The sequence below is a fragment of the Ovis canadensis genome, chromosome 3 (assembly GCF_042477335.2).
Source record: "Ovis canadensis isolate MfBH-ARS-UI-01 breed Bighorn chromosome 3, ARS-UI_OviCan_v2, whole genome shotgun sequence".
NCBI lineage: Eukaryota > Metazoa > Chordata > Mammalia > Artiodactyla > Bovidae > Ovis > Ovis canadensis.
Genome location: NC_091247.1, coordinates 221,310,117 through 221,378,966, shown reverse-complemented (window position 1 = coordinate 221,378,966; position 68,850 = coordinate 221,310,117). Strand labels below are relative to the sequence as shown.

Sequence of the window (68,850 nt, the reverse complement as noted above, 5' to 3'; positions counted from 1 at the left end):
TATGATGCAACCTGAAAAAGAAAGATGTGGGGAAGCTCTTCAGATACTGATGCTGTGCAGAGTTCACATACAGGTCTGAGACTATTATCCTTAGGCCTGCTAGTAAAGCTGCTCCTTGACCAGCATCTGGGAACCCAGGTTTCAGAAGGGTTCCCACCAACCTGATAAGATTGGTGTCCTTAAACTGTTTGTGCAAACCACATGTTTTATACTGAATACCTGCTTTCCTTCTGGGAGTCTGGAATTTCAGTACATGTTGTGTTTGTAATGAGCTGCTATGGTAGACAACTATGGTCACACATGGTATCACAGCTCCTTGCTCAAGGAATGAAGTACAATCCATGTGACTCCACTGGAGAGGACTGTTAAAATCTCAAACTGAGGTTCTCTCAAACTGATACTCAGATACGACACAATCTCTATCAGAATACAAGGTGATCCCAAAACTGAAAAGCTAATCCTAAAATTAATATGGAAGTTCAAGGGACACAGAAGACCCAAAGCAATTTTGAAAAACAACAAAGTTGGAGGACTTATACTTCCCAATTTCAAAACTGTCCAAAGCCACAGCCACAGTGTGGTTGGTACAGTCATAAAAGATCCATGGAGTCAAGTTGATAGTCCAGAAATAAACCTCTACATTTACATGATTACTAATTTCCAAAAAGGGTGTCAAGACAATTTAATGGAAAAAAAGTCTTTCCAAAAACTGGTACTGGAAAAACTGGGTATCCACATGCAAAAGAATGAGGCTGACTCTTCCTACTTTCAGTTCAGTTCAGTTCAGTTCAGTCGCTCAGTCGTGTCCAACTCTGCGACCCCATGAATCGCAGCCCGCCAGGCCTCCCTGTCCCTCACCAACTCCCGGAGTTCACTCAAACTCACGTCCATCGAGTCGGTGATGCCATCCAGCCATCTCATCCTCTGTCGTCCCCTTCTCCTCCTGCCCTCAATCCCTCTCAGCATCAGAGTCTTTCCCAATAAGTCAACTCTTTGCATGAGGTGGCCAAAGTACTGGAGTTTCAGCTTTAGCATCATTCCTTCCAAAGAACACCCAGGGCTGATCTCCTTCAGAATGGACTGGTTGGATCTCCTTGCAGTCCAAGGGACTCTCAAGAGTCTTCTCCAACACCACAGTTCAAATGCATCAATTCTTCAGCGCTCAACCTTTTTCACAGTCCAACTCTCACATCCATACATGACCACAGGAAAAACCATAGCCTTGACTAGACGGACCTTTGTTGACAAAGTAATGTCTCTGCTTTTGAATATGCTATCTAGGTTGGTCATAACTTTTCTTTCAAGGAGTAAGCCTCTTTTAATTTCGTGGCTGCAATCACCATCTGCAGTGATTTTGGAGCCCCCAAAAATAAAGTCTGACACTGTTTCCACTGTTTCCCCATCTATTTCCCATGAAGTGATGGGACCAGATGCCATGATCTTCCTAATTTACACCATATGTAAAAGACTCCATCAGAAAGTGAAATGTGAGGAGGTCAGAAAGCCCACTCTGGAGCAACTGTAATGACCCCAAAAATTACACAGGGAAAAAGAAATCAGTCAAGACAAAAATCTCACTTTCAGCATTCACCACATATGAAAAATCTGTCCTCTTTTCATTTATTCAGCTTTCATTCAACAAGTTACATCTACTATGCACCAAACCCTGGGGAAATAAAATGAAGAACAAAACAGATACAGACCATTCTGAACTTTCTAATGACTTCCAGTCATAGGATCCCATCCAGCACCCAGGACACCTACCATTGCCAACCTGTGGAGCAATGGTTTCAGCCTCAGGCCAAGGTGTATTCTTGAAGAACCTTTCAGTCAACTTGGTCCAGCTGAAAACCAAACAGAAATACTCCATAAGTCCAAAACAGGAAGGATCTGTTTTAGAGATCTGTCACATTTTATAGATAAGTACCCAAGCTCAGCAAAGGGAAGAAGTCACAGAACCAGAGCCAGGGCCAGAGCCTCCAACTCTATAACTTTCCTCAACCCAACTCTGCACCCCAACCTTTCGTAATACAGTGAAACGTTTCTTTTACATCAATTAGGCAACCACCAAGCTCTTCAAGATCATCTCCTGCCCTTGTATCATGAACTCTGGAGTTGTATTTCCCTGCTTACTGTTCCCTGACTTGAGAACTCCCTTTCAGACACCCCCACACACCTCCCTCAGCTTCCCCTCTTTCCACTTCCGAGAGTGCTCTTCTTCAAACATGGTAGGAACGGTATTTGTTGTAGTTTGATGCCACAACAGCCCTAGAGCATCCAACCCAAACACTGATGCCCAAGATGCTTCACGACCCTATGTCCTCCTGAAGTCTTTTCTGAGTATCCAGCCCTGACTGACCTGTCTCATTTCTAAAGCCCTTTACACAAGGGCAGTGCCCTCAAAACTAGGATGCAATCAGGAATTCCCTGGTGGTCCAGTGGTTATGACTTAGCACTTTCACTGCCATGGCCTGGGTTTGATCCCTGGTCAGGGAACTGAGATCCCACAAGTCACACGGCATGAACAAAGCGGGGAGGAGGACTAAGACAGCAGAACTGAGAAGCAACCACTCTAGAGCTCTGCTCATCCCATCATGCACTGAGAAGTCGTACAGCACAATTGAGAAACTAGGCTCTGGTGACAGACCGTGCAGGTTCAAAACTCAGAACATCCACTATGTGACTTAATCCTTCTGTGCTTTGTTTACTCAACGATAAAATGAGGAAAACAATGGTACCTACTTCACAAGGTTGCTGTGAAGAGTACATGAGTAAATACAAGAAAAGCACTCACGACACTGTCTAATTTATACTGATCATATATGTAATTACTATTATAATGAATACTGATGGTATTATTTTAGGCCTTGTACAAGTTCTGGATATAGAGCCCAATAAAATAATGTCTGCAGCCCCCAAAGAATCACAGAAAACCCTAGGGCACTATCTTTACAGAATAATGATTAAATATCACCCTCTTCTACAGACTGCATTACTCAGCCAGTCTCACCCAGTAGGAGATCATTTCAGCCAATGGCCCATACCTGTTCTCATAGATGTCCTGAATCTCATACACCTTCTGGTCAATGACGTCGCTGGAGACACGACTGGCCTGTAGCTCATACACCTTCTGGTCAATTAGGTCCGAGACAGTTTTGTGGAAGTACTGGATGAAGTTTTTGATCACTTCAGGGATCACTTGATAGGTCTGCTGTTCATACTGACGCTCATAAGCCAGATCCTGCTTCGGATCTCCTAGAGATCGGATATGATAAACACTTCAAACCCGTATGTATGACGTAACAGGAGGGCAAGGAAACTAAACTCATGTCTATAAAACTAGGTGTAATGCCTTTTTAAACACTCTCCATGTCACTCCCAATCCCCACTGGTCTCTTTCTTCACAACATTTTCCACTACTCATTTTATTATTAAAGGAATTTATTTGCTTACTGATTCCCCCACCAGAATCTAAAGTCTATGACAGCAAGAACCTTACCTGTCTTGTACCCAGGTCTACCCTCAGAACTTGGGATGGTTATCGGGAAGGGGGTGGAACTGCGGTTAAGAGGAAGTAAGTAGTAGGCACTATTTTTTAAATAACTAAACAACTGCCACTCTCTATCAATATGATAGTATAAGCAACTAAACTTTAATTTTTCACAACAAGATTTTTTTTTCAGGTAATAGTTTAAACAAGGAAAACCTCAGCCAGGACAACCATCTTTCCTTTGTAAGATTTTGAGGTGGACCATGAAAAAAGCCTAGTTTAATAGGCTCTGTACCACCCTTTGCCTGAGAGCTAATAACTGACTCCAAACCTGGATCATCAACACTTAGTTTTAAACAGGTGCCCATCAAGGCAGCTGTGAGACATTCAAAAAGGTGCCAATCCTCAGAAGCACCCAGCTAGCCGAACCCATAGACTCACCTGTGTGCATATCATAGTCGCTGGGATAAGCATAGGGATCGTAAGCAGCCTATTAACAAAAGAGACACAGATAAACAGTCACCAGTCTGTGAATCCAACATGCTCGTTCTAGGTTCCTAAAGACACAAAGGCGAGTAAGACAGAAGCAGAAAATACTAAGAAGAGGTGGCAAGAATACAGGGAAGAACTATACAAAAAAGATCTTCGTGACCCAGATAACCACAATGGTGTGATCACCCACCTAGAGCAAGACATCTTGGAATACAAAGTCAAGTGGGCCTTAGGAAGCATCACTAGGAACAAAGCTAGTGGAGGTGATGGAATTCCAGTTGAGCTATTTCAAATCCTAAAAGATGATACTGTGAAAGTGCTGCACTCAATATGCCAGCACATTTGGAAAACTCAGCAGTGGCCACAGGACTGGAAAAGGTCAATCTTCATTCCAATCCCAAAGAAAGGCAATGCCGAAGAATGCTCAAACTACTACACAATTGTACTCATCTCACACGCTAGCAAAGTAATGCTCAAAATTCTCCAAGCCAGGCTTCAACAGTATGTGAACCATGAAGATGTTCAAGCTAGATTTAGAAAAGGCAGAGAAACCAGAGATCAGATTGCCAACATCCACTGGATCATCAAAAAAGCAAGAGAATTCCAGAAAAACATCTACTGCTTTATTGACTACGCCAAAGCCTTTGACTGCATGGATCACAACAAGCTGTGGAAAATTCTGAAAGAGATGGGAATACCAGACCACCTTACCTGTCTCCTGAGAAATCTGTATGCAGTCATGAAGCAACAGTTAGAACTGGACATGGAACAACAGACTGGTTCCAAATAGGAAAAGGAGCACATCAAGGCTGTATACTGTCACCCTGCTTATTTAACTTATATGTAGAGTACATGATGTGAAATGCCAGGCTGGATGAAGCACAAGCTGGAATCAAGATTGCCAGAAGAAATATCAATAACCTCAGATATGCAGATGACACCACCCTTATGACAGAAAGTGAAGAACTAAAGAGCCTCTTGATGAAAGAGGAGAATAGAAAAAACTGGCTTCAAATTCAACATTCAGAAAACAAAGATCATGGCCTCTAGTCCCATCACTTCATGGCGAACAGATGGGGAAAGGAAATATTGAGAGACTTTTATTTTTTTGAGCTCCAAAATCACTGCAGATGGTGACTGCAGCCATGAAATTAAAAGACACTTTCTTCTTGGAAGAAAAGCTATGACCAACCTAGACAGCATATTAAAAAGCAGAGACATTACTTTGCCAACAAAGGTACGTCTAGTTAAAGCGACGGTTTTTCCAGTAGTTATGTGTGGATATGAGTGTTGGACTATAAAGAAAGCTGAGCCCAAAAGAATTGATGCTTTCAAACTGTGGTGTTGGAGAAGACTCTTGAGAGTCCCTTGGAATTCAAGGAGGTCAAACCAATCCATCCTAAAGGAAATCAGTCCTGAAAATTCACTGAAGGACTGACGCTGAAGCTGCAATATTTTGGCCACCTGATGCGAAAAACTGACTCATTGGAAAAGATCCGGATGCTGGGAAAGATTGAAGACAGGAGAACGGGACGTCGGAGGAGACAGTTGGATGGCATCACGGACTCGAGGGACATGAGTTTGAGCAAGCTCCGGGAACTAGTGATGGACAAGGAGGCCTAGCGTGCTGCAGTCCATGGGGTCGCAGAGTCGGACACGACTGAGCGACTGAACTGAAAAGACACAAAGACGAACAAGACGCAGTCCCTGCTCTGGAGCGACTCATGTGCCTCTGAGAAAAGGGAGAATAAATAGACAATGACAATACCTCGTTACGGCCGCAATAAGGAAGAGCACAGCACAAGAAGCTGTGGCAATCAGCGCGGTTCGACGGAACTGAGTCCAAATCATAAGAAAACAGAGTTCAGCTACAGAACCCTTTATCTCCAGCCTCGGCCCCCGGGCTTGAAAAGGAGAGGACGAGGGGACTGGACACACGAGGTGGGCGGCCGAGACCCGGCTGATCTGGAGTCCGGCGCTGTGAGTGGCAGCAGCGTGAGTACGCGCACGCGGCGAGGCCGGCGGGGGCTCCCACAGAGACGCAAACACCATTTCCCCTTCGGGGTCAGTATCCTAAAAGCCCTGCCCCTGTGGCGGAGACCGGCACACTTCAAGGATAAGTTACCTCAGACTCGTAATCATCAGCGGGGTATGACATGGCTGCGGCGGCCGCGAGCCCAGCCTGGAGAGAGCAGAAAAATCAGGCCTCGCCTCAGTCTGGGCGCCGGAAGTCTAACCTCCCTGGAGGCCGCCGGGAAACCGGAAGCTTTTGTGGGGCCGCCGGCAAGCTGAGGTAGCCATGTTGGGAAGGGCGCAAGTTAACACCATTAGTCTTCCTTCTTCAAATAGAGGCTCTACAAGGAAGGCGATTCTACAGTACTAGCAAAATTTTATAAATAATAACGTTAAGTATTTTAGGGTAATAAAGAATGGGCAAAGTAAGAGAAACCAGAAATAATCCCCCTCAAAGGATGGTTGACCACTTCCTCGGCCGTCCTCTCGCGAGATGGGTTATTTGGCTATGGGGGCCTGAATATGGATTTAGGTGCTAGAGGTTTGCCTGAGGCGAAAAAAGGTCTTCAAATGTTCTTTTCTCCAAAGTCTAAACTTACCGAGTGTAAAAAATGGAGGTGTAGTCCAATGCAGTGGGAAGGTATTGAGAAAAGCCCCACCCCCAACTTTGGACATTAAAGTTGGACCAGGCAAAGATGAAGCCAGCTGTTGGGGGAGGAGGAAGTCCTAGGACCCACCCTCGCCTGCAGCGCAGCACGCTGTGCGGGGTGTTCACAACCTGGCGTTTGAATGAGTTCAAGTCCTGATGAAACCCTAGAGTTAGGGACAGGGTTATAAAACAAACCAACACAAACCGGTGTGTGGGTGAAGAACTTTAGTTTAGCCATTACTACAGCAGTGCCTCGCCCCAGCTCCTTGTGCCGCGTTCTTGCTTTGCGTCGTCGGTTACCGAAAGGTGATGCCATCATAGAACTAAGCTTAAGCTTAAGGGCCCGTCGAGTCCAGTGACTCTTCGTTGGCTTAAGGAGGGTACCCAGCACCGTGCTCACATGTGGTTTTGAAAATTTTTTAAGAGTAATGTTTTTATTGCAGTCGGTTAGAACCTCTGTCTATTCCGATCTATTCTCCCATCACTTTTCCCGTTGTGTCTAGTGGCTTTTGGGATTCAGCTAGAGGAAATCCTGTTGGGAGCGTTTGAGCTTAATAGGATATGTTTATGTGATACTCGTTTGTGAATAGTGTTGACCCTCCGTGTGTAACGTACACCTACCACCCGCTATGGTAGGAACACTGTGGGTCCTCAATGAAATAAGCATTTAAGGGTAATCAGGGCAACTAGAAAGCTTCAAATCTCCCAAAATCTTACAGTTAGTATATGACAAAAATTTGATACAGGTTGCCCTGAACTTTGACAACTCTCAAAATGTTGAGGACGTTCCGTTCAGTTCAGTTCAGTCGCTCAGTCGTGTCTGACTCTTGTGACCCCATGAATCGCAGCACGCCAGGCCTCTCTGTCCCTCACCAACACTGGTAAATTGTCTTTCCATTGAAATTGTGGAAAATGATACAAAATTGTTATATAAAGACGTGATCAAAATCAATTAAGCCTTTAAAAAGAAAAAATAGAGGTGTTTAAGAAAATTAGGGCTTCATTTCTGGATTTCATGATGTTTGTATTGTTAGCTTTTTAAAATTACAAATTGTAATTGCAAGATTTCTCCCACAATTTTCGTTGTGATCCTTCGTTCTAAATAAATAAGTCTCTTTCCTCTCTTGTTTTTGGTTTGTTATTTTCTGTTCTTTATTCTTTGCGTAAGGTGAAGAATCTGCCTTGTAATGCAGGGAACATGGGTTCCATCCCTGATGGGAACTAAGATCCCACGTGCCACAACTTATGGAGCCCAGGTGCCCTGTAAACTAGAATCCACACACTCAAATGATGATCCCACATGCCACAATTAAGATCGAAGGAAGACAATTTTTTTAGAAAAGAAAGAAATCCAACTTTGACCTGAGAGGAGCTGGGCCCCCACTGTAGACTATGAAATGTCTGATCACGGAGTGTTTGATTTTGCAAGGCTCCCTTGTTAATGGAAAACCAATACTTCAAAGGGAAAGAAACTGGGGGCAGACCAAAGCTCCCGGAATAATTTTACCTGAGAGAGGTACTGAGAGAATTTAGCAGTTGAAAAGCTAGCCTGTTTCTCTTGATCTTCTTTGGCTTGGGATTTGAGGCAGGAAATTCTGATGCAGAAAAGCCTTAGTTATAGTTAATAGTCATCCTGGGCTCTTCAGCTCTGTTCATGTCAAGCCCCACTTCCCAAGAATCTTGAGTTTGTTTGTAGTTGATGTATTATCTTGTTTGTTTCACGCTCCTGAAATGATCTCAGAAGCCTCTGCTCACTGCCCTTTGGGGCAGTAGTATGTAGGCCTTGTGAGACAAGTAGCTGAGTCTTCATACATTAGAAGTAGAAGTATCTTTAGGGATCATCTGGTACAGGAGTCCACTAGACAGGAAAAAAAAAAAGTAGCAGGCTGTTTCTGAATGTATGTTAAATTGTAGCCTTCTTTGATAGAGACTATTGAAGACTTGTTCTTGCCTGCAAATAAATATTTACCTACTTTTCTGAAAAGGGCGTGGCCCTCATTCTACAATCTAAAATAGCAATTCTCAAATTGTTAAAAATATAATTGTCATGCTCACATATATATTTCTTTGTCATGCCACATGTCTTGATTGAGGTGATAGTCACCTGAGTGTATACATTTATCAGAAATCAGTGGCCTTGGGTTAAACCGTGGAATTTTCTTGTATATACTTTAAACCTCAGTACGTTGAAGGTCAGGAACAGTGGCGGCAAGGAGATACCCCTCGTCCAAGGTAAGGAACAGCGGCTGTGCTTTGCTGGAGCAGCCGTGAAGAGATACCCCACGCCAAGGTAAGAGAAACCCAAGTAAGATGGTAAGTGTTGCAAGAGGGCATCAGAGGGCAGACACACTGAAACCATACTCACAGAAACTAGTCAATCTAATCACACTAGGACCACAGCCTTGTCTAACTCAATGAAACCAAGCCATGCCTGCGGGGCAACCCAAGACAGGCAGGTCATGGAGGAGAGGTCTGATAGAATGTGGTCCACTGGAGAAGGGAATGGCAAACCACTTCAGTATTCTTGCCTTGAGAACCCCATGAACAGTATGAAAAGGCAAAATGAGGGGATACTGAAAGAGGAACTCCCCAGGTCGTTAGGTGCCCAATATGCTACTGGAGATCAGTGGAGAAATAACTCCAGAAAGAATGAGGGGATGGAGCCAAAGCAAAAACAATACCCAGCTGTGGATGTGACTGGTGATAGACGCAAGATCCGATGCTGTAAACAGCAATATTGCATAGGAACCTGGAATGTCAGGTCATGAATCAAGGCAAATTGGAAGTGGTCAAACAGGAGATGGCAAGGGTGAATGTCGACATTCTAGGAATCAGTGAACTAAAATGGACTGGAATGGATGAATTTAACGCGGATGACCATTACATCTACTACTGCGGGCAGGAATCCCTCAGAAGAAATGGAGTAGTCATCATGGTCAACAAGAGTCCGAAATGCAGTAGTTGGATGCAATCTCAAAAACGACAGAATGATCTCTGTTCGTCTCCAAGGCAAACCATTCAATATCACAGTTATCCAAGTCTATGCCCCAACCAGCAACACTGAAGAAACTGAAGTTGAACGGTTTTATGAAGACCTACAAGATCTTTTAGAACTAACACCCAAAAAAGATGTCTTTTTCATTATAGGGGACCGGAATGCAAAAGTAGGAAGTCAAGAAACACCTGGAGTAACAGGCAAATTTGGCCTTGGAATGCGGAATGAAGCAGGGCAAAGACTAATAGAGTTTTGCCAAGAAAATCCACTAGTCATAGCAAACACCCTCTTCCAACAACACAAGAGAAGACTCTACATATGGACATCACCAGATGGTCAACACCGAAATCACATGGATTATATTCTTTGCAGCAAAAGATGGAGAAGCTCTATACAGTCAACAAAAACAAGACCAGGAGCTGACTGTGGCTCAGATCATGAACTCCTTATTACCAAATTCAAACTGAAATTGAAGAAAGTAGGGAAAACCACTAGACCATTCAGGTATGACCTAAATCAAATCCCTTATGATTATACAGTGGAAGTGAGAAATAGATTTAAGGGCCTAGATCTGATAGGCAGAGTGTCTGATGAACTATGGAATGAGGTTCATGACTTTGTACAGGAGACAGGGATCAAGACCATCCCCATGGAAAAGAAATGCAAAAAAGCAAAATGGCTGTCTGGGGAGGCCTTACAAATAGCTGTGAAAAGAAGAGAGGCGAAAAGCAAAGGAGAAAAGGAAAGATATAAGCATCTGAATGCAGAGTTCCAAAGAATAGCAAGGAGAGATAAGAAAGCCTTCTTCAGTGACCAATGCAAAGAAATAGAGGAAAACAACAGAATGGGAAAGACTAGAGATCTCTTCAAGAAAATTAGAGATACCAAGGGAACATTTCATGCAAAGATGGGCTCGATAAAGGACAGAAATGGTATGGACCTAACAAAAGCAGAAGATATTAAGAGGTGGCAAGAATACAAGGAAGAACTGTACAAAAAAGATCTTCACGCCCCAGATAATCATGATGATGTGATCACTCATCTAGAGCCAGACATCTTGGAATGTGAAGTCAAGTGAGCCTTAGAAAGCATCACTATGAACAAAGCTCGTGGAGGTGATGGAATTCCAGTTGAGCTGTTTCAAATCCTGAAAGATGATGCTGTGAAAGTGCTGCACTCAATATGCCAGCAAATTTGGGAAACTCAGCAGTGGCCACAGGACTGGAAAAGGTCCGTTTTCATTCCAATCCAATAGAAAGGCAATGCCAAAGAATGCTCAAACTACCACACAATTGCACTCATCTCACATGCTAGTAAAGTAATGCTCAAAATTCTCCAAGCCAGGCTTCAGCAATATGTGAACCGTGAACTCCCTGATGTTGAAGCTGGTTTTAGAAAAGGCAGAGGAACCAGAGATCCAATTGCCAACATCTGCTGGATCGTGGAAAACACAAGAGAGTTCCAGAAAAACATCTATTTCTGCTTTATTGACTATGCCAAAGCCTTTGACTGTGTGGATCACAAGAAACTGTGGAAAATTCTGAAAGAGATGGGAATACCAGACCACCTAACCTGCCTCTTGGGAAATCTGTATGCAGGTCAGGAAGCAACAGTTAGAACTGGACATGGAACAACAGACTGGTTCCAAATAGGAAAAGGAGTACGTCAAGGCTGTCTATTGTCACCCTGCTTATTTAACTTATATGCAGAGTACATCATGAGAAACGCAGGACCGGAAGAAACATAAGCTGGAATCAAGATTGCCGGGAGAAATATCAATACCCTCATATATGCAGATGACACCATCCTTATGGCAGAAAGTGAAGAGGAGCTAAAAAGCCTCTTGATGAAAGTGAAAGAGGAGAGGGAAAGAGTTGGCTTAAAGCTCAACATTCAGAAAACGAAGATCATGGCATCTGGTCCCATCACTTCATGGGAAATAGATGGGGAAACAGTGGAAACAGTGTCACACTTTATTTTTTTGGGCTCCAAAATCACTGCAGATGGTGACTGCAGCAATGAAATTGAAAGACGCTTACTGTTTGGAAGGAAAGTTATGACCAACCTAGATAGTATATTCAAAAGCAGAGACATTACTTTGCCGACTAAGGTCCGTCTAGTCAAGGTTATGGTTTTTCCTGTGGTCATGTATGGATGTGAGAGTTGGACTGCGAAGAAGGCTGAGCGCCGAAAAATTGATGCTTTTGAACTGTGGTGTTGGAGACGACTCTTGAGAGTCCTTTGGACAGCAAGGAGATCCAACCAGTCCAATCTGAAGGAGATCAACCCTGGGATTTCTTTGGTAGAAATGATGCTAAAGCTGAAGCTCCAGTACTTTGGCCACCTCATGCGAAGAGTTGACTTATTGGAAAAGACTTTGATGCGGGGGTGGATTGAGGGCAGGAGGAGAAGGGGATGACCAAGGAAGAGATGGCTGGATGGCATCACGGACTCGATGGACGTGAGTCTGAGTGAACTGCGGGAGATGGTGATGGACAGGGAGGCCTGGCATGCTGCGATTCATGGGGTCGCAAAGAGTTGGACACGACTCAGCAACTGAACTGAACTGAACCATAAACAGCACAGAGTTTGGAGTATTTTGAAAATCTTAATTAGCATAGGGCTTTTCTCATTGTTGAGTCAATGATTGCCGCCAGGCCTCCATATCCTTAGGCACCTGGGAATATATTAATGTATTTGGAATATAGAAAAGGAAATATAGTAGTTTTTGATGTTAGCAATACTAGACTTTTTGAGTTAATGAATTTTCTCTTTTGTTATAGATCACTGTACTTTGTTATAAATCACTGTGTCCTTGCTATGTAAAAATGTAACTTTATCACTATCTTAAGTCTAAATAGATCTTAAGGGGAACATTGGTGAAGGGTTTTCATTTGTTGGGCTGAATCTCCATATTCCCTGCCCTTATAATGAATATAACTAGCATATAGAAGAAATAAGTATTAACCTTTAAGATTAATCATGTTAACCTTAGGTTAAATAAATTCCTTTCTTAGTTGTAACCCACTACACCCTCTCCCTATAGGAATGCAACTTCATCTGCTACCTTCAGAGGGTGGCACCTGGTTTAAGAAGAAACACCCTTGGAAAAAATAAGTTTTTTGGTTATCAGAAAGAAAGGATAGTAAAATGTCAGCAGGCCTCATGGCCATAAGATGATGTAAAACCCCTAAGACCTTTTTTTATATACATTTATGTGAAGCACCTGATTTTGATAAATGTCAGGACTGCTGACCCCCGAGTGACTTTAACATTTCCATTTGTCTCTATGTATAACAAAAGGCATGTAAGCAAATCTAAAAATAAAAAAAAATCGGATCAGTTTCTGGAAAGACTGATTCCCCCGTGTTGTTCTTTCTTTCCCCTCTGGCTGAATTCCCATCTGGAGCATGGGTACTCATCATGTCTACTTACTTGCCCTAGCTTCTAAGATCCGTGAGAGAGGGAGCCCAAGGCGGGGCACCCTCCAATATTCAAACGGGCACCGGTGGCCCAACGTAGATGGTGCAAATTCCTTGTCTTGGAGTTTTATTGGTATTCCACGTAAACCAAGTTATTCAGCATCTTTTTCTCCACTAATATTTCCGACTACACTATCCGTTTCTAATCTCTCTATATATCTGTAATTAAATAAGTTTTTTCCTAGGACACTGATTCCGTCTCCCCTTCGAATTACCGTGGATCCACCAGGGCTGGACCCTGGCAGTATTCCCTCATAATGCCTGGCTCAGCAACTGGAGCCAGCCTATTGTAACTATTTGACTAGCTGACTGGTGGAATGAGTGAATGCATGAGTAAAGATAGCAGGTCCCGGTGGTTAAGACCATCAACACTGGACCATAAATATGTAGTGTTATGGCTCTGAGCAAGGGACTTTCCTTTTCGTATCATCAATTTCCTTAGCCACAAAATAAAAGTAAGAGTGGTCCCTGTATCATGTTTGTGCATGCTCAGTCACTCAGTCATGTCCAACTCTTTGGGACCCCATGTACTGTAGCCCACCAGGCTGCTCTGCCCATGAAATCTTCCAGGGGAGAGTACTGGAGTGGGTTGCCATTTCTTGTTTCGATGATCTTCCCAAACCAGTGATCAAAGCCAATGATACAAGAACCTAGTACAGACTGTGGTACAGTTATTGCTCAAAGTGTGATAGTTGTTGTTCTTATAAAGAAGCTTAGGGTGCAGGTCAGTTCAGTTCAGCTGCTCAGTTGTGTCTGACTCTTTGTGACCCCATGGACTGTAGCACGCCAGACCTCCCTGTCCATCACCAACTTCTGGAGCCTGCTCAAACTCGTGTCTGTCGAGTTGGTGATGCCAGTGCAAACCGTATGCAATTGTGGGCATATCACACTGGCATGAACTTGATCTAAGGGTGCGGCAAGCATCCATATGCAAGTCATTCTGTTTGGTCAGTTAGCAAATAGAACATGAAGCACTTACTGGGAGACAAAGAAAGTACCTCTAATGTTGCCATGTGGGAAAAGCTTCTGCTTGGGAATCCAGGGGCTTGTGTTCTAAGACCTACTCTGCCATGACTCACTTCATAATCTGGCGACGAGTGTTTCCTTTCTTTGGGCTTCAGTCTTAACATCAGAAGTATTGTTCTAGGTCAGATATTGACACCTGCTTGGCTTTCCCTTCATTCATTCCTTCATCCTGTTGGCCTACACAGTATTTTAGAGCAATTTGAATTGGTTTCCAACATTTAAAAATTTAGATCTTTCCCATAAAACTTTTTATTTCCAGATTCTTTTAAAAATAAGACAGTATAGCAATACATGACCAACTCTCCCACATGGCAATGATTGGCTGGAGCTGCATAGCAACTTTCCCCTTTAGATGGGGCATAGTATTCTGGTTTGCCACAGTCCCCACCACTATCTGTTACCTCCATTTGAGGACTAAAGGCAGTTGCCATTTGCCCTCATACCTGTGATTTTTTTTTTAATGGAGCTAACGGGAAATTAAAATATCACTTGTCTCCATCAAATGTGGAATAATGAAAACTAGTGTGGAGGAAAATTATTTAGTATGAAAAAGCATGATGTCCAGTGATTGTGTGACTTCTTAATGCCATTCTAGAGAATTTCTAATAAACCTACATAAGGGACATCTGACTTTCTGGGGAAATTTAACTTTGACTAACAATTGACTAGGACTCAGTGACGATTTTTTTATAACTCTGTAAAGTTAGAGGTTAGCTTGTAGGAAACTGATAAGGTAGAGTGATTTTTGTACATCCAGTAAAGAACGTAACACCACAGTTATGGTTTTGTTACTCTGGAGGGCAAGACACAGATTTGGATCTAATTTAGCAATCATATTTCTTTCTATTTTTTGGCTGCACGGATCTTCGTTGTGGCGTGCGAGTTTTTCTAGTTGCAGATGTGGGCTCTTAGTTCCCTGACCAGGGATTGAACCCGGGTCCTCTGCATTGGAAGATGGATTGTTAACCACTGGCCCACCAAGCAAGTGCCTAGCAATCATATTTCAGCATTTCGTTGTACATGTGTGCTCAGTTGTGTCCGACACTTTCTCTGCCCATCAACTCCTCTCAAATTCTTTTCAGGCCACGTCTGTCATACTGTTGCTTCCTTCATTAACGAATAAATAAGCTCACTCTTTATTGGTATGAGAATTATGTTTTTAATCTCTTAGTGGTATTAATCTTGTATCTACTGTGGAAGTTCCAAAGAGTTTCCATTAGTCATTTGTTGTTAATTTTACTTATAATTTTTAAATGAAATTTCAGTTCAGTTCAGTTCAGTTCAGTCGCACAGTCGTGTCCAACTCTTTGCGACCCCATGAATTGCAGCATGCCAGGCCTACCTGTCCATCACCATCTCCCGCAGTTCACTCAGACTCATGTCCATCGAGTCTATGATGCCATCCAGCCATCTCATCCTTGGTCGTCCCGTTCTCCTCCTGCCCCCAATCCCTCCCAACATCAGAGTCTTTTCCAATAAGTCAACTCTTCGCATGAGATGGCCAAAGTACTGGAGCTTCAGCTTTAGCATCATTCCTTCCAAAGAAATCCCAGGGTTGATCTCCTTCAGAATATACTGGTTGGATCTCCTTGCAGTTCAAGGGACTCTCAAGAGTCTTCTCCAACACCACAGTTCAAAAGCATCAATTCTTCAGCGCTCAGCCTTCTTCACAGTCCAACTCTCATATCCATACATGACCACTGGAAAAACCATAACCTTGACTAGATGGACCTTAGTCGGCAAAGTAATGTCTCTGCTTTTGAATATACTATCTAGGTTGGTCATAACTTTCCTTCCAAACAGTAAGCGTCTTTCAATTTCATTGCTGCAGTCACCATCTGCAGTGATTTTGGAGCCCAAAAAAATAAAGTGTGACACTGTTTCCACTGTTTCCCCATCTATTTCCCATGAAGTGATGGGACCAGATGCCATGATCTTCGTTTTCTGAATGTTGAGCTTTAAGCCAACTCTTTCCCTCTCCTCTTTCACTTTCATCAAGAGGCTTTTTAGCTCCTCTTCACTTTCTGCCATAAGGATGGTGTCATCTGCATATATGAGGGTATTGATATTTCTCCCGGCAATCTTGATTCCAGCTTATGTTTCTTCCGGTCCTGCGTTTCTCATGATGTACTCTGCATATAAGTTAAATAAGCAGGGTGACAATAGACAGCCTTGACGTACTCCTTTTCCTATTTGGAACCAGTCTGTTGTTCCATGTCCAGTTCTAACTGTTGCTTCCTGACCTGCATACAGATTTCCCAAGAGGCAGGTTAGGTGGTCTGGTATTCCCATCTCTTTCAGAATTTTCCACAGTTTCTTGTGATCCACACAGTCAAAGGCTTTGGCATAGTCAATAAAGCAGAAATAGATGTTTTTCTGGAACTCTCTTGTGTTTTCCACGATCCAGCAGATGTTGGCAATTGGATCTCTGGTTCCTCTGCCTTTTCTAAAACCAGCTTCAACATCAGGGAGTTCACGGTTCACATATTGCTGAAGCCTGGCTTGGAGAATTTTGAGCATTACTTTACTAGCATGTGAGATGAGTGCAATTGTGTGGTAGTTTGAGCATTCTTTGGCATTGCCTTTCTATTGGATTGGAATGAAAACGGACCTTTTCCAGTCCTGTGGCCACTGCTGAGTTTCCCAAATTTGCTGGCATATTGAGTGCAGCACTTTCACAGCATCATCTTTCAGGATTTGAAACAGCTCAACTGGAATTCCATCACCTCCACGAGCTTTGTTCATAGTGATGCTTTCTAAGGCTCACTTGACTTCACATTCCAAGATGTCTGGCTCTAGATGAGTGATCACATCATCATGATTATCTGGGGCGTGAAGATCTTTTTTGTACAGTTCTTCCTTGTATTCTTGCCACCTCTTAATATCTTCTGCTTTTGTTAGGTCCATACCATTTCTGTCCTTTATCGAGCCCATCTTTGCATGAAATGTTCCCTTGGTATCTCTAATTTTCTTGAAGAGATCTCTAGTCTTTCCCATTCTGTTGTTTTCCTCTATTTCTTTGCATTGGTCACTGAAGAAGGCTTTCTTATCTCTCCTTGCTATTCTTTGGAACTCTGCATTCAGATGCTTATATCTTTCCTTTTCTCCTTTGCTTTTCGCCTCTCTTCTTTTCACAGCTATTTGTAAGGCCTCCCCAGACAGCCATTTTGCTTTTTTGCATTTCTTTTCCATGGGGATGGTCTTGATCCCTGTCTCCTGTACAAAGTCATGAACCTCATTCCATAGTTCATCAGACACTCTGCCTATCAGATCTAGGCCCTTAAATCTATTTCTCACTTCCACTGTATAATCATAAGGGATTTGATTTAGGTCATACCTGAATGGTCTAGTGGTTTTCCCTACTTTCTTCAATTTCAGTTTGAATTTGGTAATAAGGAGTTCATGATCTGAGCCACAGTCAGCTCCTGGTCTTGTTTTTGTTGACTGTATAGAGCTTCTCCATCTTTTGCTGCAAAGAATATAATCCATGTGATTTCGGTGTTGACCATCTGGTGATGTCCATATGTAGAGTCTTCTCTTGTGTTGTTGGAAGAGGGTGTTTGCTATGACTAGTGGATTTTCTTGGCAAAACTCTATTAGTCTTTGCCCTGCTTCATTCCGCATTCCAAGGCCAAATTTGCCTGTTACTCCAGGTGTTTCTTGACTTCCTACTTTTGCATTCCGGTCCCCTATAATGAAAAAGACATCTTTTTTGGGTGTTAGTTCTAAAAGATCTTGTAGGTCTTCATAAAACCGTTCAACTTCAGTTTCTTCAGTGTTGCTGGTTGGGGCATAGACTTGGATAACTGTGATATTGAATGGTTTGCCTTGGAGACGAACAGAGATCATTCTGTCGTTTTTGAGATTGCATCCAACTACTGCATTTCGGACTCTTTTGTTGACCATGATGACTACTCCATTTCTTCTGAGGGATTCCTGCCCGCAGTAGTAGATATAATGGTATCTGAGTTAAATTCACCCATTTCAGTCCATTTTAGTTCACTGATTCCTAGAATGTCGACATTCACTCTTGCCATCTCCTGTTTGACCACTTCCAATTTGCCTTGATTCATGACCTGACATTCCAGGTTCCTATGCAATATTGCTGTTTACAGCATCGGATCTTGCGTCTATCACCAGTCACATCCACAGCTGGGTATTGTTTTTGCTTTGGCTCCATCCCTTCATTCTTTCTGGAGTTATTTCTCCACTGATCTCCAGTAGCATATTGGGCACCTAATGACCTGGGGAGTTCCTCTTTTGGTATCCTATCATTTTGCCTGTTTATTGTTGTGTGTAGTGTAGTTGCTCAGTCATGTCCGATTCTTTGTGACCCCACAGACTGTAGCCTACCAGGCTACTCTGTCAATGGGATTTTCCAGGCAATAGTACTGGAGTGGATTGCCATTTCCTACACAATTATGTGCATAGTGGCAGGAGTGTGGATAATCCTGTCACACAAGCTAGTCTGCCAGCAGAGAGGTTTGACCTGAGACACCCTTGTCACGCCCAGGAATTTTTATTGACTGGAGCTGCAAGTTTACTCCTTCTCCGAGAGAACCGGTGGGGAACAGCCCCCCATAAAGTCAGAAGTGTAGGTGAGAGCATGAAACAGTAAAGTAGGTAGACTCTGGTTTTGAGGGTAGATGCTCGGGAACAGGGGGTTTCCTGAGGCTCGATCCCGCCTTTGCGTATGCTAAAGCCTCTTTCCGCATGACCTTTGCCATGGGCAGAGTTCCTCACGCTGGCTCCCGGCAGAATACAATTTCATAATCCCAAGTTCTGCTCTAAAACTCAGCTGGTTAGGCTAACTGGGTCCACATCCAAACCCACATCCCATTCTTCCAATCCTAAATAACAAGTGGTTCTTGCAGTACACAAAGGGTTGGGCTATGCACTTCAACAGAGCTGACTTAAAATTTAGAAGTAACAGCAACCTCTAGATGTTTAGGGATCCTGTTTAAATTAAAAGATTTCTGACAATGCAAACATCTTAGGAGACCAGATGGCTTGAAGACCAGACCCACTAGTAGGAGATGAAGAAAATTGTGTTTTAGACACCTTGATTCTTCAAAGAGAGACTGGAGGGATGAAGATTATTTTGGAGGTTATTACACGGAAAAAGTTGAGGAATGAGTAATAAAGTTAATTCAGCGTACACTTGGCAGAAGTGAGGTATAAACACCCAGAAGTCACTTATATTCTCTGGAGGCAGGTTTCCAGTAGGCTCTTTATTAAAGAGAGCAGTGTGATGGAAAGAGAGGATTTTCTATGTTCAAATCCCAGTCCTCCAACTTTTTAGTCTCATACACTTAGTTGATTCATATGACATTTCAAGACTACAGTTTCCTATTCTGCTAAGTCAGTATAATAATATCTACCTGCTAAGGCACTTGTGAAGGAGAACTAAATGGCATAATATATATTAAGCAGTTAGTAAATGGTACCCATTCAATGTTTCTTTCTAGATACAAATGAAGTTGACATATGCCCTTCTCCTTCATGGGCAGAGGAGAAGAAGAAGAAGAAGAAACATTTTTCTCCATATGTTACAATGATAAACTTTACAGTGGTGTTCTGAGAACACTGCAAAATCTGAAAGTGCTTTTCAACTGTCAGAAAAAGATTACATTTTCACTGCGCTGAATAACAAGGAACAACTTTTGCCGGGACAGTCTTCCTCACAAGAGAGCTGGGCATCCGTGAACAAGTCCGTTATCTCTCTGGTTTCAGCCCCTCGTACCTGGGAGAGGTCGCTAAGCTCACCGTTAGCCGTTTGCGGAACACTTCCTTGTTTCCGGCTCTGACTTCTCCCATCCGACGTGAGCCTCTCAGAGCGTACTCAGTCTGATTCTGTGTCCGGGACTTAGCACAGAGAATTTGCTGGCTCAGTGATTGCCTCTCGGACTCAAATGTTGATCACTCTCGTGTAATGATGTTGAGTTACAGTGTTAGTCGCTCAGTCGTGTCTGACTCTTCGCGACCCTCTGGACTGGAACCCGCCAGACTCATCTGTCCATGGGGTTTTCCAAGCAAGAATATTGGAGTAGGTTGCCATTTCCTTCTCCAGGGGATCTTCCCGATCCAGGGATCGAACCCGGGTCTCCTATATAGCAGGCATATTCTTTAACGTCTGAGCCGCAGGAAAGTCCTTGAATTACAGAATTCGTTTCTTTGTAAATTAGTGATCAACGCCAGGGTTACGGAGAGAACGAACGGAATTTGTCGCCTTTAAAAGCTATTACTACACGGTTCGTGTTGCTAGCCCCACATTTTAACGTATTCTCGTTTCCTACTTAACACTGTGTATTTGTAGGAAGTTCTTTGTTTTTTTTACGTTCATTGATTTAAACATTTTCTTCCTCTCCTTTTCTCCGGCTTCTTCACTTTTCTTTGTGATTGGCTGCAAATCATCTTAACGTGATTGGCTAGGGCATCTGCCCGTTATCTTTTCTTTGCTCCGACGGGAGAAATAAGAAAAAAAAAAGTCTTAAACTCAGCTATTTTATTGGCTCCGGTAAGGACGTACGGCGAGGGGATTGGGCAGCTCAAATTTGTGATTGGTTCTTATACCCATCAGTCACACTGCCGGAAACCAAGTCTATTGCGGCTGGAAGGGTTTTCATTGGTCCGGAACTGCCCCGCTCGCTCGCCCGCTCCCCGAGCCCGCCCCCCCACCCGGTTGCCGTGGTTGCAGGCCCTGCCCGCCAGCTCGTCCGCTGACAGCGAGCCTTTAGGGCGGAGGGAAGCGGGTCCGTTGGTCCGCCAGGCACGAGGCTCCGCCGGCGGCCAGGCCCGCGCGGAGCCGTTGCCATGGCAGCCGCCGCCGGAGGCGCGGACGACGAGTCGCGCTCGGGCCGCTCGAGCTCCGACGGCGAGTGCGCGGTGGCGCCCGAGCCGCTGACGGGTCCCGAGGGCCTCTTCTCCTTCGCCGACTTTGGGTCTGCGCTGGGCGGCGGCGCGGGCCTCCCGGGCCGGGCGTCCGGCGGGGCCCAGTCCCCGCTGCGCTACCTGCACGTCCTGTGGCAGCAGGACACGGAGCCCCGCGATGAGCTGCGCTGTAAAATCCCCGCGAGCAGGCTGAGGCGCGCCGCCAGGCCCCACCGCCGGCTCGGGCCCACTGGCAAGGAGGTGCACGGTGAGGAGCGCGGCGGGAGGCGGGGCTGGCCCTCGGCTGATCTCCCCAGCCCGCTCAGGATGGAGTCCTCCGACATCTGCGCTACGGACCTGGAGTGACCCCTGAGTCTCCTTCCAGTAGGAATAGTAGTCGTATGACTGCTAAGAATCATGAGTGTAAAAAAAAGAAAAAAATAGTCTTCCTGCTCAGAAACAGTCCCGGAGGCTTTTCACATTGGGTAGTTGCTGAGTAGAAACGGATTCCTCGCCCCAGGTGTAGATAATACATGGGGTAGTGGAGAAGATTTTCGTATCAGAGCCAAGTCGTACCAGCTTCTTTAAATGGACAGACCTGGGTTGGACTTTTCTAGCTCATGGTGGCCTTAGGCAAACTACAGATCCTTTCAGTTGCAGTTTTCTTATCTGTAAAATGGGAATGGTATGCTTTACAGGAATGTTGACAAGAGTTAGGTAAAGTAGGGAATGTATAGTCAATATTTGGCCTTCAACGTGTGCCAGACACTGTTGGGTGACAATGTGGTCATTTTCTTTTCTTTTTAAGATTTATTTATTTATTTTTGGCTCTGCTGGGCCGTCTTTGCTGAGCGCAGGCTTTCTCTAGTTGCGGTGAGTGGGGGCTGTTCCTTGCTGCCGGTTCCCAGGCTTCTCATCGCCGTGGCTTCCCTTGTTGCAGAGCACGGGCTCTAGGTACACAGGCTTCAGTAACTGCAGCTTCTGGGCTCTAGAACTTAGGTTCAATAGTTGTGGCGCATGAGCTTAGTTGCTCAGAGGCATGTGGGATCTTCCTGGACCAGGGATCAAACCCGTGTCCCCTGTATTGGCAGGCAGATTCTTAACCATTAGACCACCAGGGAAGCCCTGTGACGGTTTTTGATCCTCATAATAACTCATCAAGATCCAGATACCCGTTCCCACTTTACTGAAGATGAAACTGAGGCTTGGAGAAATTGTCTTGCTCTAAGTCACATCAGTAGAAATTGGTTGTGCTGGTATTAGAACTCCTGCTCTGATACTTCTTCCATATTGTCTTTTACATTTTATGGATGCCGTGGAAACCAACACCCTGAAAGACTTAAGAATGGAGACTTTTAGATTCCCTCTAGGACCTACTCATCTTAGTGGTGTTATGAGGATTGAGAATTTGAAAGTGCTATATGAATGTAAGGAATCATTATATATCTGAGTTGTAATTTTTGTCCATTTCTCTGATGATAAAAGTATTGCTTTCTATTACCCTCTAATATAGAGGTAGTGTCATTGTGGAGAAAAAAGTTTCTGTGTGGGAATTATCAGATTTAAATATGCCATTTAGGAGAGGCCTGTTTTGAAGGAGAATATAAGATTATATGTGTAATCAGCTCACAAAGAGCTTTGTAAATCATCTCATTTGATTTTTGCAACAACTCAGGACTGTCAGGACAGAGCTCAACCTTGTTTGTTCTTGATAGATCTGAAGCCCAGGGGCTTAACTAACTTGTTCAAGGTCACCAAGTGGCAGAGCCAAGATCTGGCTGCAAAGGCCTTGGAGGATTTGCTACAAAATGTGACTTTTGCATGAGCTGTGCCACATTTCAGGTTTCTCCTGGTTGTATCCTGGCACCTCTCTTTCCTTTTAGATGCTTTTTGTTTTTTTTTTTTTCCATTTGGCAGTGCTGTGCGACACGCGGGATCTTAGTTCCCCAACCAGGGATCAAACTCGTGACCCCAGCAGTGGAAGTGCATGGGTCCTTAACCACTAGACTGCCAAGAAGTTCCCAGGAAGCCATTACTTTCTGCTTCATCATGGCTGTTGCTGGGGTTTTTTTTGTTTGTTTTTTTAACTGGCACTCTTATTGTCTTCACAGCTCTGAAAAGGCTGAGGGACTCAGCCAATGCCAACGATGTGGAAACAGGTGAGTGTGCAGAGTGAGTCCGCTCCATGGTCTGGTTAGGGAAGGAAAAGTCCATGTAACCAGTACCTGGGAAGACAGCGCCTGAATTCTGCCAGCTCAGCCCTGGGACCACTGTATCTATTGTATAACTGCTGTCACCTTACAGATGACAAGTCTGGTTCAGATGCTTACTCTTCCCATGCTTGCCTGCCACTCCTTCCTGATGTCAGAGTGTTTATTACCCTGTGAGCCCCCTCACGGCGGGAGCTTTTGTATCCCTGGCACCCAGCTGCAGAGTAGGAGTTTTTGGGAACTTCTGGCTAAAAGGAATGAGTCGTCAACTTGAACCGCAGGAGAGCCACCATCTGCATAGAACCCTTCAGCTGCTCCCCTGAGGCTTGGTGGTAGTGGGGTTCGTGGTTCTCAAACTTCAGTTGACAGAACATCTGAAAGGCAGGGGTGGGGCTCCTAGCAGGACACGGCTCTGTTTTTTTGTTGTTGTTGTTGCTCTTCATCCTTTACTAGCTGACAGGGCAGTAGCAGCATCAAAGGTACAAGACAAGTTATAGGAAAAAAAAAAGATTTAATTTTATCCACTGACTTAATTCGTTCTGTGAATCAGGGAAAAGTGGTATATTGGTTTTCTGTAACTGCTGTAACAAATTACCACAGATATACTTGTGTAAAACAGCCCCAGTTTGTCATCATACAACTATGAAGGTCAGAAGTCCAGCTTAGGTCTCATCAGGCTGAAATCAGAGTGTCAGTGGGGCTGTATTTCTTGCTGGAGGCTCCAGGAAGAATCTGTTTCCCTGCCTTTCCCAGCTCCTGAGGTTGCCCACATTCCTTGGCTCGTAGTCCTCTCCCTTCATCTTCAGAGCCAGCGATAGTAGACTGAGTCTGCACACTGGTTCTACCAATGGGAGAAGGTTCTCTGATGTTAAAGACTCCTGTGTTAGATTGGGCCTGCAAACTCCAGCATAATCTAGCTGCTGCTGAGTCGCCTCAGTCGTGTCCAACTCTGTGCGACCCCATAGACGGCAGCCCACCAGGCTCCCCCGTCCCTGGGATTCTCCAGGCAGGAACACTGGAGTGGGTTGCCATTTCCTTCTCCAGTGCATGAAAGTGAAAAGTGAAAGTGAAGTCGCTCAGTCATGTCCGACTCTTCTCAACCCCACGGACTGCAGCCCACCAGGCTCCTCTGTATATGGGATTTTCCAGGCAAGGGTGCCATCGCCTTCTCCAATAATTTAGCTAGAGGTCGCTAACCTTAATCCTGTCTGCGAGGTCCCTTTTGCCATGTAAGGTAGCCTATCCATAAATTCTGGCTATTTAGCCATAGGCATCTTTGGGCGTTGTGATTCTGCCTATCTCACGTGGCCATTATTCTATTTTGAGAGTGCGATGCTGTGGTCAACAGATAAAATGTAAGTGTGGATAAAGGGCCGTGGAGAGGAGGTTGTTCCCCTCAGGAGGGTGTTTTCTTGAGTGGGTCACTTATCCCTGGCAGATCATAGTGAGCAGGCCTAGAAACTGGAGGGGTTTTCAGCGTTCTCCAATTTCATCTCTTCCATGAACTTTAATATTGTGGAATATTTGGGTAGTAACCAATATGGCTTTTCAAGGAAAAATGATATATTCTCTTTTAAATACCTCTAGTGTGTGGCCTTGGCACCCCACTCCAGTACTCTTGCCTGGAAAATCCCATGGATGGAGGAGCCTGGTAGGCTGCGGTCCATGGGATCGCTAAGAGTCGGATACGACTGAGTGTCTTCACTTTCCCTTTTCACTTTCCTGCATTAGAGAAGGAAATGGCTACCCACTCCAGTGTTCTTGCCTGGAGAATATCGGGGACAAGGGAGCCTGATGGGCTGCCGTCTATGGAGTCGCACAGAGTTGGACACGACTGAAGCGACTTAGCAGCAGCAGCAGCAGTGTGTGGCCAGAGAATATTTTAATTATGTTTCCCTTCCACAGAAAGTCTAGTTTACCTTTTTTTAATAGGTTTACTTACACTCTCTTTTAAATCCAAGTATAGTTGATGTACAACATTATGTAAGTTACAAGTTTACAGTATAGTGAGTCACAAGTTTTACAGGTTATACTTCATTTATAGTTGTTACAAAATATTGGCTATATTCCCCCTGTTGTATAATATATCCTTGTAGCTTGTTTTATACCTAGTAGTTTGCCCCTAATAGTTACTTCCCCACCGCTATACTGCCTCACCTCTTCCCAGTGGTAACCACTGGTTGGTTCTCTATGCCTGTGAGTCTAGCTTATCTGTTCTTTTTCACAACAGTAAAAGATGTTTATCAGCTTTCACAATCATTAGCCTGTGTCTAGCTTATGTTGAATCAGGTGTCCACATGGTGGTTTTATTATTTTGGTGGAAATGCTGTAATTTTCCATTCAGAGTCTGTGACACACCCATCTTCAAATCTAAGTAGCTCATGGCTGTTAGATTTACCAGGCTCTTGCAGGACTCTGATAGCGAAACTGGCTGTAGTTCAGCTTTTTCACTCCTTTTTACTGTATGGTTAGCATTCTGTTTTCTTGCTTCATGTTTGTTGGGTCTTTTGGTATAGGTTAGCAATTATAGTGCATGTAACATTTCTACCCTCCTATGGTTAAATTGTAAGTACCTTTCTGTGAACTCACAATCATTTGAAAGATTGTTTTTTTGGCTGCACCAGGTCTTAGTTGCAGGATGGGGATCTTTAGCTGCAGGATGTCTTAGTTGTGGCGTGTTAACTCTTGGTTACAGCATGTGAAATCTAGGTCCCTGACCAGGGAGCGAACCTGGGCACCCTCTGTTGGGAGCTCAGAGTCTTAGCCACTGAACTGCCAGGGAAGTCCCACTGAAAAGATTTTAAATGTGAAAATGATATATGCGTTTAAAATGTTTTAAACATTAGAAAAATATACAAGAAAAACATTTTTAATGTCAGCAAAGAAGCTAATCTTTGTTAATATTTTGGTGAATATCCTTCCTGTCCTTTTTCCCGTGCAGAGGAATTTTCTTGAGCTTGTAGACTATGCTGTATACACAGTTTTACAGCCTGCTTAATGCTTTATGTATCATAAACATTTCCCATAGTCTTCATAACCATTTGTTTTTCAAAACAGAAGTGTCATTTTTCCTATTTATAGAATAAATACATAGCTGTACAATTTTTGTAAAGGTTGTAAAAAGCAGAAATTACCTTGTAATTCCATTCCACAGCTAAAACCACAGTTTGTAATGGATGCACACTATGCCTTCAAAGGGCCAAAGCAAGAGTTACTCAGTTAGTTGCATATTTGCACACTGGTGTGTCACTATGAAGATAAGTTCCTAGGAATGGGGTTTCTACATCAAAGGATACGTGTATCTTGATGGCTTCTGATAGGTGTTGCTAAAGTGCTTTCCAAAAAGACTGTTAGCTGTACAGATCACAAAAATAGAACCATTTACTTTATCTCGGGGATGCTGGCTCTCTTTTGCTGGCTGCACTGATGAACACCGAGGTGACCTGAAGCTCTTCCTTCTTCTCCACTCTTATAAACCTTTCCCATTCATTCATTCCCAAACCATTCATTCATTTATCCAGTCAGTTGGCAACATTTGTGGAACAGGTCAAGTCATATCTCCGTCCAGGATATTAAGAAACAAAATAAAAACCTACAGTATAGCTGGAGAAGAAGAGTATAAAGTGACACCATTTCTAAAAACAAACAAAAAACCCAAGGAAAGGGAAGTCGTGTGTTTAGTGGGAGAGGTGAAAGTCCTTGAGCAGGAGAAACCTGGGTTCCTATCCCAGCCCTCCTGTCGGCTTGGTCTGGAGTCTGTCTCCTAGCCTGTAGCACGGACATGGTGCCATGCTGAGTGTTTGATGGCAGGCAGGCGCCTGATGCCTGGCTGGCCCTTGGTGTACAGGCAGTTGCTCTGAAAGAGCTCAGCGTGTTATTGTGAGAGTAGCAGGATGACAAGGGCGCTACAGAGACGTGGGGGTCAGGGGGCTCATTCACCTTAAGGAGACGGGAGAGATCCATGGAGCAGGAGATTATCTGGGCTTCGCCTGGAAGGACTCGGGTCCTTGAGAGGTTCGCTGGGGGATTGCTAGGGCATTTCACTGCTCTAAAATGATGTTTGGCAGCAATTTCTACATTTCAGTTTGGACATGGGCACGCAATACATAATGCCTCACATTTTATAATGGCTCCAGACTTTTCAGAAAAGGACTTTCATATCCATTATTCTCATCATGGCAGCTCTAGAAGTTGACTGGGCAGAAATTACTCCCATTTGCTGGTGAATGGGGGCCCAAATCTTGGCCTTCCTGGTCCCAGCCCAGCTTTTCCCACTGCTGCACGCTGTTGGCAATGAACTCCTTTCCTTTTTGCTCAGCTCAGTCTAGGACTTGGACTGCATGGCAGAGCCCAGGCTCTGTCCACTCTAAAGGGCTGACTCATGGGAGCTAAGTGAGTGTCAGCCCACAGACGTGTCCCAGTTGGATGGATGTGTAGCCAGACTCAGGTAAAGGGGCAGGACCAAAATCAGTACTGGGGATTTCCATGACTCCAGAATTCCTGACCCTGAGGGCCGAGATCCTTCTGTGATGCTCTGTCCCAAGACACATACTTGAGCACCCAGCACCCGTGGTGCTCAGTTGTGCCCTCAGGAGAGCAAGTCCCCCGGGGGGGCTGCATCCTGGAGGGACTAGCTCTGCCACACATTATGGACGCCTTGCTGGGAGGGGCGCTGAGCGCCCTTGCGCGCCCAGGGCTGCAGCTTGGCTAAGCCGCCACTCTCCCTGCTTGCCCCTCTGCCTTGGCGGTGCCAGTGCAGCAGCTCCTGGAGGATGGCGCAGACCCCTGTGCAGCTGACGACAAGGGCCGCACTGCCCTGCACTTTGCCTCCTGCAATGGCAACGACCAGATTGGTGAGTCCTGGGGAGGCAGGGGAGAGGCGCTGGGCGAGTATTCTCCCCCCAGAGGCACTGGGGAACAGCACACAGAGGGTGGGGGGCTGCTGGAGCTGAGGAAGGCTGGGCCCTCCCACGCCTCTGGCCTGTGGAACTGGCACTGCCAGGCTAAGGTGGGGCTCACCTGGGGAAAGAACGAGATCGACCCCAAGGTTGGACCGGACCTTCCAGACATGCAGGCAACATTTACTCAGTGCTAAGGGCAGCAGTGGGACAGCCCGCCCCCAAACCCAATTTTTTTTTCCCCCCAGAGGTCTTTTTAGGATGTGGTATAACTGGCAAACAGTGAAGTCTCTGTATACATACACTGCTGTGTCCACCTCCTGGATCAAAATATAGAATCTTTTCAGTGCCCAGCATTCTGTCTTATGCCCCTTAAGAACCTTCACTAGCAGCCACAGCTGTTGGGAGAACTTTCTTTAACCCTAAAATCTCAGTCCCATAATACCTGCACGGGCTCAGGGACCCTCCCAGAAGCCTTAGTTCACAGTGCCCAGCGTCATGCACACAGGCCTCACGAGTGGGCAAGGGAGTGAAGCTGCACAGGGCAGTGTACTGGCTCTCAGTGTTCCGTAGAGGGGTGGAGGCTAGGATGCTGTCAGTAGACGCCCCCAGCGGCTCCTCTGGGGCTTTCCTGTTTCCAGTGCAGCTGCTTCTGGACCACGGAGCCGACCCCAACCAGCGAGATGGGCTGGGGAACACGCCACTCCACCTGGGTGAGTGCCTGGCAAGCTGCCAAGACAGGCTCCTTTGATGGAGAGCCCGGCGTCCTGCAGGCCCCCAGCAGGCTCTCCTGTCCCCTGGGGAAAGCCTGAGTCCCCAGGGCCACACTCCCCTTGGGCTGTGTCCGTGGCTGACCCCATCCACTATTGGTCGACTGTGCCCCAAGCAGGGCTGATTTCACAACCTGAACTGGCTCAGCAGCTCTGCCAGGGGAGGTTCCCGCCCTGTGGCCAACTCTCACCATGGCTTGTGGCGAGGCGGGTCCCACCTCCCAGCCTCAGTTTCCCCAGCTGTGTAGGGAGGGAGTTGGGTTTGATCGCTGAATCCCCCCAGTTGCTGCCTCAGTGATGCCTCTTGGGGCTTGATCTGGCACCGGAACCCTGAGAGACACAGTCCTGCTCCCTCCCGCGGGCACCCAGGGCCAAGCCCCCTGCGGTCCTGAGCTCTCAGTCCCTGTTCTCCTTCCTCAGCGGCCTGCACCAACCACGCCCCCGTCATCACCACGCTGCTGCGAGGAGGTGAGTGCTCCCCTCCCCGTCCTTCCTCCTCCTCCCCCTGCTCAGCATGCTCACCGCTGCCTGTCCCCCCAGGGGCCCGGGTGGACGCCCTGGACCGAGCAGGCCGCACACCCCTGCACCTGGCTAAGTCCAAGCTCAACATCCTGCAGGAAGGCCACTCGCAATGCCTGGATGCTGTGCGGCTGGAGGTGAAGCAGGTGAGCGCCCCACTCGGCTGAGCCTGCAGCACTGAGCAGGTGACTTCATTCATGGTTCATGTGGACCCCAGCTGACACCTGGTCCAGCGCACCCCTGGGCAGCAGCCTCCGGCTGCTCTGTGCCTGTGGGCACAGCCTCAGCCTGCCCTCTGGTTTCAGATCATCCAGATGCTGAGGGAGTACCTGGAGCGCCTAGGGCGGCATGAGCAGCGGGAGCGGCTAGATGACCTCTGCACCCGCCTCCAGATGACGAGCACCCGCGAGCAGGTGAGCGCGGCTGCGGTCCAAACCCCAGCCTGGCAGGAGCCTCAGGGTGAGCTGGTCGCCACTCTGAGGCTGGAGAGAGAGGCATGGCTGCTGGTTGCCGTCGTCTGTGGGCCTCAAAGCCTCTGTCCACCTCCTTGGAAGCAGCCTGAGTCCTTCTCTCTGGGGCAGCGAGGATTCACCCTTGGACAGCTGCTCCATAGTCCAGGGTGAAGCCCTCACAGGCCCTGTGAGAAGAGACAGTGCCTGCCTCTGCACCTGTGGTGCTGTCGGGGGAGACCCGGGGCACCCCACCACAGAGCCTTGGTTTCCTCCCGCAGGTGGACGAAGTGACCGACCTGCTGGCCAGCTTCACCTCCCTCAGCTTGCAGATGCAGAACATGGAGAAGAGGTAGCGAGAGCCGCTCCCTGCCGTCCCTCCTGCTGCCCGCCCCGCCCCGCCCGCTGCCCTCTTGCTACAAAGAAAAGGCCTGGCACCTGGGACCCCGTCTGCCGAGGCCTCATCCCAGCTGCTGGGAGGCAGAGGCGTTCTCTCACTGACCTCAGCGCCACTCCCAGCCGCAGTCTGTCGTGTCCATGGGCCGAGACCACAGCCCCCAGCTTCTTCCTTTGGCTCCCGCAGCAGCACAGCCATGCCTCTGCCCTGGCTGACTTGACACGTGCTCTCCTCACAGGCCTCGCTCATCCCACAGCCTCCCTGGTGCCCTCAGCAGGCCCCAGACCCTCCTCTGAGTCCCCTCCCGGCCGTGGGCTTGTTGCAGCCAGCCGGGTGGGCTTAGGGCAGGCACCCTCTGGCCTAGGGGGCTTCTTGGCTGGCCCTGCACCTCTCACCAGCACTTAGATCAGGCTTGTCACCAGACTTGCAAGGAGACATGGCAGCTACTTTGTTTGGTTTGGAAGGGGCCAGGGGGGTGGTGAAGCCTAGACCTTAGAAATACAAGGTTAGGGAGGACCTTGCTGAGAACCCAAAGCAGAAAATCCCTGGCCCTTTTTTCCCCAATCACTGAAACACCGGGAGGGAGTAACCTTTCTGCAGCCTAGTTGTAGTAGGCGAGGAGAGGTCCTCAAGATGGCCACGTTCTAGTCCCAGGAACCAGTGAACACCATCTTATATGATGAAAGGGACTTTCAGATGTCATTAAGCTAAGGTCTTTAGACAGGGCAATTATCCTGGATTATCCAGGCAAGCCTGATGTAATCACATGGATCCTTATTAGAAGGAAGCAGGAGCTCAGAGAGGACGTAGGGGACAGGGTGACCAAATCAAGAAACGAGTAGCACAAGGCAGGGGTCACAAGGCAAGGAATGAGGCGGCCTCCAGTAGCTGGAAAAGACAAGGAGGGCTTCCCTGGTGGGCCAGTGGTTAAGAATCCACCTGCCTGTGCAAGGGACACAGGTTTGATCCCTGGTCTGGGAAAATCCCACTTGCCTCCAGGTAACTAAGCCTGTGTGCCGCAACTACTGAAGCCCGTGCACAGCAGTGAAGACCCAGTGCAGCCAAAAAATAAATTAAAAAAAAATAATAATAAGGCAAGGAAATGGATTCTTCCTTCATAACTTCCAGAAGGAACCAACCTGCTGACACCTTGATTTTAGCTCAGAGACAGGTTTCAAATTCTGACTGCCAGAACTGTAAGAGAATAAATTTGTGTTGTTTTAAGCTACTAGATTTGTGGTAATTTGTTGCAGTAGTGAAGGGAAACTAATACTCTGGTGAAGGCTCAAAAACACACAACTTCTACTCTGGCAGAAGCCAACATTCCCCTTGGGGCTCAGAGATGCAGAAGGCAGCGCCCTCTTCTGGCAGGGATCTGCCACAGCGGGGAAGCCTGAAGGGAAGGCTTGCGAGACCCAGCTGTCTCTCAGAAACATTTGACTACAGAGTTAAGATAGACTTTTCCCAAATTATCAGTCCCGGTTCTGCTCTGGCTCTGCCCTACTTTCCCTCTCACCAGACTTGAGTCCTGGCTGCTTTTCAGGAGGAGGGGAGTTTGTCTCCCAAATCCCAGCTTGATCAGATCTGAATTGAACTCATGGGACCTAGCTGTTCCCCAGACCCTAAAGAAGAAAGGACCTCTGGGGAGGCAGGGGGTGAGATTCAGGCCGGGGACTGCCTCCTGGGCCCTGGGAGAAGGGAAGCTGCAAGCCCCATTGGGTTGCCAGGGTTGGGGAGAGAGGAGGGCAGAGGATGCAGTGTTATCCTGCATGCCACAGCCGAATGAATAAGTAAACATTTAAAAAAAGAGCAAACACTCACGTGGGCCCTGAGTGGGCTGGGCTGGGCAGGGCGAGATGGAGAACCCGACAGGTTGCCCACACAGGAGTCAGCTCTCTCACTAACTGCTCCAGGAATTAACTGCGTTTGTGGGGGAAGCAGTGGGGAGCGCGGTGGTGGCAGGAAGGAAAAAATCCACGTCTGCTGATTTCACCTTCTGGGTAGGGTCCTTTTCTCTACTTCCCATTTCATTCACATTGGAAGTACCTCTCGGGCACTTGCTTTACACTCACCAGGGTTCCAGGTGGGAGCACAGCAGGGGAAGAAAACAAAATCCCTGCCACGCAGATGGTGGTGATGCTTGGAGAAGGGTATTCATGGGTTCTTACAGCCATCCTGTGAGACAGCTGGCTTTCCTGCTGCTTTGGATGGGTAAGAAAAGGCAGGTTTGCCAGAGTGACCCAATGGGGCAGCTGGGCTAGAACCTGGACTCATCCCCAAAGCTCATGCTTCCACCACGCCTGAAGTCCGAGTCTTCTCAGAAGCAGTTTCCTAACACTGAGGGCCACAACATTTGTTGAGCTCCTGCTACGTGCCAGCAGGCCCATTATACAAGCCCTTTGATTTAGTGTTTGCAGTCAAAGGGTAGCCAGTGCCCTTGCTCACTATATTATAGATGCACAAGATTGAGGCTCAGAGAGAGAGTAACTTGCTTGAGGTCAGATAGCAGCATGTGACCCAGCCCAGCCCAGGAATCTCTGCCAAGATTCCCAAAGTGCCGATCTCCCCAGTGTTCGTAAGACACAGTAGACACCCATGGACCTTACTGAGTAAGTCTCTCTCCCCATGTGGGGAGGGGCGGGCCCTTTCCTCGCTGAGCACGTGGTGCAGTGTGCCTAGTGTGCGAGGCCTGCACCTGGCCACCAAGGGAAGAGAGGACGGGGCGGAGTCATGGGACTGAGCTGGGTCTGGAGTGGTCTTTGCCCATCTTTGGTGGCTGCCCATACTATTATAGGCCTTCTGAAGTGGTCAGAGAGCTGGGAGCAGCAAGAGCCAGGCCTGGCAGACAGATGGACACAGGCTGACTGTGGGGCCAGGAGATGGCATGGGAAACGTGGGGCCCAGGAGCGTGAGGGGCTGGCCAGAGAGGGAGGTGAGACCAGGCCACAGAGATCCTGCACAGAGGTCAGAAGATTTGCCCTGGCGACAGAAAGCAGGTGACGCAGACTCACCTCCACCCTCAAGGTCATATGCGTCCTTACCCAGAGCAATCCGGGCTAAGACCGGATTGAGCTCCGGGGAAAAGACCCCTCCCACCAGATCCCCAAACTGCTTCAGAGGCTGAGCCCAAGCCAGGGTCAGGAGGACAGGATGCTGGACTGATACATACCTGGGTAATCCAGCAAAGTCCCCATCTCACTCCAGCTATAGGGAATGAGAGCCCAAAGGCCCTGATGCTAACTCTCCAGTGAACACTGAGGCCTCAGTACATGCTGGGAGATATGATCAGTTCACTTGACAGTTGAGGAAACAAACTCAGGGAAGCAAAGGAGTCTTGCCCAAAGCCCCAGACCAGGGCCCAGAGTGGTCCCTTGTCTCTGTGACTGGCCCATGCCAGCCTGGTGACGTTCTCCCACTTTGGAAGCTGGGGAAGATGGCACGTTTATTAAATGCCCTAGGCCATCAGAATGCCCAGAGGGGGCATAGGCAGGTGAACTGAACCTCCTCCACAATTGAGTTGGATTGTGAGGGTTCTTGGGGTTTTGTTTTCCTTTTTTTGGCCACACCATGCAGCTTGTGGGATCTTAGTTCCCCAACCAGGGATTGAACCTTGGCCCCTGCAGTGGAAACTCGGAATCCTAACCTCTGGACAGCCAGGGAAGTCTCAGATTGTGAGGGTTTTTAGGGTTCTGATGGAGGCAAGGATCTTTCTGAGAGAACCCTGGGAACCTCTCGTGTAGGTAGCAGCAGCCAGGAAGCAGCCTGTGGCGGTGTGCCTACCTCGCAGCCTGGCTCAGGCAGCTCAGTTTCACAGTCCCAAGAGGTCAGCTGCAAAGTGCAGGAGCCAGGATTCAAACCCGGTGATGTGGCTCACCGTCCGTGCCTTGACCCCTGCACTGTGCCACCTCTCTGAGTTGACCTGGCAGGCCCACCAGATGCCCAGTCCAGCACCCTCCCCAGAACCACAGCCATCCAGAGCACCCCCAGGAACTCCCAGCTGGCACCCCTTTCCCCCTCAACCCTTCCTCACAACCCTTCCTCCTGCTTCAGTCTCACCCCTACACAGAGCCCAATCTGCTAAAGCAAGGTGGCACCCAGCAGATTCCTCAATAAATCAGTCTTGTCCTCTTAAGCCAGAAACAATTCCACCCCCACAGCCAGTCCTTCTGGCCTCATGACATCTTGGATCCAGCCAGCAACTTGCAAATGAGCCCTGCATCCAGGCTGAGGACTAATGTTCATTCATAGGGAAACTCAGGGTGGTTAATTGGTATTTATGTCCCCAGGTACACACATTGAAGTTGATAGATGGTGCTGTTCCTGTCAGCCAGAGGCAGGGAGAGAGACTGGTTAACACAGTGTGCCAAGGTCCTCACCTCACCCACCCTCCCGGAGGCTGAGTTTCACCTTGGCTACATTTGCTACCCGGGGTGGGCTGGCGGTGGGGGTCACCATTGCACATCTGAATTCCTCCCTCCCCTTAAAAAAACAAAAACAAAACTATCTGCCTCTTCTCTTCCTTTAAAACCATGAAACTGAAATCACCAACTTGAATTAGACCCCAGCTCTGTCTGGGACTACCTCTGTGATCTTGGGCCAGTGACTTAATCTCTCTTTGCCTCAGGTTCTCCAAATTCAAACTCTAAAGCAGATGAGACACACCTTCCAGGGCCAAGTACAAGGTCTGAAATACAGCAGGTGCCCATTTCACCACTGCCCCACAGACACCCTCACCATGTCCCCCAGGCCCCTCGTCTCAATGGGTTCCCACCAAGCTCAACATCCCCCCACTGCCACCCCCAGTAGCCTAAGCCAGAAGACTGGGAGTTATCTGGGACATCGCTCTCCCCCACCCCATAACATTTAATCACTATTTAGCCCGAACAATTGTACCTCGTGTGTGGTTGTCCCATCTGTCCATGTCTCTCTACCCACTGCCATGTCTTGGACACCTTCATCTCTCTGGGTTCTCACACCAGCCTCTTAACTAGTCTGCCTACCCTCAGCCTCATTCTGCTCTCCCTCCCCAGGTATAGTCTGCCTTGCAGCCAGAAAGAGTTCCCTCTAGAGTATATCTGATCCGGTCACTCTTTTGTTCAAAATCTTTCCATGGCTCCCCTTGCCCTTGAGACAAAGTATAGTCTTGGTTACAGATAGGATTTAGAGAATCCTTTGCAGCTGCCTCCCCCAACCTCTTCCACCTCACCTCCTGCTGGGGCTCCCTTGTACCCTGTCCCAGGCCCTGGGCTCGTCGTGCCGTGCCTGAGTCCAGGTGGAGGACTCCAGGTGATCTGTGCACATGTCCTCCTGTCTCTCCCTTCCACATCTGCCCTGACTTGCTCTTCAGGGCTTGGCTTGGGCATCAGCTCCTCCCGGAAATCTTCTCTGCCTCTCCAAGCTGAGTAGGACCCTCCTCTGGGCTCCCACAGTCCCCCATGCTTCTGTCTTGCTTTCCTGCAGGAGAACTCTGTGCTGAGTAGGTGTTCAGACTTGAATGCTGCAGGATCATCCCTAAGAGGTTGGTACAAATGGGAGGGTGAGAAGGTTACATAATTCAAATCTCCTTTCAAATAAGAGGAGCTCCCTCCTGACCCCCAGGCTGGCCCAAGACCTCGTAGGAGGCTCAGGTCAGGCGGATTCTCCTGGGCCCTAGAGGCAGTGGCTGGGGCTCATTCAGCCTCTGGACAGCCCGATTGCCTGCCTGTGGTCCTCCAGGACTCAACTCTCTCCACCAAAGTACTACAATTATCTGCTCTTCCACACATTTCATTAGCCTCCTGAAGCAGACCCAGGAGCCTCAGGGGCTGAGCCTAAGCCCAGCATTAGGCCATCAATCTTCCTGCCAAATCCATGGCAAAAATAATCTCCCAGCTCCAGGCCAGGCCCTTGGTGGTAGCTTTCCTGGCCCAGGGCTCACAGAGCAGCCTCTGGGGTTGGATCCTTGCTGCCAGCCTGGCACCTCCAACCCAGCCTCTACACAGCAACTGTGGGCCCCTCCCTTCCTGAAAACCTCAGGGGCATCACTGCCTGCCTGAGAGGATGGAGTTCCTGCCCCCCCAGCTGACCTAGGAGGCACACATGACCTCACTGCACCCACCCTCCCTGCCTCCCTAGACCCTACCCTACCCTATCCAACCCTGCTTCAGCTACACAAATCCACGTACTGCTCCCACCTGTACCTGCCCTGGCCTTTGCTCTGCCTGGCAAGCCCGTCCCACCTTTTCCCAGGAAAAATGCCTATTAAATGTCATCTCCTCTGGGTATCCTGCTTGGACTGGCCAAGGAAGGGAGGCCTTTCCTCCTCTGGGCCCTGTGAGCTCTTCTGTCATGGCCCCATGACGCAGTGCTATCCTTTCTTCTTTTGGTTTTTGGTTCTCCAGCTAGACTAAGCACTCCCGCAAGGCAGGGGCCAGGCCAGATTCACGTCATCTCTGATTTCCGCTCGAGGGCTAGATTAAGGCAAGCACTCAAATGTTTGAGGGATAAAGAAGGAAGAAAGGGTCACACTTTGCCTTCCCTGGCACCTCTGTCCTCATGTATCATATGTCAGCCATGCGCCTACTCTGGGCCAGGCTGTATGGCCCTCCATTAGTCGGGGTGTCTGGGCTTCTTTATCTAGCTCCATGGGCCAGGGAGACCCATTCAGAAGCAGGAGTCAGAAGCAGGTGGCCTCGGGGTCCAGCCAGGGCCCCTCTGCCAGGCCACTATGCAGGGCTTCTGCTGACGGACCCCTCCCCCAGGCCTGGCTCTGTCACTCCCTGGCTGGGCGCTTGTCTCCTGCCCATTCTCTTTGCAGTCGGTCACCTGTCCGTGCCCACAGAGGTGACTGTGGAGGAGCACCAGCCCACCTGGGTGGCTGGACCAAGCATGGCAGAGGCCACCCTGAGAGATTTTATTCTGCACTCTGACTTTGCAGGCTCTCACCATTGTCGTGTGTAGCAACCTTGTCAGATGCTCTTAGATATTTTTCCAACACTTCCTGGGCTGCCCAGAGAGCCACTCCTCTCGCCCAGTTAGGATCCTGGCTCTTCCTCAATTTTGCCACTTGGCTATGATCAAGTACCTCATCTCGAGCCTCAGTTTTCACTTCTGCAAATGGAGGTTATATCCCTTGCCTGTTGGTGCGAGGCACGGATGAGGCAGGGGAGGTGTGAGTGATGGCTGTGGGAGACAGAGGCCACCCTGGGGGCTGCAGAAGTGGCAGCATCACAGTCCCTGCCCTCCAGGAAACTTTCCCACTGCTGCAGCCTGCGTCAGTTGGGGACATCTTGGCAGAGACTGGGGAGAAAGAGCCTGGGACCAGGTGTCAGCCCTGGTGCTGGGCCCTGGCAGCACTGGCTCCCCAGCTGGCTCTCAGCCTCCCCCTGAGAAGGCTGACTGCCACTCTGATCTCTGGGTCTGTGGCAGGTGGCAGGCAGTGAGGAGGTCTCAGCAGCTGCCCAGTGTCAAGGAGGGCCTTTCCAGGGTGCCCAGCAGCTGGGGTATGTGTGCCGGGGAAACAGAGAATCGGAAGGTCTCAGCCAGAAGCTAATAAACAATATTGGCTTACGGTGAAGGAGGAAGTGGGCAGCTCCACAACCATTGAGACTGATCTATTGGTTAATTAGGAGGTTTCCACAGCCACAGACTATGCCTGCTGTGTGTAGGGCCAGGTAGGGAGGGGGCCACGGGGTAATCAGGGCTGCTGGAAGGCCAGCTGGGGTCTGAGTGCAGCTCAATGTCTCCCCTGAGCCAGGAGCCTTAAATGGCTGAGGAATAATGCAAGAGGTTGGGGTCAGGCAATGGACCTAGGACTTGATGCCTGGGGCCTGCCCATCAGGACCTGCTGTCCTGAATATCTAAACAGAATTCTGCTATAGCAGGGGCTGGGTGCCCTCTGCGGTTTCCAGGGCAGCCAGATGAGTATGGGGAGCTATAGGTTTGGGGAAGAGAGCTGATGCAGAATCAGGAAGAACCAAGAAAAACACTGGAAACCATGGGATCTGAGAACAGAGAGGTCCCAGAGGTGAAGTCGGTTCTTCTAAGCAGAAAAAGGTAAACAGAAGTAGGTTTGAATCCAGACTCTCCCAAACACTAGTTGTGTGGCAAATCGCTAAACCCCTCTGATTCCTGATGTCTACATTTTTAAAGAGGAACAAATGATATCTACCTTGCAAAACTGTAATTCGATTGAAGAATGTAATACCACAGTAGCTGTTCCCCTCTCCAGGGAATCTTCCCAGCCAAGGAAACGAACCCAGGTCTTCCGCATTGCAGGATTCTTTACCAGCTGAGCCATCAGGGAAGCCCCATGGGATACATATGAAGTGCTTAATATTTGCTATATTTATTTTGTATCTGTTAGTATTAAGTTACTCTGACTTCCCTGGTGGCTCAGATGGTAAAGAAATTGCCTGCAATGCAGGAGACCCAGCTTCCATCCCTGGGTTGGGAAGATCCCCTGGAGAAGGGAAGGGCAATCCACTCCAGTATTCTTGTCTGGGAAATCCCAAAGGCAGAGAGGCCTGACGGACTACAGTCCTTGGGGTCGCAAAGAACGGACACGACTGAGCGACCAAGACTACCACTACGCTATTAAGTTACTCAGGACAGCGCTTCGAAGGGAGAAGGAGCTTGGTAGAGGAAGCAGGGCTTCCAAGATGCTAACAGAGTTGGCAGAATGGGCAGAGGGATTACCCTCCTTCCTGCCAGATTTGCTATGGACACAGTCTGGGGGATTCCTGGCCTGGGGGCCTGCGCTTGGCTGCCTGGAATCATTTTCACCGTCCACGGGTGTCCACTCCGCGGACTGAGTATCCACTGCTCCTCAGAGGGCTCCTGGCTTTGGCCCCATCCTCTAGTACTGTCCGGCCCTGGAGGAAGAGGAAGGAGAGACAGACGGACAGCCGGCAGAGCGGAGGCACACAAAGTTTATTCTGGTCCTTTGACAGGTAGGGCCCTGCACGCCTCTCCACCACCTGCGGGCTCCGGCCCTCGCTCCCCGCCCCAGTCGCCGCCCGCCGGCAGCCTCCCGCGAGGCCGGGCGTTCCCGGAGCAGCCGTCGGGGTCCGGGGACCCCGGGCGGACGCGACGGAGGGCGCGGCGGGCACCACCCGCAGGGCAGCGGGCGCGGGGGCGGCGGCTGCCGCAGGGCCACAGGCGGCGGAGGCGCGCGCGGAAGTGGCGGGAGGCGAGCGCGTAGACGAGCGGGTTGAGGCAGGAGTTGGCGTAGGCGAGGCAGTGCGAGGCCAGGCGGCAGGCGTAGGTGGCCGGGCTGAAGGCGAAGCGGCCGTACCAGAAGCAGAGGATGAGCGCGTGGTGCGGGCCCCAGCAGAGGGCGTAGAGCGCCGCCACCGCCAGCATGACGCGCCCCGCGCGGCCCGTGGCTCTGCGCCGGGCCTCGGCCGCCGCCGCGCCCGCGGGGCCCACGGCGGCCCACAGGAAGCGCAGCGTGCGCCCGTAGGCCAGGCTCACCACGGCCACGGGCAGCAGGTAGCCGGCGGCGAAGGTGGCCACGTCGAGGGCGCGGCGGCGCGCGTCCTCCCAGGCGGGCACGCAGAGCTCAAGCGCGCCGTAGCGCACTGTGCCGTAGTAGCTGAGGTAGGGCGCCGAGAAGAGCGCCGCCAGCAGCCAGACCAGGCCCACGGCGGCGCGGGCGTTGCGCGGCGTGCGCAGGGCCCGCGAGCGCAGCGGGTGCCGCACGGCCAGGTACCTGCGGGCGGGCGCGGAGTCAGACCCGCGGCGGGCGGGTGGCCTGGATATCGCCCGGGTCTGAACCGCCGCCGCGGTGACCGCGCGCCGGGCCTCGCTCGCAAGGTTGTGGGGATGAAGGGAGTTAGCGTGCAAAGCGCTTGGAGTAGCGCCCGGCACCTAGCGAGGCTCGGTCGGAGCTCAGCGAGAAGTGACCAACCGGCCCAAGGTCATCAACGAGTCAACTAGAGAGTGAGCCTGGGCTTGACCCCAAGTTTCAACCCCTGAGAGCCGGTCTGACCACAACTCGGGCCAGATGTGGGCGGTAATAAAATAGCTGATGAATTTCATTCGTGTGTTCCTTTTGCCATTCATTTCACGCTTTCAGAGCACGGACTAAGTGCCAGGCCCTGAGCTGACACTTGGAACACAGAGATGTTCTCTGGATTCGCCCAGTGAAGATGGGGTGAGGGCAGGATGACCCCCTCAAGTATGCCCTGCAGGTGCCCCAAGACTGGGTGGTGGGGGCCAGACAGCTGTTCTTTTTCTCCCTCCCCCTCCCTTTTTGGTCCCCCATTCCCTCCTTCCCCTCCTCCAGACCGGGCCGCGTTCCCAGCCCAGCGCACCTGTCCACTGAGACAGCCGCCAGGGTGAAGCTGCTGGCGTACATGGTGAGGTAGATGAGCAGGTGCACAGCCTTACAAACCAGGGCCCCGAAGAGCCAGTCGTCCAGCGTGTAGATGGCGGCCTGGAAAGGCACGCAGCACAGGATGAAGCAGAGGTCAGCTGCCGCCAGGTTGAGGATGAATAGATCCGTCGTGCTGCCCGGCTCCTGCCAGGCACTCGGGCCAGGCTGCAGCAGCACTGCCAGCACCAGCCCGTTGCCCACAGTGCCCAGCAGGAAGATGAGGGCAAAGACCACGGGCACTGCCACAGCCCCCATACTCCCCGGGCTGTCTAGCGAAATGTTCTGGATATCAGCCATCTTCCCAACAGATGGGCACCTAAGGAAGAAAAGCTGGAGTCCTCAGCTCTGGTCACTCAATTCAGGGGTCTAGTTCCCCCACCATAGGCCTGGCCAAGTCTCCTGGGGTGGAAGCTTGTGGGGGATAGGGGTGCTGGGCAGACAGAGACAAAAGTTATCCCTGAGACCCACTGTGCAAGCTCCTGGCAATCTCATTGGTGTCTAAGGTGGGTTTCTCAGTTTCCTAGGAAACATCCCAAGGCCTGAAGGACTGATTAGGTAGTTGATAGACACCTTCAACCAATGATGCAGGTAAAGACACAAGCAAAGTGAGTGCGGGGAGGGGCAGTTCCAACCTCAGGATCTGGTGTATTTTCCTCACTTTTCAATGGGGATCTGAAATACAGGGAAGACTTTTGGATATTAGTCAAATTCAACCAAACATGGGTGACACCCCTGAGTCACTGGATAGTCCAGCTTAGTGAGAGCACCACATGGCACAGCTGGGAGCACCATATAGGTCTCTGCCTCCTTCGCAGATGAGAAAACTGAGGCTCAGAGAGGGGACTTGGGAAGCTAATATCACACTCTGAGTGGTAGATCTGAGGTTGTTGCCACCCTGGTACTGACTCCCAGGCTGGAGCACTCATCTGAGAGCTGTTATAGGCGGTGCCCCTGACAACCTGCATGTGTGAGTGCGTGTGTGTGTTACATCTATGTAAGCCGTGATCACCTGACCCGTCACACCCCGTGGCCCACATCGGCTGCTACCTGTGGGTCTCTGTGCGTGCGTGGACCTCTGGGGTGGCTGGATGAATGAAGGGTAAGGGGGCCAAGCAGGGAGGAGGAAAGAAAGGTGGTATCTTTGAGACCCCCCCCATCCCAGCATGCAGGAACACCCCCTCCCCCCTGCTCCCCTCCCCACCGGCAAGCCCAGATGGGCGACACAGACCTCAACCCTGGGCACTGGGCTCCTGCTCTCCCTGGGTGAACTGACCAGGCTGAAGCTGCCTCCTGGCTCAGTGGCTGCCTCTTGGTGCCTACCTGCAGGTACAGCTCTGCCTCCCACTGCTCCCTCTTCTCCTTTAAGGCCTCTCCTCTCCCTCCAAAGAAGTAGCCGCCGCCTCCTCAGCCCCTGATTTTCCCCGGGTGGCATGCTCTTCTGCCTGGCTCTCCTCTCCTCCGCCTCTCTGCGTTGCTTCTGCCTTTCTGCAGCGAGTAACCCATTGATCTCGCTCTCTGAGATTCTCGCTTTGTGGTTAACCCCTCTGTGCCCAAGGCCCAGTCCATTCCTGGCCCTCTCACCTCCTATGGTCCTGCCTGCTCACTCCACTCCACATCCTCTCTGCTCCCTGCTCCAAGAAGGGCTCCAACCCAAGTTCAGAAAGGACTTCTAGTCTTTTTTTTTTTTTTGCCACATGGCCTGTGGGATCTTAGTTCCCCAATCAGGGATCAAACCAGAGCCGTCTGCATTGGAAGTGCAGAGTCTTGACCACTGAACGGTCGAGGAAGTCCCAGGACTTCTAGTCTTGAATGGAGTGTCCAGCACTAGGAAACCAGATTAAAAAGTCTCTTTTTTCTGCAGACTAGGATTCCTCCTGGCCTGAGAATTTCAAGACCCATCAGGTTCCCTAAGCTGATTCCAGGGCTTCAGTCTGCTTGAAGCCTGGAGGGTCTATGTGCATGTCTGGAGTCTGACTTTTAGTCTTAGGGCAGTGGGAAACTACAGAAGATTCTAGGGCAGAGACGTGACCTGCTCATTTATTTTGTAATTAGCTTATTATGGCCTGGGGTTAAAAGAATGGCTAGAGGGGGGAGTGATTTAATGAGAGACCCATTAAGAGCCTCTCCTCCAGGCAAACAGGTTACCAGTCTTGGTGAATGACGGGTGATTCAGTCATGGGGTTCTGGTCTGGACCTCCTCTTGGAAGGACCACATGGCCACATCTTCCAGAGGGTTAGAGGCCAGTGGAACAAGATGCATTGGATTTAACAACAAGGCGGTTGTTGGTACTAGACAAGTGTAGTGGGGGCAGAAGGCAGTCTGCAGTGAATGGGGAGGAGAGGTGGTAGGGGTTGTGTGGTCTTTCTAGAAGCTGGGAGGGTGGGGTGAATGTCAAGAAATCTGTGCAACGGGAAAGAAAACAGTCTGAGAGGATGCTGATGAAGCCAGGACTTGCAACCAAAGTCTGAGGAGCTGGGAAGAGACTCTTCAGAACTGGCTTCCCGAGGCCCTGGGATGCTCACCAGTGCTCAGGCTCCTCTAAAGCCTGATGCCACCCATCCCAGATGTGGAATATCCCCGAACTTTTAGAAGCAGAAACTCATTGAATTGAAGATATTAGGGATCATCCCTAGATTCTGCAAAGCCGAATTCAGAACTATCAAAACTGCATTAAGGAGTTAGAATTGTAGAATCTTGTGATCTCTGAAGAGCAGAACTGTAGGATCTAGACTTAGAGTGGTGGGATTTGAGAACCTGGGGGTCCACAACCATCTTGTATGGAAGGAATGCACTGTGAGATGCCCAGAAGCCTGGCCTCACAAATGTGGCAGGCCTGACCCCTGAAAGTCCCTGACACACTGCCCTCCCTCCCTTTGGGAACCCCAAGCCAGCTATGCCCAGTCTGGGCTCTGGATGGGTTGGAGCAGTTTTAGGGCAAAGAGCTCCCAGGAGCAGCAGTGCTGAGCTGTGATATGACAGCAGAGGAGAGGAAGATGGTGGCAACCAGAGGGGGACCACCTATGAGGCAGGCAGGACAGGCACCTCGCCACGGCCTGAGCCCCAGCGGGCCCCGGGCACCCACACCTCCCCTTGTTCCAACTGCTGCTTCTGGCGGCTGTGGCCCTGAACCAATGCAGAGGGCAGATGGTGTGCCCTGAGAGCAGTCCCTGGAGATCTGGGGCCTGCAAGACATGGAACTGCGACTTTGTAGCCGGCCCTCAGCCCCATAGCCTGTCTTGGCCTCTGGCAATGACCCAGGGTATGTGCTGAGCCCAAGCATATGTGCGAGAGGTGCCCCGTGCCTGCTGGCATGTCCTCTGACCCCTCGGGACAGTTGCAGAAGACCTGCGCCAGTACAGGTCACATGCTGAGCCATGAGCTGGCTGAAAACTTGGCGCCCTACTGCGACGAGCTGGCCCACAGTGTCACGGTGCTGGGCTGTCCCCAGGCACACAATGTCAGCAGCTGGTGGTGCTGGGAAACTGTAGGAGGAAGAAGCATGCACTCTGTGCCACTGGTGGGTGGACCTCACCTATGGCTGTCTTGCCTTGGCATCACTGACTGTGACCCGTCATCCTGTGGCTGCTCATGGCCATGCCATGACCTGCCAGCCTGAGCAGACCACACACATCAAGCTGCTGACCTGGCCAGGGGCTGGGCACCAGGCGGTGGGTACTTGCTGCTGAAGTACACCTGGTGCTAGATGCCCTACCCCGTGTGTGTGCCCCTGACGTGGCCACAGCAGCCCCCTTCCCTGAGGCTGTATCCTCCAGTACCCCAAACTCCTGGACCCCTAGCTTCAAGCTGCCCAGGATCACAGGCTAGGATTCTCAGAATCCCAGCGTTAAGACCCTGCTGGCTGGGGCCAGAGCTCACCAGGCTGTCCCTCTCTAGACATCCAGGCTGAAGGGAGGGCTGGGGGTGTGGGGCACCAGAGCCATGGTCCCCACCTTTCATGAAAAAGGGCCTTTTCATCCTCCCTGCCCCCTCGCCAGCAGACTATCAGCTCCCAAGGCCACACCATGCTGAGGCTGGTGACTCAGACCCATCCTTTACCCTACCAGGAGCCCATAAGGCTGAGGGGGAGGGCTATGGACAGAGAAGGGCTGCGACTGTGGGAAGGGACTGTCACCTCCAGCAGGGGAGCAGTGAGCTGTTGTCGGGGGCAAGGGAGAATGGGGTCTTGCTGTGGGGCTGCAAAAACATCCTGTCCAAGGCCTGAAGTCTAGAGGGGGCTGGAAAGTAGCAGCCAGAACCCGAGCTCACTGTGCCCCGTGGCGGTTCCTCTGACCAGGCCAGTGAGCCCTGGGAATATGGAGATGGAAGGGCCCCAGATACCAATGTAACAGCCAGTCTTGGTATAGCAGGGAAGACCGAGGCACACATGGGGGAAGGGGCTGCCTAAGGCCACAAGAACGGAACGGAACGTCGCTCAGTCGTGTCCGACTCTTTGCGACCCCATGGACTGTAGCCTACCAGGCTCCTCTGTCCATGGGATTTTCCAGGCAATAGTACTGGAGTGGATTGCCATTTCCATCTCCAGTGGATCTTCCCAACCCAGGGATCGAACCCAGGTCCCCCGCATTGTAGACAGACACTTTACCATCTGAGCCACCACAAGGCAGGGATAAAGTGGGGATAGAATACAGGGTTCCAGACTCTCGGGGCCTCTCCAATAGTGACAGACATTCTTCCATCTGGGGCACAGTCTTCTGCTTCTCCCAAACATGGGCTTGGGTGTCCAGCCCCTTCTTATCTGGGCAGCTGTAGGCCATCCTTGGGGTGGGGAGCAGAGGACGAGGGGTTCACCAGGGCTAGACTCTGGAGGCTGCAGAATAGGGGGGCGGGTGGCATGGGAAGGGGCCTGTAGGGCTGGTGCTCAGCTTCTCTCTACATCAGGAAAGCACCCAACTGAGCCAAACGGTGGCCCCGGCCTCTGTCATCCCACCTGCCTGGGTCCCCTCTTAATTTGGGAGAGGTGGTTAACTCTGAGAGCTCAAAGCCCTCAAAGCCCCATCTCCTGCCTGATCCTTTGACCAGCTGCAGGACTGGGGCTGCTCTGAGAGAATAAAGCAGGCTAACACGTCACAGCTGATTTCCACACTGTTGCATTAACCTCACACCCACAAGCACAGGCCTCTTCCCAGCCTGGCGCCAAGACTGACAGAGCTCAGAGCCTCTGGCCTGGGCTGATCAAAGGCCCTCCTTTTCACTGTGTTGGGAGGGGGACCTCGGCTCTGGTTGTCACTACCCAGAACTCAAGGCAGTGCCCCGTGCAGTCGCCCCACCTCCACGAAGGCCTCCACACAGTGGTCAATGTCCTCCTCGCTGTGCACTGCTGAGATCTGGACTCGGATCCGGGCCTTGCCCTTGGGGACCACAGGGTAGCTGAACCCAATGACAAAGATGCCTGTGAGGGTAGAGAGGGTCAAGCTGGGGCTCACCAGAGCCAGGCAGGTTCTGGGGGCATGACAGATAGCTCCTACTCTTCTGGGGGCTACAGAGGGCAAGGGAGCTGCCAAAGGTCTCTCAAAACTGGGACTGCCTCACAGCCGAGGGTTTTCAAGCTTGGACAGACATCTGATCTAAGAAGGGTAGTAGGGCTGGGGGAAGAGGGGATATTCACAGTCTAAGGGTTCCCTCCTTTTCTTTTAGGACCCACAGCCACATCTCAAGCCCCGTCTCCTTACCTCTCTTAAGCATGTCATCCGCTATGTTTAAGGCCAGCCGAGCGTCACCCAGCATCACAGGGCAGATGGGGTGATTGGCTCCTGAGATGGTGAAGCCAGCAGCCTCCATCTGACTGCGGAATCTGTGGGCATGAGCTGGGTGTCACTGGGAGTTGGGGGACTGTGGAGCAATCACACCCACTCCTGATGGACATGGATGTGACCCAAGGCTTGTGGCCAAGTCTGCAGGAGGAACCAACAAAGACAGAGATGGCAGATGGGGAAAGAGGCAGAGGAACAGGAAGACCAATTAGGAAGGCAGAAAGACAGGACTGTACAAGAAGGGGGAATGCAGGATCATTTGCAAAGAAATGCACCGGGGAGACTTCCCTGGGAGTCCAGTGATTAATACTCCATACTTCCAATGCAGGGGGCGTGGGTTCGATCCTTGGTTGGGGAACTAAGATCCCACAGGCAGTAGGGCCAAAAAATAAAAAAAATAAAAATACATGAAATGCACCAAGAAATGGAAGGAAAAGACAGATAGAGAGAAGAGGGCAGGGGCAAGCAGGTAGCCCCTGGTCAAGAGAGCCAAGTCCCAGTGCAACCCACTGGGGACACGGAGGTGGGCAAAGGCAGGACGCAAAGGCAGGGAGTTATGGGCTTGTGCAGCCACACAGAGCAGGCCCTCACCAGCTCCCTCGCCCCAGCGGGCCCCACCCTGCCCAGGACCGCACCGCAGGGTCTTGGCTGCCATAGACTGGACGATGGCGTTGCTCTCCATGAGCAGGTCCAGGGCTTTGGAGGCACAGCCAACAGCAGCAGGTGGCAGGCTGTTGGAGAAGAGGTAGGGCCGGGCACGTTGCCGTAGCAGGGACACCAGGGCCCCAGGCCCGGTCGTGTAGCCCCCTGTGAACAAGGGTGAGAAAAGGAGCCAGAGCTTACCCCATGGCCCTCCTGAGAGGACCATCCATGCTGTCTTCTCCCCTGCAGCCCCAGGTCTCCCCTTCCCACCTCCCCCAAGACCCCTCCAGGGCTGTGCATGCAGATAAAGGGAGCCCAGGGACCCAAGCCTGCAGACACCTGATGCTCCGCCCAGGGCCTTCCCCAGTGTGGAGTTGATGATGGTGACTTGGTCCATCACGCCCAGCAGCTCATCTGTGCCCCTGCAAGGGAAGCTGCCACTACCACCATGGCCACCTGAGCACCCAGGCTCATGGGTTGGGCGTGGGGGCTGGCCTGGTGGTTTCCCACCCACCCTGACGAGTCCAACCCAAGGCCTCAGGGGCCATGTGCTCCCACCGTCCTGTGGGCCCCAGGAAGCCAGTGGCGTGGCTTTCGTCCACAAAGACCAAGGCACCGTATTGAGAGGCAAGGTGGCAGATCTTCTGCAGGGGTGCGATGTCACCGTCCATGGAAAAGGCCCCATCAGTGGCCACCAGGCGCAGCCGATGCTTCTGCAGGCAAGATACGGAAGGCAGTGGCTGGTATCACGATTTGGACCAAGTCACTTCCTTTCTGTGCTGCTTGGCGCTCTAAAGGCTCACTCTGCCTAGTGCCCAGAACAGAGGGGAGCACACATGTGCCCTCGTGCTGAGGCTGGCACATCCTCTCCCTCCTCTGGGCCTCTCTGGGCCTTCCCCATCTCTTCCAGGGCAGTCTGGAGACATGCTTAGCCACTGGGCAGTGAGAATGCTCCCAGTCTCCTCTCCAGAGGGCTGGGTGGGGTGGGGTCAGTTCTGTCCATAAGCTTATCCCACTCTGATGCTGGGCAGGGGCCTGCCACACATAAGGTGCTTCCTGGAATTCAAAACAGCTTTGTGCCATGGGATAAAGTTTTGGGTCTGAGATTGTTGATGTTGTTTAGTTGCTAAGTCATGTTGGGTCTGAGGATCTGGGTTCAGATCTTGGCTGTTTCGAACTTTCAGGCTATTTGCCTGTGAGTGAGGAGACGGCTTCTGCAAGCCTCTTTCCCTTCACCAGGGTAGGGGGCAGTCTGCGGGGGAGGCTGAGGATAAGACCAGTCCTTGGCCCTGGAAGTGTGAGGCCCTGCTGCACCTGGGCCTCCTGCAGCTTGGCCTCCAGATCAGCCATATCCAGGTGGCGGTAGCGGTATTTGTGGGCCTTGCACAGACGGATGCCATCAATGATGGAGGCATGGTTCAGCTCATCTGACAGGACTGCGTCCTCGGAGGTCAGCAGGGCCTGGTGGAAGGCAATCAGAAGTAGGGCCATCACCCAACCACCATGGGGTTCTCCTTCCCTCATGACTCCCCCTGAATCAATATTTCACTGCCAACCAGGGCATTCTTCTGGGCAGGGAGGCAAGGAGCCCTCTGCCTCTCTCTTGATCCCCAGGCGTTCCAGGACTGGGCTGAATCAGGGGCCCTGCTCTAGCAAAAGCAGGTGAGAACATGTTTGGTGAATGCCCGGCCCCTAACACCCTCAGCCTTCCAGCTGATGTAGGTTACCTCCCAAACACCCTGGAAGCTAGCCTCCTAGTAAGCCCCAGGAGTCCTCCTGGAGACCTGCTAGCCCAACCTTGACCTCCAAAGAAATGGCCACTGGAGCCTCTCTACATGGCCCTGGCATCCTGCCAAGTTCTCTGGACTGCACACTCCCAAGCCCTGCTCAGCCTGGTGGGCCTCACCAACTCCCACCCATGGCGTCGCATACCTCAAAGAGGCCAGCGTTGGCATCAAAACAGCTGGGATAGAGGATGGCATCCTCCCTTTGGTGGAAGCGGGCTATCTTTGCTTCTAGATCTTTGTGGATGCTCTGAAGTAAAGGAACGAAATACATATTAATGCCTTTGGGGCCACATGGGACAAGTCCTGGGGACAGAGGCTTAGAGGGCCACAAACAGATCCTCCCCCTTCTTTTTGCACCCCTCTGTTCTGGGCACAAGGGTTCACCTGGAGCTAACACAGGAATCTGAAGCATTAGGGGTCCACTGGGTGCCCCTCTTCCTCATTGGGTTTTCATTTTACAGTGGGGGTCTGATGGTAGAATTATGATGCTAATGGCAGAGGAAGATATTTTCTCTATCAAACTGAGTACCCTTTTTTTCTATTTTTTCTTTATTTTCCTTTCATTCTTTTTTTTTTTGCCACACCACACAGCATGCAGGATCTTAGTTCCCTGACCAGGGATCAAAGATCAAATCTGCGCCCCCTGCAGTGGAAGCACAGAGTCTTAAGCACTGGATCATGACAGAAATCCCTAAGTGCCTTTTTCTGTTGTTTAATGGCAAAAAGGAGGATTATGTAAGTATGCTAGGTTCATTTGGGCCTCCAATTGTTAGATTTGGAAGCTGTCCAGCCTAACCTGCCCTGGTTGGAAGTCAAAAGTTCCGTTCATTTTCCCTTCACCTTTCTGAGAGAACAAGTAATGATAATCACAAGGACTCAGAAGCACTGACTCTTGAGCGAGGCCATATGGGTTCAAGTTCCACCACAACAGGCTGCATGCTCTGGGCAAGACAATTAACTTCTCGGGGCCTCAGTGTCCTCATCTCTACAACAGGGGCAAGAATAGCACTTAGAACTTGGGATTATTATCTGCATTAAGGAGTAATTTGCAATGTTCTTAAAATAGCACATGATACATAGTCAGCACTGTAAGTTTCATGTATAAAGGGTTCATTTTGTAACATTTACAAAATAAAATTATTAAGCAACATTTATTGAGCACCGCTGTGTGCCAGGCCTTGTTCTAAGCATTTTTACATGTATTGGGTTGGCCAGAAAGTTCATTCAGGGTTTTCCATAAGAAGTTATGGAAAAACTTGAACACACTTTTTTGCCAACCCACTATTAACTCTTTAATTTGGGATAATCTTATTAATTATTATTTCCACTTTACCAATGAAGGCACTGATGCTCATACCAGTTAAGACACTTGCCCATGGTAACAGAACCAATATATGGTGGTACTAGAAACCAAACTCAGGCAGAATAGCTCCAGAAACCTTTATCTCAATCCCTGCCTTCTATTCTTCCTTTCTTGAAGAGAAACAGGTAAGAAGCTCTGTTCTGTGGGTGGGGAAATGGATGCTCTGAGAGGTTAAATTTCTTGCCCAAGGCTTCACAGCAAAACAGAAGCTTGAACCCAGTTTTTCCAGTGAACAGCCCTTAGGCTAAGCATGGGCCCAGAGTTCTGGGATGAGCTGAATTGCCTAAACCAGCCCTTCTGACTGCAGAAGCAGACATCTGAGGTCAGTGCCCAACACTGGGGACCACCCCGTCCTCCCCCGCCCCAGCCTGGGCCATACCCTCGGTGTACCTGGGTGCCACAGATGAAACGGACAGAGCTAAGGCCGGCTCCAAACTCCTTTAGGGTCTGCAGACCTGCCTGGATGACCTCCGGGTGGCTGCTCAGGCCCAGGTAGTTGTTGGCACAGAAGTTAATAATTCCTGAGATGGAGTACACGGGATGGACACAGGAGCTCAGGACAATCAGGGCCTGTAAAGGTGCCAGACCCTGGGGACTCAAGAGAGGAAATGAACCTGGAATCGCCCTTGAAGAGGCAACAACCACACAGTACGATCTGTTCCGGGGCAGAGGCCAGGTTGGGGCGGGGGGAGCCCCTAGAAGGCACCGAATTCAACAGCTATAGGAGAGGGAGGGGCAGAAATGGACTCCCAGAGCAGCACTTTGGAGAATGAGAAGGTTTGGATCACATTCACCCACAGCCCTTCCTCTCTGGCTTCTCCTACCTCTGAAGACAACCAGTAACCCCTAATCTGGCCCTTGGCTCTTTCTGGGTAAAAGAAGAGGGCATCACAGAGCCCTGCTATGGTCTCCAAACTCCACACAGTTGACTTTGCTGCCTGGTCAGAACTGTATGCCCAGCAGGGTGGCCTCTCTGAGACCTTGACCCTTGCATTTTAAAGCCCAAGGTGGACACAGCTGACCCAGGGAGGAAACTAAGGCTCCAAGAGGGCAAGGTTTACTCAGTTTGGGAGAGGCAAAACAGGATGGGAACCTGGGTCTCCTAATTTCCCACTGTTTGATCTGCTCCAAGGTTCCCTGGAGGAGGATAGAGACCTCTGTTTTACAAATAAGCACAACAGCACCAAATATTCCAGGCCTATTTCCTGGGCAGAAGACAGGTTTGGAGGCCTGTTGGTAACCAGCACCCCCCTGGGTCCTGGCACAGACAAGATGAGCAGTGACCACAGATAAGACAGAAACCAGGGCGGCCTGGTGGGCCAGTTCACAGTACGACTTGTGGGGCAGCCCTCAAGCCCCTTGCTCAAACAGTGATTTTGGCCAGAAAGTTGGTCTCTATGGACAGTTACATGACCTTCCAGCTCCAATATACCAGAAGAACTACACTAAAAGCCTAGCTCTTCCTGCAGCTAGCTGGGGGTTTATAGGCAAGACACTTCAAATCTATGAGCATCAGCGTCTCTTCGTTTGTAAATGGGACCAGTCATGCCCATGTTTTGAGATTTGCAGGAGTGCAGGCGCAGCAATTAGCAGAAATCTGAACAAAGCAGCAGCTCCTATGCGGGATTTCTTGCTGCTGCCTCCCCATCACCCTTTCTTGAATCCGTATGGTGGGAGCCAACTGGCTGTCTCTCTTTCTTCCTTACGTTCTCACAGGCTGGATCTCGGATCGAGTCCTGGCCTCTAAATAAAAATGGTGCTGAAAGGGCAAATTACCTTCTTTCTGGAGGAACGGATCTAATCAGGTTAGAATTAACTGTGGGAAAAGGCAAGCCGGCCTGACATATGGGAAGCGGTCCAGCAGCGGCTACGTGTGCCTGTGCTCCGGCCCGCTCACTGCCTCCAGGACCTCCACTTCAGCGAAACCCTCAGGACACCCCGAACACCCGGCCAGGTCTGGCGATTCCCAGGAGGGGGTTGTTACCTCCCGGGGCGCCTTCCACGTGGATATGCGGCCCCTGACAGGACGTGATGACTCGCTCGCTCTTCCAGGTGCCAGCTCCGCGGATGCTTTCCAGTTCCTCCTCCAGAATGCCACGCAGCTGAGCCAGCGCTGACTGCGCCCGGCTGCCGCGGGGGGCCCGGGACAGCGTAGCATGTAAGACGCGGCCAGCCCACATTTTGCCCACCTCGCCGTAGCTAGACTGCAAGCTCAGGTCCTTGCGCACCGAGGCCGCGATGTGATCACGTGCGGGGGCTGGGCCCCGGCAGCCAATCGGAGCGAGAAGGGCTCTGCTCTAGGGCAGGGGAGGCGGACCGAGGAATAGGAGGGCGGGACCTGGCGGGATCAGCAGAGGACGAAAGTGGAATGACTTGTAAGTTGAGACTGGAGCTGTCCGTGTTGGGGGAGAGGAAGCGACGGGGATTGGAAAGCACATCAGGGCCAGACCCACCAGACCCCCACCCCATTCCCATGCCGTGCCTACACACACATCTCCCGGAAGGTAGGGACGCCCTCTGGACGCGGGCGCCTAGAAGCAGGCTGAGGCACGTTCCATATGCTCCGGCCCTAAGGTTTCCTGGGTTCTGTCTTGCTCTTGGAACTCGCCCCAGCGCTTAGGTGCAAAAGCCCCCAGGTTTCGCCCACCATATTGCTCCGCATTCTCCTTCAGTTTTTAGAAGTATGGAAAAAAACACACCGCTCAGATTTTTTCCTTTTTTTTAAAAATTTTATTTTAAAGTTTGAAAATTACAAAGACAGCAAATTCTTCCAGGCACAAATAACACTTATTTTAAAATAAAAAGGGGCGAGGGGGGTGGGGAGACCGCAAGCGCGCCTATTTAAAAAAAAAAAAAAAAGGAAAGACTGTACAGGGTTTTTTTCTCCCAGCTCCCGGGTATGAAACGTTAAGTACTACCCCTAGATATGTATATATACATACATACATACACACCCACATACACACACACACACACACACACCAGACCTAGCTCTGTAAAACTACTTAGCAATTCAAAGTCGACTGCAGTATGTCTTACTGTCCACTCCACTCCCCGCCCTCCCCTCCTCCCCCCCCCCCCCCCCCCCGTCTACTACTACATATAAAAAAAGTAAAGAGGTCTGGAGGTTTTTAAGTGGTGGGTGGTAGGGCTGAAGCCCCACTGGACTGCCAAGCAAAGCCACCTCTTATACAAGAACCAAAAATCAGGGGGGAAAGGAAAAAGGTCCTCCTAGGAAACAATACAATTGTGTGGAAAAACTCAAGTTTGAACAGGGGCACACTGAGGCACTTGGCTGACTGACTCCTCACCCTTCCCCTTAAGTTTCCACTCCCATTTAACAGGAGACTTTCTGAATCCACAGAAACCCCCACAGTGGCTAGTTTCTAGCTGACTGAAAGAAGCTACAGTCTCTAGGACCAGCTGTCACTTTAACCCTCCCTCCCATTCCCTAGGACAATAGAGAGGCTACAGGGACAGACTAACAGAAGTGAGAAGGAAACTGGGTTTGACGTCCCACTCTCACCACGGGAAGGTGGCATACAGCCAAGAGAGGGCTTCCCCCCACCCCCATCTACCTCCTTTGCCGTCCAGCTGCTGCCATCCCTCTCTCCTCCCCACCAAGGTTCTGAAACTCTCACAAGGAGTGCTCAACTTAAAGCTTGATGGTCTCTGAGAAACTCCTACAAATCTTACAGTTCCTGGGCTCCCTTGTCACATAGCCCCAACAAACTACCTTCCTTCCCCCAACCCGCCCCCACCCCCACCGCCACGCGACTTTTACCTTCAGAGTGAACCAACCACCCAACTAAAGAAAACACACAAACCCACCCAAATTCCCAAACCCACAAGCAGATTAGTAACAAATAAAACAAAATATAAGTACATTCTCATCATTACAGAGATATTTGTTGTTGCTGTCCTTGCATGGTTGGTTAAGGAAAAATGAATTATTCCCTAATTTCTGAGGAATACAAATTCTGTCTCTTTACAAAGTCAGAAGGGAAAGGGGCAAAGGATGGCAGATGAGACCAAGAGAGAAGGAGAGAAAGTATTTACAGAAAATAGGCAGGAGTGTCCACAAGAAAAGCCTCATTGTCACTTCTTCTTGCCGGTCCTCTTGGCACTGGACTTGGCTTTGGGCTTCACTGGTTTGGTCTTCTTAGGCTTGGATGCCTTGACTGGCTTGGCTTTGACAGTCTTAGGTTTTTTGGTTTTCTTGGGCGTGGCAGCAGGCTTCTTCTTGGCCTTCTTGACTGGGGTGGCTTTGGGCTTCTTGCTTGGGGTTTTGGAGGCAGCCTTCTTGGGCTTGGCTGCCTTCTTTGGCGTGGCCACCTTCTTGACTTCCTTCTTCGTCTTCTTGAAGGCCACGGACCTTTTGGGCTCGTCGCTCTTGGCCAGGCGGAAAGACCCCGAGGCACCCACCCCTTTGGTCTGCTTGAGGACTCCAGTGGTGACCAAGCGCTTGATGGACAACTTGATCTGGGAGTCCGCATTCTCACCCACCTTGTAGTGGCTCTTGATGTACTTCTGGATGGACTGGCGCGAGGAACCAGCGCGGTTCTTCTCTGCTTGGATGGCAGCCACGATCATGTCTGAATACTTGGGGTGGTCTGTGGACTTCTTGGATGCCTTGGCCCGCTTGGGCTTGGCCGCAGGGGTGGACGTGGAGTTCTCGGTCATGGTGGCCTGCCTGGTCCTGCTGTTGAAGAAGGGACCTTCCAAAGGGCCAGCCCTCGTCGGAAGCCAAGGAAAGCCTGATTCGGGATCTGCTCTAGAGCCTCTGGCTCCCAGGCCAGTCCAGAGGCCGGCTCTCGGGGGCCCGGCTCGGGTCGCGGGGAGGGCTCACTGGGCCGTGTCTGCGTGGCCCAGCCCCGCCGGTCTGTCGGTCGATCTCGGCGCCCGGCTCTGCCTCCGCCTCCTCCTCTTCTGCCTCCCTTTTCCCAGCTCCGCGTCTGGCGCTCGGGCGGCGCATCCGGGTATTTAGCGGCGGCGGGCGGACCGCGGTGAGGACAGGGCTGCTGGCTGCCTGCTCCCGGCCCAGAATGGCGCCGCGCCGCCGCCATCTGTGTTTCTTCCGCCGAGCAAATCCGACCTTTCCCCCCAGCCCGGGCCTTCCTGCTCCCCGCCGCCGCGCCGGGCCGCTGCCTGGCTCTCTGAGCTCCTCCGCCAGGCGTCCAGCTGCCTCGGCCGCCGCCCCCCGCGCCCGCCACGCGCCCCAAACAGCGCTGAGGACCGCTGGCGCGCCGGCACATTTCCCCTTTGCGGGGGGCTGGCTCTGCGGGGCCTGGGAGTCCCGCTGCTTGAAAACCCCCGTAGGAAAGCTCCCCCCTGGGGCTACCGGAGACCCCACTCCCGGCCCGCGGCGGGACCCCCCAGCCCAGCAGAGGAGCCCGAAAGCGGCCCCAACTAACACACGCGGCCCCGAGACGGGCGACTCCCAGCCGGGCCGAGCTGGGACAGGGGGGAGGGGTCGCTCCCCCGGGGTCCGGTCACCTCTCGGGGGTCATCCTGCCACTGGGCCCCCCGCACCTCTACCATCTCTCAGTCCATGGGATCCCTAAGTAAACTTTCCCTGGAAGAGTTGGAAGGGCACTTTCAAACTTTGTCCCTTCCCCCTCCTCTGTGATCGCTCCCCCAGCGCGCCCCCGACATCTGCATCAAGGATCTCTCCTGAGGTCGAACCCCGAATGCTGCATGGGTCCCTGAGGGAATGAAGAGGGGTCTCCCAGGTCTCCTTCTCTCCTCAAAGCGCCCCCCCCCCCCATCCTCCATGTATCCTAACTGGTAATTCATATATAGTTCTTCCTCAGCCTAGGAGTTTTGGGATGTCAGAGACAGAGCTTGCTGCCCCCACTCCTAGGACCCAGCCTGGGGGTCTAGTCCCCCTCCCAGAGCTCCCTGAAGACAGTGAGCGGGGAAGTCCACAATGAAGGCATTGCTCAGAAGGCTCTAAATCAAAGACTGTCTTGGGGACCCCTGGGATGAGGAGAAGCCCTGAGAGCTTTGGGAGTTTGGGAAAACGGGGCTCTGGCGGGGAGGTCGAGGAGAGGGTCATATTGTTTGAGTCCTGAGTGATCTTCAGAAAGTGCGAGTTGTTCAGGGAGCCCTGGCCGGGACCACCTCCATTTTGCTGGGAAGATGCGATGTCTTTGTTAAAATGTATGTATCTTTTCCCTTGCTGCTTAGCAGGTACAGATAAGGAAAACAAGGGGCACCACCGTCTGTGGGGAGCCTCGGAGGCTCAGAGGGCCTTTAGTGGTCAGAAGCTCAGTTCAGCGTTCCTGGGACCCCTCATCTGCCATAGACGTCCTATATTCACATGCAGGGTCCCTCTTGGCAGGGGTCCTAGGTTGAGATTCTATAATGCTCCCTCTCTGAGCCGCCTCCCGCAACAACCCGCTTTTATTCTCCAAGCAAAAAAGCCGACACTCTTAGCTTAAACAATACCCTGGTGGTGGGGGTTTATAGCTAGTCAAAGTGATGAAGGCATCTGGGTAGTAAGGTCCAGGAGCTGTTTGCAGACACCAGCTGTAGAGGGGGAAGGGTTGGAAGGTTTAGATGGGGGAAGAAGGGGGAAACTGGTCGCAATTGGGAGGTGTGTATATGTGGGGAAAGGCTCCTACTGGACTTGGGAGTCTCTGAGGACAGGGAAATTAATGGGTTCCCCCCCCCCCTTCATACACACACCAAGGGTTGGATTAATCCAGATGATTGGGAACGGGGAGGGGGAGTCTTGAGACTCTATCGGTATGGGATACCTTCTCCGGGGCTTATCTTGGTGGCACAGATGAGGAAGAGAAACCAGGAAGGGCCAGGTTAGTTCAAAAGCTCAACTTTCTTATTTGAATATTGTCAATTACTCCGAAGTCTCCTGGCTTGAAAACACAACATTCTGATGGGTTTGCTTTGGTTATTGTCAAAGACAGTTCTTCCGGTTCCCACTAAGATCTGGATGGGAAAATAGGCATCCACGTGACAGCCACAGGTCCGAGATGCTGTTTCACTCAGGGATCCTATAGACATGTCATCCTCTTATCCCAGGTCCCCGCGTGTCTAAAAATAAGGCCTGAATGAATTCAATGGCACCATGATGAAATAATTTTATTTGCACAGCCCTCTCCAGCTGCTTCTTGATCCTTCGCGCCTCCTGCCTAGGGAAGCAGGTAACGCGATCACTCTCCTGCATCACTCGCATTTTACGGTGAAGGTCACGGGACTAGGAAGGATGGACGTGGAGGCGCTTGGTGGGGCTCAGCTCCCCACGCCCCCATGCCTGCACTTCATTTTGTAGTTCTCACATCTCGAATCCCCGCCCATCCCAGCAACCGGTAAATTCTCTCCCGGTCCTGAAGCCAGAAATGGAGGGAGGTGTCACCTCGGAGTTTCGGGGGCTTTACCGCCGGCGGACATCCTTTCTCCCTGCAGGCCCCGAGATTCTCTGCCCCTCCCCTTGTAAGGGAGAACTGGATAAGAAGGTGGGGCGCTGGGGTGGGGGTTGGCAGGGGTTTCCCCGGAGTTAGCCATAGAGTCCCAGACCGAGGTGGGCACGAAGAGAACAGGGTGCCTCCAGATTGGCTTGGGCTCACCTCGCCTCGCAGACCCTGCAGAGTCTGGGGGGGGTCTTCTAGACCGCGACCCGGCCCCACCCGCCTACCCTGGCAGGGTACCAAGCTTCGAGTCGTTTAGTGGCCGGCAGAAGGCGGAACTCCCTCCGCCTCATTTAACGCGAGCCCTTTAAAAACCAGGGAGCCGCAGCGCTGCGGGCAGTTCCTCCTGGGAAATGTAGTCCCCGGGTGGCAGCCCCGCACTGCGTCCCGCCGGGGACCTCCCGAGCCTCAGAACTGCGGAGCCGCCCCAAGCATGGGGAGGGGGTCAGACCTCGCCTGTCCATTCATGTAGGGAGGGGCCCAGACCTCCTTGCAGTTTTTCGGTTGTCGAAAGAGGCCCTTGGTGTTTTCATTTATCATAAAGGGGCTCTACCTACCTCTGTGGTTGGTGTGAAGGTGAAATGCAATCCTGTATGGAAAAGGGTAAATCGAGCTAGAATGCGGGGGTCTTCTAACATGCCTGGGTGAATGTGCCCGTAAATTTACTGACTACATTCAAGCCATACTTAACATCTCCATTTTTCAGAGAGGAGGTCTGTGATGGCTAAATGATTTGTCCAAGGTGGGTGAACCAGGAGGGTGACGGGTGACAGACTCTCAAGCCAGTGGCTTTCCCGCTCCAGATGTGAACTCATTCTGGTCTTTGGAAAACTAAGGTATTCATTTGATATGTGCCAGGCCCTGGGATAGGGCTGTGAACAAGAGACCTCTGCTCTTGTGGAACTACTTTCTAGTGGAGAAACTAGGTAAGCAAAGAAGTCCGTTGTATGGTATGTCGGAGAGCCTTGATTGCAAAGACAAAAATTAGAGCAGGGAGACTCCCCAGGTGGTCCAGTGGTTAACAATTCACCTTCCAATCAGGGGGAAACTAGTTCAGTCTCTCCCTGGTTGGGGTACTAAGGTCTCACATGCTGTGGGGCAGCAAAGCCCAGGTGCAGCAACTACTGAGCCCAGAGCCAGTGGAGCAGGTGCTTCACAACAAGAGAAGCCCTCGCACCACGTGAGAAGACCATGTGCCACCACAAAGACCCAGTGCGGTAATTAAAAAAAAAAAAAAAGGCAGGGTAAGGGGGAGCTAAGAGTGCTGAGAGAAGAATGTTTGCAAGTTTAAATAGGGTGGTCAGAGAAGGACTCACTAAGAAGTGCACATGTGAGCAGATTCAAAGGAGATGAGAAAGGGAGCCATTTTTATTCTTGGAGGAAGAATCTTTCAAGCAGAGGGAATACCCAGTGCAAAGGCTCTGTGGCAGGAATGTACAGGGCGGGTGAATTAAGAAGGACACTAAGGGAGATGAGGGTTTAAAAAAAAAAACAAGATCTGGGGAACAAAGGAGGCACAGGTCACATAGCTCGGGATACCATTGTAGGGACTTTGGCTTTTACTCTGAGGGAGATGGGAGCCACTGGACAGTTTTTGAGCAGAGCATGATGGGACCCAGGCAGTAGCCAACCAGTCACCTGTTGCAGCTGTGTGGAGAAGCCGCAGACGGCAAGGACAGAAGCCGGGTAGGGAGTCTTTTGCAGTAATCTAGGTGAGGGATGATGGCAATTTGGTCCATAGGGCAGCAGTGGAGGGGACGGAAAGCGGTCAGGTCCCAGTAGGGCACTGTGGATTTTGGCTTGAGCAAGCAAAGATGGAGTTGTCATTAAGTGAGGCAGGCAAGACTGAGGGGTTTCAGAGTTCTGGCTGGGTTAGGTTTGAAATTCCTCCCAGATGTGTGAGTAGAAATGCTGAGAAGGCCGATAAATAGAAGAACCTGAGTCTGGAGTTCAGGGAGAGAGATCTACCTTCCTTTTCTCCCATTTAAAGACCCTCTACTTTGGCCAGGTGGGAACAAAACAAACTTGGTTCGGTCATACTGGGCTCAGAGGCCACTGGGGAGACGCCACTGATATCATTGCAAACTGTGATTGTGTCAAGCGCAGATAAGGCTGAGAACCAGGACCTGAGAAGGAGGTCACAGGTGGGCTTTTGCAGATCAAGCCGCAGGGGAGGCCATGTGGTTAGAGGGGGGCAGGATGGGGAGTGTGATGGGAGATGTCCTCAGGTTGAAGTGCCAGCTGGAGCACGTGAGGCTTTAAGCCACGGCAACAGGTATAGATTTTGCTTTGAGTGCAGTCAGAAGCTGCTATAGGATTTTAAGCTTAAAATTTTGTTTCTTAATTAACCCAGTTATTTTAAAATAAAAAATTTCAATCATGACATACATCACCCATGCAAGAGAGTATGCAACGTATATTCAGTTCTAAAACCAATGTGGATACAACTGTTTCTTTTGCTCAAGTTAACATAAGAAACATCATCAGTCCATTGGAAACCCTGTTTATTGCTCTCCCTGATCACATCTCCGTGACCTTTACCCTGAAATTCTGTAAGCAGTTCTCTTGTGTTTCTTTTTTTATGGTTTCCCCACATGTGTACTTAACCGCATACACTACTGTATAACTTAGTTTTGCCTGTTTTTGGACCATAGACAAATGGAATCATATCATGAGTATTTTCTTCTGTGACTTGTTTCTTTTATTCAGTGTGTTTTTGAGAGTCATCCCATTGGTGCAGGCAGCTATAGCTCAGTGGTCAGAGCACATACTGATTGTGTAGGACCTGACATTTATACAATTTTTAGAGTCCTTTAAAAAAATACAAAATTGTAATAGAATATTAGGTAACAAGTGGATTTATATTTAGAGTGAGAAAACTCACAACAAATCCTAGATTAAAAAAAAAAACCTGGTAAATATCACAAAGATCATAAAATCCAGAAATACATCTTTTCTGATGCACTGTTTGACCCACATTGCTAGGATCCCTCTCACGGCCATACAAGGGGCTTGTGCAAGGGAGAGAACTTTCACTGAGGCAGCTTCACAGTGAATCCATCCCAGAAAGTGGTATGTTCCACTGTAGGAAGAAGCTGCAGTTTCACTTCATGCTACTTGTGATAAATGGCTCCCAGACCTGTCCACATCCTCTTTCCTGGAACCCGGGCATATGTTCTGTCACATGGCAAGTTTGCAGATGGAGTAAAGTTTGCCAACCTTGAGATGGAAGACTACCCTCGATTATCCAGGGGGACTCCAGTGTAATCACAAAGGTCCTCAAGTGGGGGAGGAGGGAGGCTGAAGAGTAATAACCATAGCGATGGCATCATGAAAGAGCTGACCATTCTGGGCTTTTAAGATGGAAAGAGCCCGCAAGCCAAGAGGCGGGCTGCCTCTTGAAGGTGGAAAAGGCAGAATCCAGGTCTTCCCCTACAGCCTCCAGAAAGAACACACACCTGCTAACAGCTTGATTTTAGCTTAGTGAGCCCCTATTTGGATTTCTGACCTCTAAAACTGTACGGTAATAAATTTGTGTTGTTTCGAGCCACCAAATTTGAGCCCATTTGTTTCAGCAGCCTTAGGAAATTAACCTACTACTGTTTGGGTTGATATTTAGGTTGTTCCAGTTTCTTACTTTCCAGATAACGTTGCTGTTTGTGCAGCCTCAGCTTTACCAGGTCGAGGCAGCTGCTTCTCATAGGCTACAGTTTGGCTGATTTGGGGAACGGCAGGATGAAGGTGTTGAGACCATTAGGGGCCATCTCAGGGAGCTAGAGGTGAGAAGTGACAGTGGAGGTGGGAAGAAGGGTCAAATGTGAGAAATATTAAGGAGGGCTAGTCCGCAGGACTCCCTAAAGGGTTCCCTGTTGGAGGTGAGGGAGCAACCAGAAAGAGTCCCGAGTTCTGGAGGAGAAGCAAGGATGGTGGTGGAACCAGAGATGCTGATGGCTGGAAGTCTGATACCAGGACCCGTCCTCAAGGGCATCCCCATTCCCACCCTCGCTGGTGGCTCTCCTGGTCCCTTCTCATCCTTTACAACCTCATGCCTTGGAAGCTGACCCCTCACCCACTTCTCTCAAGTTAGGAAAATGGTCGAAATCCCATGTGAATTCAGAGCCAAATGATGGACAGAAAGATAAACACACACTCCCAGGACAAAGGAATGAAAATGCAGGTGATAGCTTCACCATTAAACTTTAACTAATCTAGCTGAACTAAACTTTAACTAGTTTCCTAAGATTTAAAGCAGCAAAGACATCAGCAAGGCAAAGACTGAGAGTTTTGATTCTTAGAAACAGTTTAATCTCCTGCATTGGCACCATCCTTTGGGAACACATGTGACTCTTCCACAGGAGAGGAGGCTGTATGTGCAGATTTGGGAGGTGTCTGTAGAACACCAATTCAGAAAAGCAGACTGAGAACAATTTATGTGGGGATCTAATTTTTATAAAATAGGGCACTTCATCCAGGTATATAGTAATAATTCACATGGAGCTATTACTGTGTGCCCAGCATTGTGCTGAGGGCTATCTGCTCTGTTGATAGGTAGTAATGTGACAGAGGGTGAGATGGTTGGATGGCATCACTGACTCAATGGACATGAGTTTGAGGAAACTCTGGGAGACAGTGAAGGACAGGGAAGCCTGGGAGTGCTGCAGTCCATGGGGTCACAAAGGGTCGGACACAACTTAGCAACTGAACAACAACAACAATGCATTTGGACCTTTTTCTGTTATTGTCACTTCCTCTGACAGATGGGGAAGGAACCTGTCCTAAGGGGTCTGACTCCACGCTCTAACCAGTTCTCAAAGCTTCCCCTCCCTTGGAATTCCCTGGTGGTCTAGTGGCTAAGATTCTGTGCTCCCAATGCAGGGGGCCCCAGGTTTGACCCCTGGTTGAGGAACTAGATCCCGAACTACACCCGTTCGGGTGTCACAAGTAGAAGATCCTGCATGCTGCAACTAAAAAGATCCTGCATGCCACTGCTAGGACCTGACACAGCCAAAGAAATGAATAAGGAAAAACAAATGCGTATTAAACAAACAAACAAACTTCCCCTCTCTTAATCTGGGGACTAGGAGGGCAAATTTGTGGCTGTCCCTGGGAGCCCCAGGAGGAAAAAGGTCCGAGCACCAAGCCCTCTCTTATACAGGTCATTGAGATTAGCTGCCATCTGACCCATTGAAACAGTCCTGACCAAGGTCATCTGGCAAAGAAGACACCTATGCCCCTGAAGAGGGAAGTCACTCTGTGGGAAGGCAGACATCACATGTGGGCGGGAAGCCATGCTCTCCCCCAACTGTGCCCCCACCTTCTGGCATCATTCCCATTTCAGGGATCAAGAACTGAGCTCCTGGTATGAACCTTGGGGCCAGCAACAGCCAGGCTGGGAGCTATGGAAGTGGGATTGGCCTTAGAATCCAGTGAGCTCTGAGAATCTCAGGCTATTCTGGAAGAGACCTCGAGAGGGAGACACTGGGCCTCTTTACCAATAAACGCATGCGTGTGCAAGACAGATGGTTTTTAAAAAAGCAACCACAGGACTTCCCTGGCAGTCCAGTGGTTACGACTTTACCTTCCAATGCAAGGAGTGTGGGTTCGATCCCTGGTCGGGGGGCTAAGATCCTAAATACCTTGCGGCCAAAATGAACATAAAATAGAAGCAGTATTGTAAAAAATGTAATAAAAACTTAAAAAAAATAAAACATGCTGAGCTGTGACAAGTAGGTCATTCTCCAGGCTGGACAAGTGGGCTATGGATATGTGTGTGTACATCCATGTTATTATTGCCAGTTTTCTCTGAGGAGTAGAATTAGGTAATGGCAGGCTTTTTTAAATTTTATACTTCTGTTTTGTTTTAATTTTTGAAACAATAAACATGCATTACTTTTGTAATGAACCTTCAGAATGTCAGAAACATGCATATGAAGAAAAGGCAAAAAATAATATGAAAAAACTGCTTCAGAGTAAATATGATGAACATTAAATGTTCAAAGCATATAGAATAATGTTACAAGCCCTTGGAAGAACAATGGTCACACCACAGTGGGAAATAGTACATAAACAGATAAATTATAGACAAGTAAAAACAAATAGCTCATTTGATCTCATATATAAGCTAAGATGTGCAGCATTAAACAGTAGCAATGTCAGATTTTCCACCTTTCAGGATTTTTTTTTTTTTTTTTTTTTTTTTTGGTCGCACAGCTTGCAGGATCTTAGGTCCCCTTAGTTCCCTGACCAGGGATTGAACCCAGGACCTTGGAAGCGAAAACATAGTGTTAACCCTGAAGGAATTCCCTAAGATTTTTACAAATGGTAACAGGACTGGGAGTGAGTCAGGCACACCCTTCCCCTGCTCGCGGGAGAGGACATTAGATCAACATGTTTGGATAACAATTTGCTGCTAGGACTCAAGGACCTTGAATTGCTCAAGGATCTAATCATGAGAAGAGAACCAGACAAACGCAAACCAAGGGATGTTTACAAATGTCCCTGGAACCTCCAAAACCACTGAAGTCATGAAAACCTACAAAGTCAGAGACATGTCCCAGATTACAGAAGACAAAAGAGACCCAACTAAATGCCGTACGTGCTTCTGGATGGACCTTGGATCTGAAAGAGAATAACTTCTAACAGACATTATTGAAACAGTTGAGGTAGTTTGAATGCGGGCTCTGTAATAGATAACATTGCACCTGTGTTCCATTTCCTAAATACGATCTTTGGATTGTGCTCTTGTGAGTGAATGTCTTTTTACTTAAGAGATGGATGCTGAAGGGCTGAGAGAGTGTTGTGATGTCTGCAACTCAGATCACTGAGCAAAATATATATATATATATTTAGACAGAGATATAGAATATATATAGACAGAGATGTCAACAGAGAACATGAGAGACAAAGCAAGGATGGCAGAATCTCGACAGTTGGTGAGTCTGGGCAAAGGATACATGGGAATTTAATTGGACTATTTTGGGGATAACATTTTATTTATTTATTTTTGGCTGCACAGCATGGCATACGAAGATCTTAGTTTTTGTTTGTTTGTTTACTTTTTGGCCATGCCCCCGGCATGAGGGATCTTAGTGTCCTGACCAGGGATCGAGTTCATGCTCTCTGCGTTGGAAGCACAGAGGCTTAACCGCTGGACCACTAGGGAAGTCCCAGCAAGGATTTTAGTTTTCATATGGGGATCTTAGTTCCCTGACTGGGGATCAAACCTACATCCTCTGCACTGGAAAGCAAAGTCTTAACCACTGGCTACCCCAGGAAAGTCTCCCTATTGAACTTTTCTTGCAGCTCGTCTTTAGGTTTGAAAATGCACAGAATAAGTTGGAGGAGAAGTGTTTAAGGTCAAGTGAGTCCAGTGGCACAGCCCATTCTCAACTCAGGCTTCTGAGTGACAGGCAGGATGTGCAACCTGGTGGGGCTGTCCCTGGCACTGGTTCCAGCACCCCCCAGCTTGCTCCTGTTCTCCTCTGTCCTTTGGGTCCCAGCCCTCAGCACTTCCGGGCTGGGGACCCTTTGCAGACCTGTCTGGGGGGTTCATGGCACGTGCTGCTACTGTGCCCTGGTTTCACTCCAGACCCCAAGCCAGTCCTTTCTCCTCAACCCCTCATCCCACGGCCAGGATGAGGCCAAACTGGGACCTTAATCTCAGCTCTCCCTCTGCCTGTGATCTTTTGCCCTTGTCTACCCCTCCGTGCTGCCCTGGGACCACTTCCTCACTGGACTTGCCTGCCGTCCTCCCTAACACTGGAGGCTTGTGTCTTTTCCGGCAAGTGTTGCATGGGCAGCCTCAGCCTGGAAGATCATGGAAGCCCCCAGAGGTGGGGGTCTCCTGGGAGAAGCTGGGAGCACCCCATCCCAAATCTGAGGCCCTGCTTCTGCCACCCCAGTGCAGGCCCTGTGGAAGCCCAGGGCATGTGGAAGGTCTGTTTGATTTTATTTTTTCAAAAACCAGCAACACCCAACGTCAGCAGCAGTTGTTCTCCTTAACCTCGGGCCACATGCTCTGCTACTGAAGTGGTCAGCTGAGCCTGACCTTGGGGCCCTTCCAGTGAGTAAGAGCCTGCCTGGATGAGGAAATAAAGTGGGGTCCCTGGGTAGGGGCAGGGGGACCAGGGCGTCTTGCAAACAACACTCAACACAAACAAAACCAGAGTTTCTGGGAAAAGATGGCAGAGTACACAGGTCGTGGCCCTTTCCCTCTGAGAGATCGAAACCAGCTGCCTGTCAGCTCTGATGTTTTCCAGGCAGCCACTCCCTGACTGCCCAAAGGAGGGACCGTTGGCATTCCTTGGCCCTAGCTTTTGGGAGTGAAGGTCAAAGATTCTAGAATCAAAGAATTCAGAGAAATCATGGAAGCCAAGAATTCGGTCCTCATATTAGAATCCTCACTTTCGTTGGAATTCTTAAATATTAGATTCAGAATCTCCTATAGCTGGACTTCCCTGGCGGTTCAGTGGTTAAGACTCTACACTTCCATTACAGGGGTTCGATCCCTGGTCGGAGAACTAAGATTCCAAGTGCCACATGGAAAACAAAAAACAAAACCAACAACATAAATCACCAACCTCTTATGGCTGGAAAGTGATTAGACAGACGGGCAAATACAATTTTTCTACTCCATGCACCACACTCCCAGATACCCTAACTAGTACTCTGACCAGCACCAGCGGCTAAAGGAACCTGGAAGCGAGGCTGGGATGCCCAGGATGGCGAGGAGGCCTACATACGAGGTCTAGCTGCTCTCTGGTGAGAGCCATGCCCAACTGGAGCCCGCACCTATCTGGCATCACTCCCTGCAAGTGTTCAAAACATGCTTTGGTGCTAGCTGGGGTGGAGAGCAAAATGCTGCTCCCAGGAAGGGGTGGGCAAAAACTCCAGGTCTCTGCGGCATCTCTGCAAAGGTTCAGGCCTCTCCCCATGGGCACTGAAGGTGTTTAAACACACCTGAGGAGGCAACATGGGTGGGAGAAACACCCGAATCTGCTATGTGACCTAAAATAGCTTGCTAACCCTCTCTGGGCTCGTGTGCTCTCTCCTATAAAAATCAGCATTGGGAAGGCCTCACTGACCCACTAGACGTCTACAAAGTCTAGCCTGGTGATGAGGTCCAAGCACCATAGATTTATGTTATCTGGGTTCAGATCCCAGCTTTACCACTTACGGGTATGCGGTCTGGGCAAGCTGACACTTCTGTGTCTCGATTTCCTCCCCCTGTAAACTGGGGACAGTAGTGGCACATCCCTGGTAGAGTTTCCACAAAGACTAAATGTGTGTATATGTGTATAGATAAATGTGTGTGTGGGCTTCCCAGGTAGCTCAGTGGGAAAGAATTTATCTGCCAGTGTGGAAGACTCCAGTTCCATCCCTGGGTCGGGAAGATCCCCTGGAGAAAGAAATGGCAACCCACTCCAGTGTTCTTGCCTGGAGAGTCCCATGGACAAAGAAGCCTGGTGGGCTACAGTCCATAGTGTTGCCAAGAGTCAGACAAGACAGCACCTGAGCACGCACGCATATGTGCATATGTAATATGTTTATAGTAAATTATATGTCATTTACCTAACATCTATAATATTATTATAATATGATATGATTACATCTATATCACTTAGAAGAGTGCCTGACACATACTCAGCACACTTTAAGCATTAGCTGTTATCATCATTGTTGGTATTTCATCACCTGAACGGAAATGATGTGTTTACCCACAGTAAGACGGGAGAGACTCACAGATGTGATAAGTGTCTTTCCTTTTGGCTGAGATGTGTGTCAGTTCAGTGTGGAAACAGTGGATTTGCTCCTGCTGATCCAAACCTCTGACTGGCAGTTCCATATGGCTTTCCTTAATTTTTTTTTTTTAATGTAGAGATCTATTTCTGAATGTAGGTTGTTTGAGAGACCAGAATTTTTAAAACGTGAAAGAGGGCCACTTAGAGGAATCCAACCTAATGAGATGACCCTTAAATTCACACAAATATTTCTTCATGAGGATGTTCACTGTAGCATAATTTTTAACCCTAGAAAAATGGAAAGCATTTTATTCTGAAACAAAATAATAGTGGAGTAAATCTTGGTCTTATCTCATGCCAGTAAGAATAATAGTGGAGCTCTCCAGTTTGTTGTCATGAAAAGATGCTGATGTGTCAAGAGGTTAAAAGATTTCAACAGAGCATTTTTAGCATTTTGCGGTTTTTGAGTAGCCTATGTGTCATGTGATTCCATGAAAAGCATATACATTTTACATCAAAAGAAGTATACAAATGTGCATGGTTGTTTGTATACATAGGGTTACAAAACAGTCTGACAGGATATTCAACACCTTCGTAAAGTTTTGCTTCTAAGTGGTAGGTTTACTGCTGATTCTTCTTTTAGCTCATCTGGTTTTGCTCACTTTCAAAAATTCACATACTTCACTTGTATAGTAAATGTTTTTAACTTATAGGGGACAAAATAAAAGTGACCAAAAAGCTGGTTCCTGCTGTACCTGAAGAACTCCAGGCCCCTTGGTGGCTGAGCCCCAGTCCCATCCCAGTTCCCCTAGGTCTTTGCTGGTCAGGTGATCTCATTCCTCTCCTCTCAGGGCTGGTTTTCTGAGGATCTCCCCAGGGCACTGTGCTGAGCGTCTTGTGTTCATGATACCATCGTGTCTTTAAGATCTTCCTTTGAGGCAGGAGTGATTTTTCCCATTTTATAGATGAGGAAGCTGAGAGTCACAGAAGTTAAGCTACGTGCCCAAGGTCACACAGCTGAAAGGCACTGGAGCCAAAACCAAACGTACTGGACTCTAAAGCGCTTGCCTGTAATGATTGAGTGGTCCTCTCTCCTTCCTCTGAACTCTGGCTGAAAGTCACTGCCAGCCCTTCTCTGCACAGGCAGTTCAGGCTGGGGTACATAGAGTCCTTTTTTTTTAGACTCTTTTTTTTTTTTAACTACAGTTTTTGTGTTCCCAGCCTGGCAAAGAATTCCCAACATACTGTCTGAATTTTAGGGAGTTGGGCTGGTAAATACTGATGATGGTGGAGTCAATATCCACATCCCCCTTGGAGCACAGTGACATATAGTCTCCAATGTCTGGCTTGGGCATGTGACCACCCAAAGTGGAGGCTGCCTTTTCCACCCTCTTTTACAATTAAAAATGGCCATGTGACCACCAAGTTCTGGCCAAAGGAATATAAATAGAAGTGTTGTGCTAGGGCTTCCTTAAGAGAAAGCTGGCATAGGCCCTTTG

The 68,850-nt window shown here is 49.8% G+C and overlaps 5 protein-coding genes across 7 annotated transcripts in view; 1 reads left to right on the top strand and 4 right to left on the bottom strand.

Annotated features, from left to right (window-relative positions):
- The window catches only part of EIF3L (eukaryotic translation initiation factor 3 subunit L), a 20,734-nt gene extending 14,244 nt beyond the window's left edge, over positions 1 to 6,490 (bottom strand). Inside the window, exons 1-4 of the mRNA XM_069581606.1 lie at positions 6,108 to 6,490; positions 3,932 to 3,980; positions 3,045 to 3,255; positions 1,765 to 1,844 (exon numbers count right to left, since the gene is read on the bottom strand). Of these exons, the coding sequence (XP_069437707.1) occupies positions 1,765 to 1,844; positions 3,045 to 3,255; positions 3,932 to 3,980; positions 6,108 to 6,140 (373 nt within the window). The 5' untranslated portion in view covers positions 6,141 to 6,490. The remainder of the gene's footprint in view (positions 1 to 1,764; positions 1,845 to 3,044; positions 3,256 to 3,931; positions 3,981 to 6,107) is intronic.
- A 14,239-nt stretch (positions 6,491 to 20,729) lies between these two features.
- On the top strand, positions 20,730 to 31,488 carry ANKRD54 (ankyrin repeat domain 54). 2 transcript variants are annotated; one of them, XM_070292319.1, is made up of 8 exons: positions 20,730 to 21,285; positions 23,129 to 23,176; positions 27,987 to 28,080; positions 28,767 to 28,838; positions 29,316 to 29,363; positions 29,436 to 29,560; positions 29,720 to 29,827; positions 30,145 to 31,488. In XM_070292319.1, exons 2-8 carry the CDS (start codon positions 23,156 to 23,158, stop codon positions 30,217 to 30,219), a joined length of 543 nt encoding a protein of 180 aa, XP_070148420.1. In that variant the 5' UTR covers positions 20,730 to 21,285; positions 23,129 to 23,155; the 3' UTR covers positions 30,220 to 31,488. The 2 variants fall into 2 exon arrangements, with proteins under 2 accessions (XP_070148420.1, XP_069437713.1); XM_069581612.1 differs by having other exon boundaries at positions 20,799 to 21,285; positions 27,982 to 28,080.
- Positions 31,489 to 39,153: 7,665 nt separating this feature from the next.
- Positions 39,154 to 45,488, bottom strand: GALR3 (galanin receptor 3). 2 transcript variants are annotated; one of them, XM_069581586.1, is made up of 3 exons: positions 45,222 to 45,488; positions 40,556 to 40,677; positions 39,154 to 39,951 (listed from the first exon to the last, which is right to left on the bottom strand). In XM_069581586.1, the coding sequence occupies exons 1-3, from the start codon at positions 45,345 to 45,347 to the stop codon at positions 39,171 to 39,173; spliced, it is 1,029 nt and encodes a 342-aa protein (XP_069437687.1). In that variant the 5' UTR covers positions 45,348 to 45,488; the 3' UTR covers positions 39,154 to 39,170. The 2 variants fall into 2 exon arrangements, with proteins under 2 accessions (XP_069437687.1, XP_069437686.1); XM_069581585.1 differs by lacking the exon at positions 45,222 to 45,488 and having other exon boundaries at positions 40,556 to 40,998.
- A 222-nt stretch (positions 45,489 to 45,710) lies between these two features.
- On the bottom strand, positions 45,711 to 52,424 carry GCAT (glycine C-acetyltransferase). The gene is made up of 9 exons (XM_069581587.1): positions 52,166 to 52,424; positions 50,572 to 50,702; positions 48,964 to 49,065; positions 48,346 to 48,492; positions 47,590 to 47,744; positions 47,371 to 47,453; positions 47,025 to 47,196; positions 46,309 to 46,430; positions 45,711 to 46,028 (listed from the first exon to the last, which is right to left on the bottom strand). Exons 1-9 carry the CDS (start codon positions 52,359 to 52,361, stop codon positions 45,877 to 45,879), a joined length of 1,260 nt encoding a protein of 419 aa, XP_069437688.1. The 5' UTR covers positions 52,362 to 52,424; the 3' UTR covers positions 45,711 to 45,876.
- A 464-nt stretch (positions 52,425 to 52,888) lies between these two features.
- H1-0 (H1.0 linker histone) lies at positions 52,889 to 55,383 on the bottom strand. The gene has a single exon (XM_069581588.1). The coding sequence runs from the start codon at positions 54,862 to 54,864 to the stop codon at positions 54,280 to 54,282; it is 585 nt and encodes a 194-aa protein (XP_069437689.1). The 5' UTR covers positions 54,865 to 55,383; the 3' UTR covers positions 52,889 to 54,279.
- Between the last annotated feature and the right edge of the window lie 13,467 nt (positions 55,384 to 68,850).

Bases quoted from the DNA above. Each gene is read 5' to 3' on its own strand.
- ANKRD54 (XM_069581612.1), top strand. From the start codon at position 20,961: ATGGCAGCCGCCGCCGGAGGCGCGGACGACGAGTCGCGCTCGGGCCGC. The intron at 29,561-29,719 runs GTGAGCGCCCCA...CTCTGGTTTCAG, and splicing joins TGCGGCTGGAGGTGAAGCAG to ATCATCCAGATGCTGAGGGA. The intron at 29,828-30,144 runs GTGAGCGCGGCT...TTCCTCCCGCAG, and splicing joins TGACGAGCACCCGCGAGCAG to GTGGACGAAGTGACCGACCT.
- GALR3 (XM_069581585.1), bottom strand. From the start codon at position 40,914: ATGGCTGATATCCAGAACATTTCGCTAGACAGCCCGGGGAGTATGGGG. The intron at 39,952-40,555 runs GTGCGCTGGGCT...GCCCGCCCGCAG, and splicing joins GCGGCTGTCTCAGTGGACAG to GTACCTGGCCGTGCGGCACC.
- GCAT (XM_069581587.1), bottom strand. From the start codon at position 52,361: ATGTGGGCTGGCCGCGTCTTACATGCTACGCTGTCCCGGGCCCCCCGC. The intron at 48,493-48,963 runs GTATGCGACGCC...GCCTTCCACCAG, and splicing joins CCAACGCTGGCCTCTTTGAG to GCCCTGCTGACCTCCGAGGA. The intron at 47,197-47,370 runs GTGTCTGCAGGC...CCTTGTTCACAG, and splicing joins GGCCCTGGGCGGAGCATCAG to GGGGCTACACGACCGGGCCT.
- H1-0 (XM_069581588.1), bottom strand. From the start codon at position 54,864: ATGACCGAGAACTCCACGTCCACCCCTGCGGCCAAGCCCAAGCGGGCC.